The sequence below is a fragment of the Oryx dammah genome, unplaced genomic scaffold (genome assembly GCF_014754425.2).
Source record: "Oryx dammah isolate SB20612 unplaced genomic scaffold, SCBI_Odam_1.1 HiC_scaffold_17, whole genome shotgun sequence".
Lineage (NCBI taxonomy): Eukaryota > Metazoa > Chordata > Mammalia > Artiodactyla > Bovidae > Oryx > Oryx dammah.
In genome coordinates, this window is record NW_024070201.1 from 3661930 (window position 1) to 3734018 (window position 72089).

At 37.4% G+C, this 72089-nt stretch overlaps 1 long non-coding RNA gene across 1 annotated transcript; it reads left to right on the top strand.

The window, feature by feature from the left end:
* The first annotated feature begins 21811 nt into the window (after positions 1-21811).
* LOC120876155 lies at positions 21812-31395 on the top strand. Its single transcript, XR_005724115.1, has 2 exons — positions 21812-21864; positions 31346-31395. It is a non-coding gene; the product is annotated as an uncharacterized LOC120876155 (long non-coding RNA).
* The last annotated feature ends 40694 nt before the right edge of the window (positions 31396-72089 follow it).

The following is a 72089-nucleotide window of genomic DNA, read 5'->3' on the forward strand; positions in this document are numbered from 1 at the left end:
AATTAATTTACCTTATTATAGTAATCGTTTCACAGTATATGTACATTAAATCATCACATTTGAGATTCAGTCACTCTGTCATGTCTGACTCTTTGCATCCGCATAGACTGCAGCATGCCAGGCTTCCCTGTCCTTCACCATCTCCCTGAGCCTGCTCAAAATTATGTCTATTGAGTCGGAGATGCCATAAAATCATGTTATCCTCTGTCATCACTTTCTCCTGTTGTCTTGAACCTTTCCCAGCATCAGGGTCTTTTCTAATGAGTCATCTTTTTTTTTTTTTAATTAATTAATTTATTTATTTTTAATTTTTACTTTACAATTCTGTATTGGTTTTGGCATAGATTGACATGAATCCACCACAGGTGTACATGCGTTCCCAAACATGAACCCCCCTCCCACCCCCCTCCCCACAACTCTCTGGGTCATCCCCGCCAAAGAACTAAATAGACATTTCTCCAAAGAAGACATACGGATGGCCAACAAACACATGAAAAGATGCTCAACATCACTCATTATTAGAGAAATGTAAATCAAAACCACAATGAGGTACCACTTCACACCAGTCAGAATGTCTGCGATCCAAAAATCTGCAAGCAATAAATGCTGGAGAGGGTGTGGAGAGAAGGGAACCCTCCTACACTGTTGGTGGGAATGCAAACTAGTACAGCCACTATGGAGAACAGTGTGGAGATTCCTTAAAAAATTGCAAATAGAAATGCCTAATGAGTCATCTTTTCACATCAGGTGGCCAGAGTATTGGAGCTTCAGTTTGAGCATCAGTCCTTCCAAAGAATATTCAGGATTGATTTCCTTTAGGATTGACTGGTTGGATCTCCTTGCAGTCCAAGGGACTCCCAAGAGTCTTCTCCAACACCACATTTCAAAAGTATCAATTCTTCAGTGCTCAGCTTTCTTTATAGGCCAGCTCTCACATCCATACATGACCACTGGAAAAACCATAGCTTTGACTAGAGAGACATTTGTTGTCAAAGTGATGTCTCTTCTTTTTAAAACACTGTCTAGTTTTGTCATAGCTTTTCTTCCAAGGAACAAGTATCTTTAATTTCATGGTTGTAGCCACCTCCTGCAGTGATTTTGGAGCCAAAGAAAATAAAGTCTATCACTGCCTGCATTGCTTCCCCATCTATTTGTCATGAAGTGATGTGACCAGATGCCATGATCTTGGTTTTTTGAATGTTGATATAGCAGCTGTTTCACTCTCCTCTTTCACCTTCATCAAGAGGCTCTTTAGTTTCTCTTCATTTCCTGTCATAAGGATGGTGTCATCTGCATAACTGAGGTTATTGATATTTTTCTCTGCAATATTGATTCCATCTTGTGCTTCATCCCGCCCAGCATTTCCCATAACGTATTGCTGTATAGGAGTTAAAAAGGAGGGTGACAAGCTTGACTTTCTCCTTTTCCAGTTTGGAATGAGTCTGTTCCATGTCTGGCTCTAACTGTTGCTTCTTGACCTGCATACAGTTTTCTCAGGAGGCAACTAGGGTGGTCTGGTATTCCCATCTCCTTAAGAATTTTCCACAGTTTTTGGTGATCCACACAGTCAAATATTTTAGTATAGTCAACGAAGCAGAAGTAGATTTTTTTTTTAATTTTTCTTACATTTTCTATGATCCAACAGGTGTTGGCAATTTGATCTCTTATTCCTCTGCCTTTTCTAAATCCAACTTGAACACCTGGAAGTTCTCTGTTCATGTACAATTGAAGCCTAGCTTGAGGAATTTTGAACATTACTTTGCTAGCATGTGAAATGAGTGTAATTGTGCAGTAGTTTGAACATTCTTTGGCACTGATCTTTGGGATTGGAATGAAAACTGACATTTTCCAGTCCTGTGGCCACTGCTGAGTTTTCCTAATTTGATGGCATATTGAGTGCAGCATTGTAACAGCATCACCTTTTAGGATTTGAAAAGCTCAACTGGAATTCCATCACCTCCACTAGCTTTGTTTGTAGTGATGCTTCCTAAGGCCCACTTGACTTTGCACTCCAAGATATCTGGCTCTAGGTGAGTGATCACACCATCGTGGTTATCTGGGTCATTCAGATCTATTTTGTATAGCTGTTCTTTGTATTCTTATCATATCTTCTTAGTATCTTTTGCTTCTGTTAGGTCATGCCATTTCTGTCCTTTATTGTACCCATCTTTTCAAGATATGTTCCATTGATATCTCTAATTTTCTTGAAGAGACCTTTAGTCTTTCCCATTCTGTAGCTTTCCTCTCTTTCTTTGCATTTTTCACTTAAGTCTTTCTTATCTCTCCTTGCTATTCTTTGGATCTGCATTCATATGAGAATATCATTTCTTTTTCCTTTGCCTTTCACGTCTCTTCTTTCCTCAGCTATTTTTAAGCCCTCCTCAGATAACCATTTTGCCTATTTGCATTTATTTTTCTTGGGGATGGTTTTGATCACCATCTGCTGTACCATGTTACAAACCTCCGTCTGTAATTCTTCAGGGACTCTATCTATCAGGTCTAATCTCTTGAATTTATTTCTTACTTCTACTGTTTAACCATAGGGATTTGATTTAGATCATACCTGAATGGCCTAGTGATTAACTCTATTTTGTTTAATTTAAGTCTGAATTTGGCAAAAAGGTGTTCATGATCTGAGCCACCATCAGTTCCTAGTCTTTTTTTTTTTTTTTTCTGCCAACTGTATAGAGCTTCTCCATCTTTGGCTACAAAGAATATAATCAATCCAATTTTGATATTGTCCATCTCATGATGTCCATGTGTAGAGTCATCTCGTGTTTTTGGAATAGGTTGTGTGCTATGCCCAGTGCATTCTTTTGGCAAAACTCTGTTAGCTTTTGCCCTGATTCCTTTTGTACTCCATGGGTTAGGGATTACTAAGCATGGCCTGCCCACCAGAGCAAGACCCAGTTTTCCCCACAACCAGTCCCCCCATCAGGAAGCTTCCACAAGCCTCTTATTCTCAACTATTAGAGGGTAGATAGAATAAAAGCCATGGTACAGGAAACTAGACAAACAGATTACATGGATCACAGCCTCATCTAATTCAATGAAACTATGAGCCATTCTGTGTAGTGTCACCCAAGACAGACGGGTCATGGTGGAGAATTCAGACAAAACGTGGTTCACTGGAACAGGGAATGGTAAAACACTTCAGCATCATTGCCTTGAGAACCCCATGAACAGCATGAAAAGGCAAAAGGATGTTACATGGAAAGATTAAATCCCCAGGTCGGTAGGTGCCCAATATGCTACTGGAGAAGAGTGGAAACATAGCTCCAGAAGGAATGAAGAGACTGAGCCAAAGCACCAATAACACTCAGTTGTGGATTTGTTTGGTGGTGAAAGTAAATTCTATTGCTATAAAGAACAATATTGCACCCAAACCTTGAAAGTTAGGTCTATGAATCAAGGTAAATTGGAAGTGGTCAAACAGAAGATGGCAAGAGTTAGCATTAACATTTTAGGAATCAGTGAATTAAAATGGACCATAATGGGTAAATTTAATTCAGATAAACATTATATCTACCCTTGTGGGCAAGAATCCCTTAGAAAAAATGTAGTAGCCCTCATAATCAACAAAAGAGTTCAAAATGCAGTACTTGTATGCAATCTCAAAAATGACAGAATGATCCTTGTTCATTTCCAAGGCAAACCATTCAATATCACAGTAATCCAAGTCTGTGCCCATCCACTAATGCAGAATAAGCTGAAATTGAACAGTTCTAGGAAGACCTACAAGACTTTCTAGAACTAACAGCAAAATAAGAGGGCCTTTTCATCACAAGGGATAAGAATGCAAAAGTAAGAAGTCAAAAGATACCTGGAGTTAGAGGCAAGTTTGGCCTTGGAGTACAAAATTATCACATTATATATACAGTAAATTCACATTATATTTTTTGTCCATTAACTCTCAGTGCAGCTGGGGAAAAAAATGTATATAAAGTCAGAAAAATGTAGGACACATGTAATTCCTTAACAGATCCGCATTCCTCTCTTATTTCTTTGCTTTTCTAAGAAAATACAAACAATTTATCAGAGGACGAGACTATCAGCGGTTGAAATCAGCTAGTTTTAATGAGCATTCTGAGAAGATAATGACTTGTAACTGAGAAAAACGAGTGACAAGGAGAAAAGCCTGGTGATGATAGTAACTGTAAAGAACAGACAGTAGTTTGCATGAAGTGATTGAGTCCTTACTTCATTGTTTAAATGTTTTTGAATTATTAAAATAATAAACAGTTTTAGTAAGCTCCAGTATAGCTGGGGCAAACCATCTAAATACATGGAGTGGATGCGATGAGCCTGAGAGGCAGTGAGGCACCGAATGATGCAGGAACTCTATGTCAAGGGCAATAATAAGCTAATGAAGAGGAACATGGATAGATTTTTATTTATAAATTACACTAACTATGGGAGTACATTTAGGTCAGGAGGATGACAACAACACAGCAAACATTTTCTGAGTGTTTAACATGGACTGGATAATTAGAATAGTATCTAAAGTTATTAATTTTCTGAGTGTTAATTACATGGAAACAGAGGCACCAGTAGGCTGAGAAAATTGTCAAGGTTATATCAATTGCCCATTGCGGAGTCTAGATTCAAATCTGTATTTTCTGACTTAGGAGTACATGTTCTTAATCACCATTATCGTTATTCTTGGTTTAGCTTTTAAGGTGATTGTGATTTGGTTAGTCTAAATTATAAAGGGCAAGGAAATCATAGGAATATAATGACTATACAGAAAAAAAAAAGACAAATAAACAATAATGCAATATTGCCTAGAAATAAGGAGGCATAATTCACAAATTAAAAAAAAAAAAAAAAGAAGCTGGTATAAATGAGTTTACTGTGCAAAGTTTGCATCTGGTTCCTTCTGACTTCTAGGCAAAGCATCCAGTGATGAATGGTCATAATTTGGAAAGAAATGGTATATATTTTACAATAAATGCAAAGACTACTGATGAGGACTATAAAAATAAATTGTTGTCACTATTAAAAGTCTGTTTGAAATTAATGATAATTAACTTATGGCAAGAGTAATAGAAATAAACTGGATTAATACTTATGAGTAATAACTAACTGCATGTACATATGTACAAATTTTGGTTGAAGCTTTAAAGAGAAAAGATATAAACTGGAGAATATGTGTATCCCAGGATTTGAGGTAGAAAAATTCCAGGAAAAAGAAATACCTTCCCTTAATATAGGAGCACCTTCTGTTTAAATCGGTAGGATTCCTCGTGAATAGCCTGATCCAGCAATTCTTTTCAGCCAGAGTGAAAAGTGCAGAAGGAACAAGTATCCTTATGTTGGGAGTCATCCTAGCATTTTATTACCAAAAACAAAGGCAAGAGATGGAAAACCACACTTGTAAATTAAGGATTTAAAAAATACACTGATATTCTCTCAATTTGTCACCCCTCTCCTTCCACCCCAGTCCACAGGTCTGTTCTATATGTCTGTGTCTCCACTGTTGCCCTGTGAATATTAATATCTTTATCAGTATCATACTTCTAGATTCCATATATATGCATTATGGTAGAAGCCAACACAATATTGCAATGCAGTTATCTTCCTTCAGATGGAAACATGATCTCAAAATATCTTGAAAATCAAGTTATGCTTAAGTTTTTTTTTTCAATAGAAATTTTACCCAGAATTGAAAAGATATACTACACCTGAAAACAAGTTGTTAAAACACAAAGAAAAACTAAAAATCATGAAACATTTAGTCCAGTTCAGTTCAGTTGCTAAGTCGTGTCCGACTCTGCGATGTCATGGATTGCAGCACACCAAGCCTCCCTGTCCATCACCAAACTCCAGAGTTTACTGAACTCATGTCCATTGAATAGGTGATACCATCCAACAATATCATACTCTGTCGTCCCCTTCTCCTACTGCCTTCAAACTTTCCTAGCATCAGGGTCTTTTCCAATGAGTCAGCTCTTTGCATAAGTTGGCCAGAGTATTGGAGTTTCAGCTTTAACATCAGTCCTTCCAATGACTATTCAAGACTGATCTTCTTTAGGATGGACTGGTTGGATATCCTTGCAGTCCAAGGGACTCTCAAGAGTCTTCTCCAACACCACAGTTTAAAAACATCAGTTATTCGATGCTCAGTTTTCTTTATAGTCCAACTCTCACATCCATACATGACAACTGGAAAAGCCATAGCCTTGACTAGACAGACCTTTGTGGCAAAGTAATGTCTCTGCTTTTTAATGTGCTCTCTAAGATGGTCATCATTTTTCTTCCAAGAAGTAAATGTCTTTTAATTTCATGACTGCAGTCACAATCTGCAGTAGTTTTTGAAGCCAAAGTAAATAAATAAATAAATAATAAAGTCTGTCACTGTTTCCACTGTTTCCCATCTATTTGCTATGAAGTGATGGGACCAGATGCCATAATCTTTCTGAATGTTGAGTTTTAAGCCAACAGTTTCACTTTCCTGTTTCACTTTCATCAAGAGTCTCTTTATTTCTTCTTCACTCTCTGCCATAAGGGTGGTGTCATCTGCATATCTGAGGTTATTGATCTTTCTCCCGGCAATCTTGATTCCAGCTTGTGCTTCTTCCAGCCCAGCGTTTCTCATCATAGAAGTTAAATAAACAGGGTGACAATATACAGCCTTGATGTACTCCTTTATCCTATTTAGAACCAGTCTGTTGTTCCATGTCCAGTTTTAACTATTGCTTCCTCACCTGCATACAGATTTCTCAAGAGGCAGGTCAGGTGGTCTGGTATTCCCATCCCTTTCAGAATTTTCCACAGTTTATTGTGATCCACATAGTCAAGGCTTTGACATAGTCAATAAAGCAGAAATAGATGTTTTCTGGAAATCTCTTTCTTTTTCAATAATCCAGCTGATGTCAGTAATTTTATCTCTGTTTCTTCTGCATTTTCTAAAACTAGCTTGAGCATCTTGAATTACATGGTTCACATATTGTTGAAGCCTAGCTTGGATAATTTTTAGCATTACTTTACTAGTGTGTGAGATGAGTACAATTGTGTGGTAGTTTGAGCATTCTTTGGCACCGCCTTTCTTTGGGATTGGAATGAAAACTGACCTTTTTCAGTCCTGTGGCCACTGCTGAGTTTTCCAAATTTGCTGGCATGTTGAGTGCAGCATTTTCACAGCATCATCTTTTAGTATTTGAAATAGTTCAACTGAAATTCTGTCACCTCCACTAGCTTTGTTTGTAGTGATACTTTCTAAGGCCCACTTCACTTTGCATTCCAGGATGTCTGGCTCTAGGTGAGTGATCATACCATTGTGATTATCTGGGTTGTGAATATCTTTGTTGTATTCTTCTGTGTTTTCCTGCCACCTCTTCTTAATATCTTCTGTTTCTGTTGGGTCCATACCATTTCTATCCTTTATTGAGCCCATCTTTGCATTAAATGTTCCCTTGGCCTCTCTAATTTTCTTGAAGAGATCTCTAGTATTTCCCACTCGATGTTTTCTTCTATTTCTTTGTACTGATCACTAAGGAAGGCTTCCTTATCTCTCCTTGCAATTCTTTCGAACTCTGCATTCAATTAGGTATATCTTTCTTTCTCTACTTTGCTTTTTCACTTTTCCTCTTTTCAAAGCTATTTGTAAGGCCTCCTCAGACATCAAATTTGCTTTTTTGCATTTCTTTTCTTGGGGATGGTCTTGGTCCCTGTCTTCTGAACAATGTCATGAACCTCCACCTCCATCCGTAGTTCTTCAGGAACTCTATCAGATCTAATCCATTGAATTTATTTCTGACTCCTATTGTATAATCTAAGGGATTTAATTTAGGTCATACCTGAATGGTCTAGTGGTTTTCCCTACTTTCTTCAATTTAAGTCTCTGTTTGGCAATAAGGGGTTCATGATCTGAGCCACAGTTAGCTCCCAGTGTTGTTTTTCCTGACTGTATAGAGCTTCTCTATCTTTGGCCACAAAGAATATAATCAATCTGATTTCAGTATTGACCATCTGGTGATGTCCATGTATAGAGTCTTCTCTTGTGTTGTTGGAAGTGGGTGTTTGCTATGACCAGTGAGTTCTCTTTGCAAAACTCTGTTAGCCTTTATCCTGCTTCATTCTGCACTCCAAGGTCAAATTTGCCTATTACTCTGGGTGTTTCTTGACTTTCGGCTTTTGCAGGAAAGGATCAGTGACCCCACAAGAGACTGACCCAGACTTTCCCAGGAGTCTCCAGGAGTCTCCAGCAGAGGTGTGGGTTGGAGGTGGCCTGCTGCAGGGTTGGGGGCAGTGAGTGTAACAGTACATTCATGGGATCTGTTGAAGGAGGTCTCCATTATCTTCATTACCTCCACCATAGTTGAAATCAGTCCTGAATATTCATTGGAAGGACTGATGCTGAAGCTGAAACTCCAATACTTTGGTCACATGATGCGAAGAACTGACTCACTGGAAAAGACCCTGACGCTGGGATAGATTGAAGGCAGGAGGAGAAGGGGATGACAGAGGATGAGATGGTTGGATGGCATCACCAACTCAATGGGCATGAATTTGAGTAAACTCTGGGAATTGGTGATGGACAGGGAGGCCCTCAGGTTGCAAAGAGTCAGACATGACTGAATGGCTGAACTGAACTGAAAAAAAGAAAGAAAGTGAAGTCACTCAGTCATGTCTGACTCTTTGTGGCCCCACTGGCTGTAACCTACCAGGTCTCTCCATCCATGGGATTTTTAGGCAAGAGTACTCAAGTGGGTTGCCACTTCCTTCTCCAAGGGATCTTCCCAAGCCAGGGATCGAACTTGGTCCCCCCACATTGTAGGCGGACACTTTACTGTCTGAGCCACCAGGGAAGTCTGAACTGAAATAGCAGGGATGGAACAGAGCTCCACCCATCAACAGAAAATTGATTGAAGATTTATTGAGCATGGCCCTGCGCATAAGAACAAGTCCCATTTTCCCCCTTTGTTAGTCTCTTCCATCAGGAAACTTCCATAAGCCTCTCCATCAGAGGGCAGACAGATTGAAAACCACAATCACAGAGAACTAACCAATCTGATCACATGGACCACAGCCTTGTCTAACTCAATGAAACTATGAGCCATGCCATGTAAGGACACCTAAGACAGACGGGTCATGGTGGAGAGTTCTGACAAAGTGTAGTCCATTGGAAAAGGGAATGGCAAATCGTTTCATTATTAAAAAATAGGACACTGAAAGATAAACACCCCAGGTAAGTAGGTTCCCAAAATGCTACTGAAGATCAGTGGAGAAATAACTCCAGAAACAATGAGGAGTAAAAGCCAAAGCAAAAAATAATACCCAGTTGTGGATGTGACTGGTGATAGAAGCAAATTCTGATGCTGTAAACAGCAACATTGCATAGGAACCTGGAATGTTTGGTCCATGAATCAAGGCAAATTGAAAGTGGTCAAATAGGACATGGCAAGAGTGAACATAGACATTTTAGGAATCAGCAAACTAAAATGGACTGGAATGGGTGAATTTAAATTAGATGACCATTATATCTACTACTGTGGGCAAGAATCCCTTAGAAGAAATGGAGTAGCCATAATAGTCAACAAAAGAGTCTGAAATGCAGTACATGGAACATTACACAATTGTAAACTGGTATCATTTTTCTTTTAAATTCTATTTCTATTTATCTTATTACAACACAAATTAATTAAAAATCCTGAATCTGTATTTAATCTTTGATAATGGTTAAGCAATCTTGAAAATTTTAATATATTTTGATAATGATTTTTAAAAGTACCTTTGTTGTTTCTTCATTATGTGATTACTTTTACTAAAATTTTTAGAGTGTTTGGTTAAAAAAAAAAAAAGGAAAATCAGACATCAACTGAGACAGTGGAATAATAGGACAAGGAAAAAGAAAGAAAGAATGCAGTAACTGAAATTTTAAATAAAACATACTAGATGGAATAAATAACATACAAAATGATACAGATGGAACAAATAACATACAAAATGATACAGATGGAACAATGAAAATCATCTGCTCAGAATAGAAAAACAATATTTTTTTAATGAAAAAAAATTAAGCTATATGAGAGATAACATTGTGTACCAATGTTCCCATTATGAGAGTCCCAGAAACCTAGAAGAGTGAGAAAAAGTGGATAAAAAATGTATCTGAGGAAATTATGTCTAGAACTGCCAAATCTGAATAAAGAAACAGATATCTAGGTACAGGAAGTAAGAACATGCCAAAGAAGATAACCTAAAGAGAACCAAGATAACATTGTGTACCAATGTTCCCATTATGAGAGTCCCAGAAATAGAAGAGTGAGAAAAAGTGGATAAAAAATGTATCTGAGGAAATTATGTCTAGAACTGCCAAATCTGAATAAAGAAACAGATATCTAGGTACAAGAAGTAAGAACATGCCAAAGAAGATAACCTAAAGAGAACCAAACAAAAACATCACAATAGAATATGGCAAAACCAATACAATATTGTAAAGTAAAAAAAATGAAATAAAATAAAAAAAGAATTGACAAAAGTTAAAGACAAAATTCTGAAGTCAGTAAGAGGAAAATAAGTAAGACAAAAAAAGAATGAAGCCAGTAAGAGGAAATAAAAGGAAAATAGAAAATACAAGAGAATCCACATAAGACTACCAGCAGATTTCTCCACAGAAACTTTGCAGGCCAGAAGAGAGTGACATGATCCATGCAAAGTGTTGAAAGGGAAGAACTTGCAACCTCAAGTACTCTACCCAGAAAGATTATTACTTAGAATAGAAGGAAAGAGAAAGGTATGCTAGGACAAGCAAAAACTAAGAATGATTATCAATATGAAACCTACCACGGTAGGTTAAAGAGCCTTCTCTAAAAGGAAAACAAGTAAGAATTTATAGAAAAGGGAAAATCCCCTTAGGAAAGGCAAGTTACAGTAACGACTGAGGATCAACCATGTAAATAAGCAAGGTAAAGATTAGGAGAAAAAAATTGTAAAAGCAACTATAATTGAAATAAATAGCTAAAGTTTAAATGTGAACATGTAAAACATGACATCAAAAACACAAAGCTTGCAAGAGAGGAGTGAAAAGGGTGGGTAATTTAGGGTGTGTTTCAACTTTAATGACAGCCAGTTTAAACAAGTAGATATAGTTGTAGATCAACATATATGAACCCCATGGGAAACACCAATTTAAAACCTACAATATATGCATAAAAACAAAAAGAAAGAAACATACTAGTAAAGAAAATGATCAAACTGCAAGGTAAGAAACAAAAAGAAGTAACAAAGAAGAACCATAAAAACAACCAAAAAACAAGCAATAAATTGTCAATAAGTACATAACTATCATTAATTACTTTAAATGTCAATAGATTAAATGCTTCATTCAAGACATATGGTGGCTAATTGTATGAAAGAACAAGACCCTTCAATATGCTACCTACAGAAACCGAAAATGGAATGATGTAAAATGATATTTCATGCAGAGATGACAAGAAAGTGGAAGTAGCTATACTTAGATAAAATACTTTTAAAAAAGGCTATGACAAAAGACAAACAAGGCAGCATAGAATGATACAGAGATTTATACAAGAGGAGGATTAAACTTGTTAGCATAAATGCACCTAACTTCAGTTCAATTCAGTCGCTCAGTCGTGTCTGACTCTTTGCTACCCCATGAATTGCAGCACGCCAGGCCTCCCTGTCCATCACCAACTCCCGGAGTTCACTCAAACTCACATCCATCGAGTCAGTGATGCCATCCAGACATCTCATCCTCGGTCGTCCCCTTCTCCTCCTGCCCCCAATCCCTCCCAGCAGCAGAGTCTTTTCCAATGAGTCAACTCTTCACATGAGGTGGCCAAAGTACTGGAGTTTCAGCTTTAGCATCATTCCTTCCAAAGAAATCCCAGGGCTGATCTCCTTCAGAATGGACTGGTTGGATCTCCTTGCAGTCTAAGGGACTCTCAAGAATCTTCTCCAACACCACAGTTCAAAAGCATCAATTCTTCGGCACTCAGCTTTCTTTACAGTCCAACTCTCACATCCATACATGACCACAGGAAAAACCATAGCCTTGACTAGACGGACCTTAGTTGGCAAGTAATGTCTCTGCTTTTGAATATGCTATGTAGGTTGGTCATAACTTTTCTTCCAAGGAGTAAGCGTCTTTTAATTTCATGGCACCTAACTTAGAAGTATCTAGATATATACTGCAAATATGAACAAATATAAAAGGTGAAATGGGCAATAATACAAACACAGTAGGAGACTTTAAAACCTCCAATGACATCAAGAGACAGGTTACCTAGAAGGAAAATCAATGAAAAGAATGGCCTGAAATTTAAAAAAAAAAAAAAAAATAGAACAGTTGGATTTAATAGGTATCTACAGGATATTCCATCCAAAAACAACAGAATATAAATTATTTTCAAGTGCACATGGAATGTTCTCCAGAATAGCTCATATGCTGTGCCACAAAACAAGTATGAACAGATTTAAAATGATAAAAGTATACCAAGCATATTTTCCAGCAACAGTATACAGCTATAAATACATTATAGAAAAGAAAACATGAAAAGAACACAATGTGTATAATAATAAAAATGTTACTAAAATACCAATGGGTCAACCAAGAAATCAAAAAGAAAATCAGAAAATACCTCAAGACAAGTGAAAGTGGAAACAAGACACCCTAAAACATATGTAATGCAGCAAAAGTAGTTTTAAGAGGGAAGTTTGTAGTGATACAGAGCTTCCTCAAGAATCAAGAAAAATTTCAAACAACCTAAGATTCCATCTAAAGGAATTATAAAATGAACAAAGCCTAAAGTCAGAGTAAAGAAGGACACAGTTAAATTGAGAAAGTAAAAGTGAAAGTCACTCAGTCGTGTCCAACTCTTTGTGACTCCATGTATTATACACTCCATGGAATTCTCTAGGCCAGAATACTGGAGTGGATAGCCATTTGCTTCTCCAGGGTATCTTCCCAATCTAGGGATTGAACCCAGATCTCCTGCATTGCACATAGATTCTTTACCAGCTGAGCCACAAGGGAAGCAGGAAATACATAAAACAGAAAATTTTAAAAAGCTATGTAGTGGATCCATGTTGATGTATGGCAAAACCAATACAATATTGTAAAGTAATTAGCCTCCAATTAAAACAAATAAATTTATTTTTTATTTTATTTTTTATTATTTATTTATTTTTTTATTTATTATTTTACTTTACAATTCTGTATTGGTTTTGCCATACATTGAAAATTTAAAAAAAAAAAAAAGCTATGCAAAAGATCAATAAAACAAAGTCTGCTTTTTTGAAAATAAAAGCAAAATTGATGTATCGTTAGCCAGACTCCCCAAGAACAAAGAGGATCCAAATAAGCAAAATAAGAAATGAAACAGGAGAAATAACAACTGATACCACAGAGATACAAAAAATGATAAGAGGACGCTATGAACTGTTATATGTCAACAAACTGGATAGCCTAGAAGGAATAGATGAATTTCTATCAATGCACTGCCTGCCAAGACTGAAGTAAGAAGAGACAGATAATTTGAAGAGACCAAATACTAGTAAAGAAATTGATTTTGTAATTAAAAAAAAAAAGAAAGAAAGAAAAAAAGACTTCCAACCAACAAGAGTCCAGGAGTTGATGACTTCCCAAGGGAAGTCTGAAGTGAAGTGAAGTCCCTCAGTCATGTCCGACTCTTTGTGACCCCGTGGACTGTAGCCTACCAAGCTCCTCCGTCCGTGAGGCAATAATACCGGAGTGAGTTGCCATTTCCTTCTCCAGGGGATCTTCCCGACCCAGGGATCGAACCGGGTTTCCCGCATTGGAGGCAGACGCTTTAACCTCTACCAACCAATAAAGAAGAATTAATACCTACTATTATCAAAGCATTACAAAAAATTGAAGAGGATAGAACATTCCCCAGTTCATTCTAGAAGGCCACCATTACACTGATAGCTAAAATAGACAAAAACACTAGAAAAAAAATTACAGGCAAATATCATTGAAGAATATAGATGCAAAATTCCTCAACAAAATATTAGCAAACTGAATGCAATAATATATAAAAAGAATGAGACACCATTCTTTCAGGGATTTATTTTGGATTTATTTCAAGAACACAAGGAAGACTCAATATTCACAAATCAATCAGAGTGATACACCACATTAACAAAAGGAAGTATATAAATCTCACCATAATTTCTATGACACCAAAAAAGCATTTAACAAAATTCAACATCCACTCATGACAAATACTCTCATCAAATAGGGCATAGAAGAAACATATCTCAACATAATAAAGACCACTTATTCCAAACTCACAGGTACCTAATATTCAAAAGTAAGGCCTTTCCTCTAAATTTAGGAGAAGGCAATGGTGCCTTCTTGCCACTTCTATGTAACATAGTTTTGGAAGTCCTAGCTGTAATAATCAGACCAGACAAATAAGTAGAAGCACCCAAATTGTAAAGCGAGAAGTAAAACCACCACTATTTGCAGAAGACATGATACTTTTTATAGAAAACCCTAAGTTCTCCCTGCAAAATCTATCAGACATAGTAAATGAATTCAGAAAATGTAAAGGATACAAGATTAACATACAAAAATACACTAATAATGAATTGTCAGAAATAGAAAGTAAAATAAAATAATTTTTAAAATCACATCAAAGAGAATAAAATACCAAGGAATAACTGTAACTAGAGAGCTGAAAGACCTATGCATGCTCTGAAAACTATGACACATTGATGAGAAAAACTGAAGAAGATAAAATTGAATCATTTTATCCTACAGAATGGGAGAAAATATTTGCAAGTGATGCTACTAACAAGGGGTTAATTTACAAAATATACAAACTGCTCATAAACTTAATATAAAAAGCAATTAAAAAAAAAAGGCAGAAGACCCACACAGACATTTTCCCAAAGATATACAACACTTAACAACACATGGAATGATTATCATTGCTAATTATTAGAAAAATGAAAATCAAAACAACAATGAAATATCATCTTATATCTTCAGAATTACTCTTATCAAAAAAAAAGAAAAATCACAAGTAGCAAATGTTAAAGAGGATATGGAGAAAAGGAACTATTTTACACTATTGGTAAGAATATAAATTGGTGAAATCACTTTAGAAAACAGTATGGAAGTTCCTTAAAAAGTTAAAAGTAGAACCACCATATGGACCAGAAATCGCACTCCTGAGTGTATGTACCTGAAAAAAAAAAAAAATGAAATCACTAAATCAGAAAGATACATGCATCCCAGTGTTCACAGGAACACTACTTACAGTAACTGAAATATGGAAGCAGAGGCCCCAGGGTGGCACACGTCCAGGAGCTGGTGCCTCTCCCCCCTGGCTATGCAATCCTAGGGCAGCCAAGGTCCCCTTTGCTGGTACCTTGCAAACCTGTGGAAGACAGCTGGTGAAGGGATGAGTTCCTGCTCTGCGTTCAGACAGTATCATGATAAACCTAGTTGTGTTACCTTGGATACATTGTTTCTACACTCCAAGGCTCAGCTTTCTTTGTAAACTGGAGGAGGACAAGAATAAGAGTAGACTCTCTCAGAAACAATCTTGCATTAGAATTACCTAGCTAAGTCGCTTCAGTCGTGTCGGACTCTGTGCAACCCCATAGATGGCAGCCCACCAGGCTCCCCCGTCCCTGGGATTCTCCAGGCAAGAACACTGGAGTGGGTTGCCATTTCCTTCTCCAATGCATTAAAGTGAAAATTGAAAGTGAAGTCGTTCAGTCGTGTCCGAATCTTAGTGACCCCATGGACGGCAGCCTACCAGGCTTCTCCGTCCATGGGATTTTCCAGGCAAGAGTACTGGAGTGGGTTGCCATTGCCTTCTCTGAGAATTACCTAGAGTTTTCTCAAAATGCTCCATAGGTGACCTACCAAATCAGAATCTTCAAGAGTAGGGACAAGAATTTGCATGTTCCTGGTAATTTCATGCACCTCTAGTTGCCTGCGTGTGTGTTGGAAGGAGTTGAGGGATTATTAATTATATATATATTTCTGTATTGTTTGTCTAGTTATGTAATGAGCAAGAACATCTTTTGTAACTTAAACAAACAAAAAAGCCATGATGTCCAAAGAAAATATATCTGTGGTGAATTATCACTTGGAAAAAAAAAAAAAAAAGACATGGAAGCAAACCAAGTCTCCATTTGTATTTGATTTGCATGGATAGAGGAGATGTGGTGTGTATGCCCAGGTGTGTGTGTGTGTGTAATATTACTCAGCCATTAAAAAGAGCAATGGCATTTTGTCATTTGCAGCAACGTGGATGGACTTAGAGAATATTATGCTTAGTAAAGTAAGTCAGACAAAGACAAATATGGTGTGACTTCAAGTGTATATAGCAAAACAGAAATAAACTCACAGATATAGTAGTGAGTTTACCAGTAGTGATTACTGGTAATTACTCCCAGTGGGGAGGGGCAAGATAGGGTTATGGGATTAAGATATACAAGCTATTAAGTATAAAATAGATAAAACTATAATGTATAAAAAGCAATGAGGATATATCATATAACACAGGGACTTATATTCATTGACTTGTAATAACTTTAATTTAGTATATTTTGTAGAAATACGGAATCACTATCCCACACAGTGATTATATTAGTGCAACTAATATAATATTGTAAGTTAATTATGCATTTAAAAAAAGAATGGATCTGTGACCCAGTGGAACCGAGGTTTTTCTATTTCCTTCAGAGAGGCGTAAACTTGATTCCTCTTTTCACTAGAAGAAAACAGTATGCAATTAATTTTTACATAAGAAATTCTTATCTGGTGGACAGTGGAAATTCTAAAAGCAAAACATTTTGAAAACAATTCCAAAATAGAAATAAGAACCATTATTTTGAGCTGAATAATTACAACAGCCACCGTCAGGGAAAAAAAAAAAAGATGTGTGTCCTAATCACCAGAACCTGTGAATACATTTGCTCACATGGCAAAAGGGACTTTGTATCTGTGATTAAGAATCTTGAGATAGAGGGTTATGATTTTTCTAGGCAGGCCTAATGATGTGCTCATGTGGGTACTTATGAAAAAGATGCAAGAGAGTCAAAAGCAGAGAAGGTGAAATAACAAGAGAAGAATTGGGAAAGAAAGAGAAAACTAAAGATGCTATGCTGCTGGCACTGAAGATGAAAGAAAGGGTCATAGGTCAAGGAATGTAGGGAAACTCTAGCAAGTGCAAAAGACAACATATTCTTCTTCAATGTCTCTAAGAGGAGCCTGCGTGGATAATACCATGTCCTCAGACCAATGAGCCTGTCTGGGGCCATAGGAATTCTAGAAGTGTAAGAGAATAAAGGTGCATTGTTTTAAGCATTGAGGTTGTGATAATTTGTTGGAGCAACATTAGAAAACTAATATAGCCAGCTTTTCACACTGCCCTCACCAAGCAATACCAAGTTCTGGGAAAATAAAACTTATAATCTACTTTGAGAAATATTTCTTCCCTATGCAAGAGGAGTATAGGTGAACCACTGAAAATCAGTGAAATCAGCTTACCTGTCACAGTCTCATGGTAGTGTACTATGTACCAAAAAAGAAAAGAATATGGCAACCATGTTTACAGATGCAAATGATTATACTTGTGAGAAATAGCCTCATAAATGCCTGTGCCTATGCCTATATCATGTTAGAAAGTCATTGGAGGGCAAAAATATTCTATCTCTAATTGTTGTTTTTGCAAACCTTAGGAAACTAAAGTTCTTAAGGAAATTAAATTTCCTTAAAGCAAGCCTTGTTTAAATCTTAAAAATATAATCTCTGCTTTCTGCCATGAGCCAAGCTAAATAATAAATGCCTTGGACAGAATACATCTGTAGAGGATGGGATGGATTTTAGAATTATAAAACCTGGTTTTAAGTCCTAGCTCTGTTCTAACTTTAAAGAGATACAAAAATTAAATGAGATGATAGGTGACTGTATAACATGTAATCATTGTATTTAAAAACATAATAAATAATGCCATTTAAATAATGTGACACATTTATCTAGTTTATCTGTTTATCTGTTTTTTCCATCATCACAGCACCTCTGAGATGGCAGTAAGTGGATCTGACTGCTTTTCCTACCTATTGTTGTGCCTACCATTGAGCCCTGAACAACAGAATCTTCATGGAAAAAAGTGCTTATTGAATAAAAAGAAAAGATGTGCCAGGAAACGCATGTGCTGCACTGAAGTCACTGCTCCAGAAAGCACTTCACTGTCCTAGTCCTAAAATAGTATTTTTGCTTCTACAAAATTTGAGATGGATTTTTAATTTAGTTTAACTAGGTGCTGAATACCTAATTAACACTTAAAGAGCTTCAGTCTGGATCAGAATGAAGATGCCTACTAACAATAGTTAATGATTATTTATGGCAATATTTTAAAAATGAGCATTCTAATGGGGTTACATAAATATTTGACACAGTTTAATTATCTTTATAAATGTGAATAGGAGCTGAGGAAGTAATACCATTCCTCAGTAGGCATTCCTATCTAATAATGTGGGTGGTAAGTGGAATTCATTTGGAAAAACAAGGTTTTGTGTTCTTTCTAATGTAATTTCTATATTTTGCTAATTCCTTAGAGATGAGCTACTTAAACAGAAAACAAGTCTCACATTGGAGATTTGATTTTTTCTTCCGAGAATCCCTTGGACAGCAAGGAGATCCAACCAGTAAATTCTAAAGGAAATCAATCCTGAATATTCATTGGGAGGGCTGATGCTGAAGCTGAAACTCTAATATCTTGACCGCCTGACTTATTGGAAAAGACCCTGATGCTGGGAAAGATTGAAGGCGGGAGGAGAAGGAGATGACAGAGGATGGGATGGTTGGATGGCATCACCTACTCGATGGACATGAGTTTGAGTAAGCTCCGTGAGTTGGTGATGGACAGGGAAGCCTGGCATGCTACAGTCCATGGGGTCACAAAGAGTCAGACATGACTGAGCGACTGAACTGAACTGAACTGAGACACAGCGTCAGGTTTAGCTGCACGTTTTCAAAACACTTTTTAATATGGAAAGTGGCTGCTTCATGATCTGCATAACTGTTAACAATGTCATCATTATAATACTGCCAACAATCACAAATATTTCTATTGTCTGTTATTTAGAAGTCATTATCCCAAGTCTAGAAATAAGATAAAATTGATAGTGCTAGCTATTAATTATATCTTCACAACTAGTATATAGACTCCATGAAAGTGAGGACCATGTTATTCTCAATTATTTTTTCATTTTCAAATTATTTTTTCATTTGCAATCATAAACTAAGTACTCTAGATTTTTTTCAAGAAACAGATCTATAAAATTAAAATTGAAATAGTAATGACCCTCTGGTTGCTATTCTGCCCTTCCTCTCAACATGGTTTTCAGTAGTTCATGGTCAGTATTGATTCTGCTTGATCAGCGCTTATTATTTACAAATTTTAAAATGTTTTGAAAATCACATACCGCAACAAAGAAAAGTGTTTTAAAGTGTAATACATTTGAACAATTTTTACAAAGTTGAATAATTGGTAACAATAATGGCGCTGATGGTTAAAATGAGAGAAATGAACATAAAGGGGAAAATTACTAATCATGTAGCCTATTAATAACCAACTTAAGAAAGTAGAAAGATCTTAGAAATTCAGAAAAAAGAGAAGTTGATGGGTCTAGTCTAAAGCAAGAAATATTTATAAAACATATGACATGTAAAGAAGGTACTAAATTACTGGTATGATATGATTGAATAAAAGGGAAGGTAAAAATTTCAGGTCCAATTAAATATCCATATAAATTTATATTAAATGATAAGACATTCAATTAAAATGTTTTAACTTTCTGAAAGATAAAATGATTGGGAATTTGAAGAAATGTAACAACATTGAACTATTTCCAAGGTAAAGAAAATTGCAATGTCTTGATAGTATTCTATAGAAAAGGTTTTCTATATTTTTTAATGTGGCAATGGTAAGGAAAATTGAGTCAGAAAGTGTCCATAAAGGTTGCCCATTAAGCATATAAGATATGCTTAGTAAGTATTTTTTGGATTGCATAAGATTTCATTTTTTTTTAATTTTATCTTTTTTACACTAAAACACTTGTTATTAAAGTATTAACAATAATGTGATAGTTTCAGGTGAACAGCAAAGGGACTCAGTCATACATATACATATACATGTATCCATTTTTTAAATTAAATACTTATAACTAATAGTTTAACATTGAGAGTTAAAATATGATTTAAAGAAAACACAGAACTATCATTGCTATGAAATACCATTGTTGTGCTTTGTTGTTCAGTAACCTATTAATTAGTCAAAGGTAAAGGGAATTCAGAAAATATGTTTAACTGACTTAAAAAGAAAACAAAAAATATAACAATTTATGGGCTGAAGTTGATGTAGTCTTCCAGAGAAATTTATAAATACAAATATTTATATTTGAAAAAGAAAAATATCTCAAAATAAGCTATGAGTCTTAAGAAACTTAAAAAGAGGAACTAGTCATACCTAAAGCAGGCAGAAGGAAAGAAATAGTTAAGATTTAAACTGAAATAAAACAGAAAAAAGAAAAACAATTTTTAAAGTCATAAATTTTATGAACATTTTTAGAAGACCTAAAGAAGGGTAGCTTCCATCAGGAAGTTTCCATAAGCCTTGTACCCATAACCATCAGAGGATAGACAGGATGAAAATCACAGTCACAGAAAACTAAACAAAATGACCACATCAACCTTCTCTTACTCATTGAAAGTACGAGCCATGCCATGTGGGGCCACCCAAGATGGACAGGTCATGATAGAGAGTTCTGACAAAACATGGTCCACTGGAGGAAGAAATGGCAAACCACTTCAGTATTCTTGCCTTGAGAACCCCATGAACAGTATGAAAAGGCAAAAAGATAGTACATTGAAAGATGAACTTCCCAGGTTGGAGGATGCCCAATATGCTACTGGAGAAGAATGGAACAGTAACTCCAGAAAGAATGAAGAGACAGAGTCAAAGCGAAAACACACTCAGTTGTGGATGTGACTGGTGATAGAAGTCAAGTCCGATGTTGTAAAGAACAATATTTCATAGGAACCTGGAAAGTTAGGTCCATGAATCAAGGTAAACTGAGAGTGGTCAAACAGGAGATGGCAAGAGTGAACACCAACATTTTAGGAATCAGCGAACTAAAATGGACTGGGATGGGTGAATTGAATTCAGATGACAGTTATATCTACTACTGTGGCCAAGAATCCCTATGAAGAAATGGAGTAACCCTCATAGTTAACAAAAAGACTCTAAAATGCAGTACTTCGATACAATCTCAAAAGCAACAGGATTATCTCTGTTTGTTTCCAAGGCAAAACATTAAATATCACAGTAATCCAAGTCTATGCCCTAACCACTAATGCTGAAGAAGCTGAAGTTGAATGGTTCTATGATGACTTACAAGACCTTCTAGAACTAACATCAAAAAAGATGTCCATTTCACCATAGAGAACTGGAATGCAAAGGTAGGAAGTCAAGAGATCCCTGGAGTAAATTTGGCCTTGGAGTACAAAATGCAGTAGGACAAAGGCTAGTAGAGTTTTGCCAAGAGAACACACTGGTCACAGCAAAAACACTCTTCCAGCAACACAAGAGACGACTCTATACATGGAGATCACTAGACTGTCAATACTGAAATCAGATTGATTATATTCTTTGCAGCCAAGATAGAGAAACCCTATACAGTCAGCAAAATCAAGGCACGTAGCTGACTGTGGCTCAGATCATGAACTCTTTATTGCCAAATTGAAGAAAGTAGGAAAAATCACTAGACCATTCAGGTATGATCTAAATCAAATCCCTTATGATTATACAGTGAAATTGACAAATAGTCAAGGAATTAGATCTGATAGAGGTTCATGACATTGTATAGGAGGCAGTGATCAAGACCATACCCAAGGAAAAGAAAAATAAAATGGCAAAATTGTTGTCTGAGGAGGACTTACAAATAGCTGAGAAAAAAAAGAGAAGTGACAGGCAAAAGAGAAAAGGAAAAATATATACCCATCTGAATGCAAAGAATAGCAAGGAGAGATAATAAAGCCTTCCTCAATTATTAATGCAAAGAAATGGAGGAAAACAACAGAATGGAAAAGACTAGAGACCTCTTCAAGAAAATTAGAGATACCAAGGGAACATTTCATGTAAAGGTGGGCACAGTGAAGGACAGAAACATCATGGACTGAAAAGTAGCAGAAGATATTAAGAATAGGTGGCAAGAATACACAGAAGAACTTTACAAAAATATGATAATGACCCAGGTAAGCGCGATGGTACAATTACTCACCAAGAGCCAGATATCCTGAAGTGTGAAGTTAAGTGGGCCTTAGAAAGCATCACTATGAACAAAGCTGATGGAGGTGATAGAATTCTAGCTGAGCTATTTCACATATTAAAAGATGATGCTGTGAAATTGCTGCACTCAAAATGCCAGCAAATTTGGAAAACTCAACAGTGACCACAGGAATGGAAAAGGTCAGTTTTCATTCTAATGCCAAAGAAAGGCAATGCCAAAGAATGTTTAAAATACTGCACAATTGCACTCATCTCAAACACTTGATAAGGAACGTTCAAAATTTCTAAGCAAGGCTACAACAGTATGTGAACTGAATACTTCTGGGTGTTCAAACTGGATTTAGAAAAAGCAGAGGAATCAGTGATCAAACTGCTAAATCTGTTGGATCTAAGAAAAAGCAATAAATTTCCAGAAAAACATCTATTTCTGCTTTACTGACTATGCCAAAACCTTTGACTGTGTGGATCACAACAAACTGTGGAAAATTCTTAAAGAGGTATGAGCACCAGACTACCTTATCTGCCTCCTGAGAAATCTGTATGCATGTCAAAAGCAAATGTTAGAAAGGAATATGGGAAAAGGACTAGTTCCAAATTGGGAAAGGAGTACCTAAAGGCTGTATATTGTCACCCTGTTTACTTAAATTATATGCAGTGTACATTATGAAAAATGTGAGGCTGGATGAAGCACAAGCTGGAATCAAGATTGCTGGGAGAAATATCAATAACCTCACGTATGCAGATGACACCAAAATTATGGCAGAAAGCAGAGAGGAATTAAAGAGCCTCTTGATGAACGTGAAAGAGGAGAGTGAAAAAGTTGGCTTTAAACTCAGCATTCAGAAAACTAAGATCATGACATCCTATTTCATCACTTCATGGTAAATAGAAGGGGAAACAATGGAAACAGTGACAGATTTTATTTTCTTAGGCTCCTAAATCACTGAAGATGGTGACTGCAGCAATGAAATTAAAAGACACTTGCTCCTGGAAGGAAAAGCTATGACCAACCTAGACAGCATATTAAAAAGCAGAGACATTACTTGGCCAACAAATGTCCATCTAGTAAAAATCTATCATTTTCCAGTAATCATCTATGGATATGAGAGTTGGGACCATAAAGAAAGCTGAGTGCTTAAGAATTGATACTTTTGAACTGTGGTGTTGGAGAAGACTCTTGAGAGTCCCTTGGACTGCAAGGAGATCCAACCAGTCAATCATAAAGAAAATCAACCCTGAATATTCATTGGAAGGACTGAAGCTGAAGCTAAAGCTCCAATATTTTGGCCACCTGATGTGAAGAACTGACTCACTGAAAAAGACCCTAATGCTGGGAAAGATTGAAGGCAGGAGGAGAAGAGGGTGACAGAAGGTGAGACGGTTGGATGGAATCACCTATTCGATGGACATGAGTTTGAACAATCTTGGAGTGTTGATGGACACGAAGGCCTGGCATGCTGCAGTCCATGGGGTTGCAAAGAGTTGGACATGACTGAGGGACTGAACTGGAACTGGAAAAAAGTTTAGAAGAATTAAAGAAGGTTCTTTAGAGGAACAAAATTTAACAAGCTTTTTTAGCTAAAGAGATGAAGAAAGGAGAAAACATATGTTAAAATCAGGGATGAAATATGTTCATTATTTCCAACCTCACTAATATGAAAAATATTGTAAAGAAACACTGTTAACAAATGTATTTGAACAAAATTAGATAATTTAGACAATATAGACAAATTCTTGAAAATTCACATTATAGACAAATATTTAAAAATGCATTGAAGAGGAAGTAAAAAATATCAAAATTCTTAAAGCAAGTGAAGAAATTAAAATTGTTTTTCTTTTCCATCTTGCCAAAATAGTTTTTAATCTTGACATAAAGAAAGCTTCCCTGGTGGCTCAGATGGTAAAGCGTCTGCCTGCAATGCAGGAGACCCGGGTTTGATCCCTAGGTAGAGAAGATCCCCTGGAGAAGGAAATGGCAATCCACTCCAGCTCTCTTGCCTGGAAAATCCCATGGATGGAGGAGTCTGATAGGCTAAAGTCCATGGGGTCACAAAGAGTTGGACATGACTGAGTGACTTCACTTAAAGAAAGCCTTAGGAATATATGACTTCACCATTGATTTCTTATTGTTTATCTGACTGTTTACTCTATAAATCAAGTCCAAATCATTGTGACTCCGTGGACTATATCACACCAGGCTTCCCTGTCCTTCACTATCTCCCAGAGTTTACTCAAATTCATGTCCATTGAATTGGTGATGCCATCCAACCATCTCATCCTCTATCACCCACTTCTCCTTCTGCCTTCAATCTTTCCCAGTATCATCATCTTTTTCAGTGAGTCAGCTCTTCACATCAGGTAGCCAAAGGAATGGAGCTTCAGCCTCACCATCAATCCTTTCAATGTATATTCAAGGTTAGTTTCCTTTAGGATGGACTTGTTTGATATCCTTGCTGGCCAGGGGACTCTCAAGAGTCTTCTCCAACATCACAGTTCAGAAGCATCAATTCTTCAGTGCTCTGCCTTCTTTATGGTACAATTTTCACATCTATACATGACTACTGGAACCATAGATTTGACTATACAAATCTTCCTAGGCAAAGTAAGGTCTCTGATTTTTTTTATATATATACTTTCTAGTTTGGTCCTAACTTTTCTTCCACAGAGCAACCTGTTTAAATTTTATGGCTGCAGTCACCCTCTGCAGTGATTTTGGAGAACAAGAAAATAAAATCTGTCACTTTTCCCATTGTTTCCATCTATTTGTCATGAAGTGATGGGACCTGATGTCATGATCTTTGTTTTTTGAATGTTGAGTTTTAAGCCAGTGTTTTTCACTCTCCTCGTCCACCTTCATCAAGAGGTTCCTTAGCTCCTCTTCACTTTTCTGCCGTTAGGATGGTATCATCTGCATATCTAAGGTTGTTATATTTCTCCTATCAATCTTGACTCTAACTTGTGATTCATCGAGCCTGGCATTTCACATGATATACTCTGCAAATAAGTTAAATAGACAGGGTGGCAATATACAACCTTGACATACTCCTTTCCCAATTTGGAACCCATTCCATGTCTTTTCTAACTATTGTTTCTTGACCTGAATATAGGTTTCTCAAGAGGGATGTAAGGTGGTCTGGTATTCCTATCTTTTTAAGAATTTTCCACAGTTTATTGTGATCCATTTAGTCAAAGGCTTTTGCATAGTCAGTGAAGCAGTAGATCTTTCTCTGAAATTCTCTTGCTTTTCCTATGATTCAAAATATTTCAGCAATTTGATCTCTGGTTACTCTGTCTTTTCTAAATTCAGCTTATAGTTCTCAATTCATGTACTGTTGAAGCCTAACTTGAAGGATTTTGAGCATTATTTTGCTAGCATGTGAAATGAGTGCAATTGTGTGGTAGTTTGAACATTCTTCATCATTGGTCTTCTTTGTCTTCCACCCTTGTGGCTACTTCTGAGGTTTCCAAATTTGCTGACATATTGAGTCCAGCAGTTTAACAACATCAGTTTAGGATTTGAAATGGCTTAATTGAAATTCCATCATCACCACAGCATGGTTTGTAGTGATATTTCCTAAGGCCCACCTGGCTTCACACGCCAGGATGTCTGGCTTTAGGTGAGTGACCACACCATCGTGATCTTGGTCATTGTGACCTCTTTTACACAGTTCTTCTGTGTATTCTTGCCACCTCTTCTTAATCTCTTCTAATGTTAGGTCCTTGCCATTCCCGTCCTTTCTTGTGCGACCTTTGCATATACCCATCATTGCATACTGATCCGAGATTCTAACCTTCGTCCATGTAGACTCCTCATGCCACAGAGCAACTAAACCCATGTGCCACAACTACTGAAGACTGAGCACCCCCGAGCCCATGCTCTGAAATCTATGCAACTAGAAAATGCCTGCTCACCTCAAAGAAGATCCATTGCAGCCAAAAATAAATAAGTAGGAAAATATTTATTAAAAATAATAAAAACTAAAGCTAAAGCACTACTGATCCTTCACAATCTCTATAAAAATGGAGAAAGAATGATTTTCCAATCCAATTCTTAAGGACAGTATTATCCTAACTTTGACAAAGCCATTACAAAGGAAAACAAAATAGTTCACTATCCCTCATGCCTGCATGCATGTTAAGTCGCTTCAGTTGTGTCCAGCTCTTTTGGGCCCTATGCACTATAAACCACCAGGCTCCTCTGTCTGTGGAGTTCCTTGGGCAAGAATACTGGAGTGGGTTGCCATGCCCAACTCCAGAGGATCTTCCCAACCCTGGTATTGGACCATGTCTCTTATGTCCCCTGCATTGGCAGGTGGATTCTTTACCACTAGCATCACCTCAGAAGCCCCAGTATCCCTCATGAACACATACTAAAAAAATCCTTAGCAAAGTATTAGTGAGTATATTCAATAACATACAAAAAACATTATACAGCATGAGAAAGCTCAATTCATCCTAGGAACGCAAGATTAATATGACATTTAAAAACCAATAATATTAAATACAATATTAATAGGAAAAGGTAAAAATTTACTAATAATCATCAAATACAAAACATCTGACAAAATTAAGCACTTCTTCATCTGAAAAAATGTTCAGATTCTACAAATAGAAAGATATATCCTCAATCATATACAAGGTATATATCAAAAACCTACAGCTAAAATACTACTTACTGATGGCTGAATACTTTCACCCTGAAATCAGTCATTACAGTGGCAGAACTCCAATAGGAATGAAATAGATTACAAGACCAAAAGTAATTACTATTTGATTCTTTAGAGAAAAATTTTGTGGATCCCTATCTACATGAAAGAAGTCACCTACAAAAAACTACCTATGATTGCATTTATATGATATTCCAGAAAGACAAAAGAAAATCAGTGATTGCCTGAGCCTGAGAGTGAAGACATGGATTGACTACAAACAGGCAAGAGGGAACTTGCTGGGGGATAAAAACGTCTTAAGATTGGATTGTGATGACAGTTGTACAATTCTATATGTTTATTAAAAAAAACACTCTAAATTGAACTTATAAAGGGTGAATTTTCATATATAAATTATATTTCACTGAAACTTAAAATTTAACAGGCAGTGTAATTCTTTTACAAAAATTATTTTAATCCAAATGACAAAATACTCATTTACTATGATTAAAATTTGAATTTTCTATTATTTAATTTTATAATTTTTATGTAAAAAAACTTTGTCTCTCAGTCCCATACAGGATAAACTCAAGGAGAAATAAGTCAAGACATATACTAATCAAACTAATAGAGATTAAACACAAAGAAAAATATTAAAAACAGTAAAGGAAAAGCAACAAGTAACACACAAAGGAAAATCATACAATAAACAGCTGATTTTTTAGTGTACATTCTACAGGCCAGAAGGGAATGGAAGGTTGTATTTACAGTACAGGAAAAAAAAAATCTACTGACATGATTACTACACCTGGCAAAGACCTCATTCAAAACTGATGGAGAAATCAACAGCTTTAAAGACAAGCAAAAGTTAAGACAATTTAGTGCCACCAAATCAGCCTTACAACAAATATTAAAGGGACTCACAGCAAACTATAATGTCAATAGTGAAAAACTGAAAGCATGCCCTCTAAGATCAGGAACAAAACAACATGCCCACTCTTAACACTATCCAGCATAGTTTTAGAAGTCCTAGCTGCAGCAACAGAGAATTAAAAGAAATAAAAGGAATCCAGATTGGAAAAGAAGTAAAACTCTCACTGTTTGCACACAACATGATATTATACATAGAAAGCCCCAAAGATACCATCAGAAAATTACTAGAGCTAATCAGTGAATTTAGCAAAGTGGCAGGATACAAGATCAATACCCAGAAATCACTTGCATTCCTATGCACAAACAATGAAATACCAGAAAGAGAAATTAAGGAATTAATCCCATTTAGCATTGCAACAAAAATAATTAAATACCTAGAAATAAACCTACCTAAAGAGCTGACCCATTGGAAAACTTCTTGATGCTGAGAAAGATTGAGGAAAGAAGGAGAAGAAGGCATCAGAGGATGAGATGACCAGACGGTATCACTGATGCTATGGACATGAACTTGGGCAAGCTCTCAGAGATGGCAACAGAGAGGCCTGGCATACTGCAGTCCATGGGGTTGCAAAGAGTAGGACACAACTGGGTGACTGAAGAACAACAACAAGGAGACAAAAAAGCTGTATAGAGAAAACTATAAGATACTGATGAAAGAAACCAAAAATGACATAAACAGATGGAGAGATATTCCATGTTCCTGTGTTAGAAGAATTAATATTGTGAAAATGACTATACTACAAAATGTAATCTACAGATTCAATGCAATCTCTATCAAATTACCAATGACATTTTTCACAAAACTAGAACAAAAAGTTTCACAGTTCATATGAAAAAGACCCAGAAGAGACAAAGCAGTATTGAGAAAGAAGAATGGAGCTGGAAGAATCAACTTTCCTGACTTCACACTATACTACAAAGCTATAGACATCAAGACAATGTGGTACTGGTACAAAAACAGAAATATAGACCAATGGAACAAAATAGAAAGCCTAGAAATAAACCCACACACCTATGGATACCTTATTTTTGACAAAGGAGGCAAGAATATATAATAGAGCAAAGACAATCTCTTCAACAAGTACTGTTGGGAAAACGGGACAGCTATGTGTAAAAGAATGAAGTTAGAATACTTCTTAACACAATACTCAAAGATAAACTCAAAATGCATTAAAGACCTAAATATAAGACCAAAAACTATACAACTCTTAAAGGAAAACATAGGCAGAACACTCTCTGACATGAATCACAGCAAATTTCTCTATGACCCACCTTCTAAAGTAATAGAATTAAAAACAAAAATAACCAAATTTGACCTAATTAAGCTTCAAAGATTTTGCACAGGAAAGGAAACTCAAAACAAGGTAAAAAGACAGCCCATGGAATTCTCTAGGCAGAATACTAAAGTGGGTAGCCTTTCCTTTCTCTGGGGGATCTTCCCAACCCAGGGATCAAACCCAGGTCTCCTGCATTGCTGACAGATTCTTTACCAGCTGAACCACAAGGAAAGCCCAAGAATACTGGAGTGGGTAGCCTATCCTTTCTCCAGAGTATCTTCTTGACCCAGGAATTGAACCAGGGTCTCCTGCATTGCAGGCAGATACTTTACCAAGTGAGCTATCAGGAAGCCCTCAGAATGGGAGAAAATAATAGCAAATGCCACAACTGACAAAGGATTAATTTCAAAAACATACAAGTAGCACATACAAGTCAATACCAGAAAAACAAACACCAAAAAAATGGGCAAAAGACCTAAACAAACAGTTGTCATAAGAAGACATACTAATGGCTAATAAACACAGGAAAAGATGCCCAAACTTGCTCATCACTAGAGAAATGTAAATCAAAGCTACAGTGAGGTATCACCTCACACAGGTCAAAATGGCCATCTTCAAAAATCTACAAACAATGAATTCTGGGAGGGTGAGGAGAAAAGGAATCCTTTTGCATTGTTGTTGGGAATGTAAATTGTTACAGTCTCTATAGAGATTCCTTAAATAAATAAATAAAACTAGGAACAAAACCACCTACTGACCTGGGGAACTCATCTTTCAGTATCATATCTTTTTGCCTTCATGGGTTTCTCAAGGCAAGAATGCTGATGTGACCCAGCAACCCCACTACTAGGATATACCCGGAGGAAAGCAAAATTGGAAAAGATAAACGCACTCCAATTTTAATTGCAGCCCTATTTACAATACCTAGGATATGGAAGCAAACTAGATGTCCATCAACAGATGAATGGATAAAGAATTTGTAGTAGATATACACAACAGAATATTGCTCAACCATATAAAGGAACACATTTTTGTCAGTTCTAATGAAGCGGAAAACTAGCCAAACTGACCACTGAAAATATGAGCCATACTGTGTAGGGCCACCCAAGATGGACAGGTCATGGTGAAGAGTTCTGACAGAACATGGTCCACTGGAGAGGGGAATGGCAAACCACTTGAGCATTCTTAACTTGAGAACCTCATGAATAGTATGAAAAGGCAAAAAGATATAATACTGAAAAATGAACTCCCCAGGTCGGTATGTGCCCAATATACTACAGGAGAAGAGCAAAGAAATAGCTCCAGAAGGAGTGAAGAGGCTGAGCCGAAGTGGAAACAGTGCCCAATTTTGGATGTGTCTAGCAGTCAAAGTGTAGGAACAATACTGCTTAAGAAACTGCAATGTTAGGTCGATGAATCAAGGTAAATTGGAAGTGGACAAGCAGGAAATGGTAAGAGTGAACATGGATATTTTAGGAATCAGTGAGCTAAAATGGAGTGGAATGGGCAAATTTTATTCAGATGACCATTATATCTACTGCTGTGATCAAGAATCCCTTAGAAGAAAAGGAGTAGCCACCATAGTAAACAAAAAAGTCCAAAATGCAGTATTTGGGTTCAATCTCAAAAACAACAGAATGATCTCTGTTCAGTTCCAAGGCAAACCATTCAATATCACAGTAATCCAAGTCGATGCCCAAACCACTAATGCCAAAGAAATTGATGTTGAACAGTTCTAATATGACCTACAAGACCTTTTAGAACTAACACCAAAAACAATGTCCTTTTCATCATACGGGACTGGAATGCAAAAGTAGGAAATCAGAGATACCTGGAGAAAGAGGCAAGTTTGACCTTGTTGCCAAAAAAACACACTGGTCATAGCAAACACCTTCTTCCAGCAACACAAGAGATGACTCTATACATGGAGATCACCAGATGGTTAATAGTGGAATCAGACTGATTATATTCTTTGCAGCCAAAGATGGAGAAGCTCCATACAGTCAGCAAAAACAAGACCAGGAGCTGACTGTGGCTCAGATCATGAACTCATTATTTTGCCAAATTGATATTTAAATTGAAGAAAGTAGGGAACAAGACCATTCAGGTATGACCTAAATCAAATCCCTTAGGAGTATATAGTAGACGTACAAATAGATTCAAGGGATTAGATCTAAAAATACAGTGCCTGAAGAACTATGGACTGACGTTTGTAACATTGTGTAGGAGGCAGTGGGCAAAAGTACCCCTAAGAATGAGTAATGCAAAAAGGCCAAATGGCTTTCTGAGGACACCTATACAAATAGCTGAGAAATGAAGAGAAGCAAAAAGCAGAGAAAAGGAAAGATATATCCACCTGAATGCAGAGTTCTAAAGAAAAGAAAGGAGAGATAAGAAAGCCTTCCTAAGTGAACAACGTAAAGAAACAAAGGAAAACAACAGAATGGGAAAGACCAGAGAATTCTTCAAGAAAATTAGATACTAAGGAAAATTTTCATGCAAAGATGGGTACAATAAAGGACAAAAACAGCAAGGACATAACAGAAGCAGAAGATATTAACAAGAGGTGGCAAGAAAACACAGAAGAACTATACAAAAAATAACTTAATGACTCAAATAACCATGATGATGTGATCACTCATCTAGAGGCAGGCACCTTGGAATGCGAAGTCAAGGGGGCCTTAGGAAGTATCGCAAGAACAAAGTTAGTGGAGGTGGAAGAATTCAAATTGAGCTATTTCAAATCTTACAGATGATTCTGTTAAAATGTCACACTCAATATACCAGCAAATTTGAAAAACCCATCAGTGGCCACAGGACTGGAAAAGATCAATTTTCATTCCAGTCCCAAAGAAAGACAACATCAAAGAATGTTCAAACCACCACACAGATGCAGTCATTTCACATGCTAGCAAAGTAGTGCTCAAAATTCTGCAAATTAGGCTTCAATAGTATATGATCCGAGAAATTCCAGATTTTCAAGATGGATTTAGAAAAGACAGAGGAAACAGGAATCAAACCATCACCATCCATTGGATCATAGAAAAAGCAAGAGAATTCCAGAAAAAAAAAATCTATTTCTGCTTTATTGGCTAAGCTAAAGTCTTTGTCTGTGTGGATTACAACAAATTGTGGAAAATTCTTAAAGAGATGCAAATACTAGACCACCTTATCTGCCTTCTGCAAAATCTGTATTCAGGTCAAGAAGCAACAGTTTGAATCAGACATGGAATGATGGACCGGTTCCAAATTGGGAAAGGAGTACGTCAAGGCTGTATATTGTCACCCTGCTTATCTAGCTTGTATGCAACAGTACATCATGTGAAATGCTGGGCTGGATGAAGCACAAGCTGGAATTAAAATTGCCTGGAGAAATACCAATAAACTCAGATATGCAGATCGCACCAACCTTATGTCAGAAAGAGAAGAGAAACTAAAGGGGAAATTGAAAATGCTGACTTAAAATGCAACATTCAAAAAATGAAGATCATAGCATCGGGTCCCATCACTTTATGGCATATAGATGGGGAAACAATGGAAACAGTGAAAGACTATTTTATTGGGCTCCAGTATCACTGTAGATGTTGACTCAAGCCATGAAACTGAGAGCCTTGCTTCTTGGAAGAAAAGCTATGACAAACCTAGACAGAATTAAAAGGCAGAGACATTACTTTGCCAACAAAGGTTCATAAAATCAAAGCTATGGTTTTTCCACTAGTCATGTATGGATGTGACAGTGAGTGAGTGAAAGTCACTCAGTCGTGTCCGACTCTCTGCGACTCTGTAGACTATACAGTCCATAGAATTCTCCAGGCCAGAATACTAGAGTGGGTAGCCTTTCCCTTCTCCAGGGGATCTTCCCAACCCAGGGATTGAACCCAGGTCTCCTGCATTGCAGGCGGATTCTTTACCAGCTGAACTAGTTGGCCCATAAAGAAGATTGATTGCCAAAGGACTATCCTTTGAACTGTGGTGTTGGGAGAAGACTCCTGAGTGTCCCTTGGGCTGCAAGAAGATCCCAACCAGTCAATCCTAAAAGAAATCAGTCCTGAATATTTATTGGAAAGACTGATGCTGAAGCTCCAATGCTTTGCCCATCTGATGTGAAGAACTGACTCGTTAGAAAAGATCCTGATCCTGGGAAAGATTGAAGGCAAGAGAAGGGGATGACAGAGGATGAGATGGTTGGATGGCATCAGTGACTCAATGGACATGAGTTTGAGCAAGCTCCGGGAGACTGTGAATTTCAGGGAAGCCTGGTGTGCTGCCGTCCATTGTGTCACAAAGAGTCAGAGACGACTGAATGACAGAACATCATCAACACTGACGTGGACGAACCTAGAGCCTATTGTACAGAATGAAGTAAGTCAGAAAGAGAAAAAAAGTATCATATACTAACACATATATACGGAATCTAGAAAGATGGTACTGATGAATGTATTTGCAGAGCAGCAGTGGAGACACAGACATTGAGAATAAACTCATGGACACAGCTTGAGGGAGAGGAAGGAGAGGGTGGGATGCATTGAGAGAGTCACATGGAAACATATATTACCATATGTAAAATAGACAGTCAATGGGAATTTGCTGTATGACACAGGGAACTGAAATCAGGGCTCAATAAAAACCTTGAGGGGTGGGATGGGGAGGAAATTGAGGGGATGTTCAAGTGGGAGGGGACACGGGTAAACCTATGGTTGATTCATGTTGACATTGGGTAGAAGCCCACACAATACTGTAAAGCAATTATCCTTCAATTAATACCAAATAAAGTTTAAAAAACTCTGTCTCATTTTTACAGTTATCATTTTTCAAAGTCATCTAATTATGTCATGAGAAAGGGCACATATTTTTTAAGTTTGCACAGGACATCATATGAGTTAGCATTATTCATGTTTCCAGTAGCATGCTACAGAACTTCATAATTAACATTTTGTTTAAAATATTAATAACAGTATTCACAGGTGAAAAGGGCTGGTAGAAGGAGGTAAATACTTTCAACCTGAGAAGACTTGGCAGGGTAGAACAGCCTAATAAGACTTAAACTAAGATGTACATAAAGTACTATTCTTTTTGAGAATTCAACCTCACATAAAAGATGGATATGACATAACATAACAGAAGTGCATGTTAAAGAGAGGTTTTAGTTGAGAATAAGTTTGGAGTTTAGATATGGAGTTTAGAGTGGGAACTCTGTAAATGTACGATGTGCCATCATTTAGAAGAGAGATTAGCCTTTAGAGTAACCAAGAAGAGAAACAAGGCCAAAGGACTGAAGTGAAAGGAAAGCAAATTTCAGCTCAGCATGCTTTAATGATTATAAGTCCCTGAAGTCTTAGATGATATAAAATGAGCTCTGAGATATTTTTAAAACCCCATTCAACATCTGTTATTGTATAATTCTATGACAGTGAATGGTATAGTAACTCAAGTTGCTAATCACTCAGATCAAAATTCACAAATTAAAATCTGTTCTTTCTACTTTAAACTAATTGTAGATCATTTCTTAGTTAAGGGGTTTTGTCTACATATGTAATTGATGTTGGATGTTTTCTTTTTTCTCCCTTATGCTTCTTCCCTAGTATTCTATTCTACCCATAAACAAGGAGGAGGAATTGAGGAATCAACAGCCAAATACATCAGTTAGGTAGTTGCTGTTCCTACCCAGTTAGTCAGCCACAAGGTGGATGGGGTCATTGCCTCTCCATGTCCAAGAAAAAGGAGGCATTTTAAATGCATTCTTTCTGCATTACCCATATTTCTTCTAAGCATAAACAATACAATGAAAGCTGATGAAGATTTAACATATATATACATATGTGTGCGTATACACTTATCCATATACAACAAAAATTCATTATTTGTATTTGTAAAGTCAACTACTTCTTAACATTTATTTGTAGCCCCAAAGTCAACATGTATGATGTTTTTATGGTTATTTGTGGATATGCACAGAGTCACCTGCTGTGTTACCTGACATGTATGTAATCAGAAATTAAGGTTGAACAGCACTCAGCCTTCCTTTTTCAGCTTTCTTACTGTAAATAGATATCCTTTATATTTTTCACATTTTTGTGATTTTTTTTTTTCGTGAACTTACTTTTTAAAATCGCCATGAAGCATAGTGCTGAAGTGCTGTTCAACATCCCTAAGTGCAAGAAGGCTGTGATGTGCCTTATGGAGAAGATCTGTGTGCTAGACAAGCTCATCAAGTCATGAATGATGGTGCTGCTGACTTTGATGTCAATGCTAGTGAGTCAGGAATATATATTAAATAAGGTCTCCTTGATCAGAAACACATAAAACTAAGACATGTACTGATCAGCTGATGAAATATCGTGAGCAGAAGTGTATGGGATCATAACTCTATTTCTCCTAGGATCAATGGTTCAGTATCAGTATTCACTAATTCAGGCTTCATAGCCACTTTGCAGGATAAACTACTATGAATAATGAGAACCAAGTTGTTGCTCATGTGGGTGTGTCCGTATGTGTAGAAAGAGAGAGACAAAGACAGAGTGGTTCTTTAAAAATAAGCTGGGAGTGGGAGAAATGGAAGGGTGATGTACACTGAGAGAAATGTCTATGATAGAATATAAGGAGTGACAGAAAATGAGATAGTTAGATGGCATCACTAACTCAATGGACATGAATTTGAGCAAACTCCCCAGGGATAGTGAAAGATGGGAAAGTCTGATGTACTATATAGTTCATGGGGTTGCAAGGGATCAAACACAACTTAGCAACTGAGTAACACATCATACTTGATGAGGAAGCTGATGTTTATAGGAGTTAAAATAATAAGGAATACTTCCCTGGTGGCTCAGATGGTAAAGCGTCTGTTTACAATGGAGACCTGGGTTCGATCCCTGGGTCAGGAAGATCCGCTGGAGAAGGAAATGGCAACCCACTCCAGTGCTATTGCCTGGAAAATCCCATGGACAGAGGAGCCTGATAGGTTACAGTCCATGGGGTCACAAAGAGTTGGACACGACTGAGCGACTTCACTTTCACTTTACTGTTAGTAACAAATTCTCTAAAAATAGAATTCCTTATCTGGCATATAAAGCTATGATTCTAACATGCTGCTGCTGCTGCTGTGGCTAAGTCACTTCAGTAGTGTCTGACTCTGTGTGACCCCATACACGGCAAGAACCATCCCTGGGATTCTCCAGGCAAGAACACTGGAGTGGGTATTACTAATTCTAAACTAATCTAACTTCTTCTATGCTCCTGTGTTTCCAGTTACTTGACACTGAATTTGCTGAAAGTTTCACCAAACAGTCAAGCTTGTTTCTAGCCAGATCTAGAGACAGCCTGCACCAATTATTCAGACTTAATTACAAGATGGACTTCCCTGTTGCCTCAGTGGGAAAGAATCCTACTGCGAAGCAGAAGAGGCAGGAGATGTGGGTTCAATTGTCAGATCAGGAAGATCCCCTGGAGGAGGAAATGGCAACCCACTCCAGTACTCTAGCCTAAAGAATCCCATGGACAGAGGAGCCTGGCAGGCTGTAGTCCACAGGGTCACAAAGAGTTGGACATGACTGAGCAGGCAGGCACATGTACCATAATAAGAAGACAATACGTACACCTTAATTTAGTTTATGAGTTTATTTAATGAAGAAAATGTTATTGCTTATAACTTTGATTTTCTGGTCAATGGGTATCTTAGAACCACAGAAAATATAATGTTTTAAAGATCACATGCTTTTTCTTTTAATAAGTAAGTGAAAGTGAAAGTCCCACTGTTGTGTCCAACTCTTTGCGATCCCATGTACTGTAACTTGCCCCACTCCTCTATCTATGGAATTCTCCAGTCAAGTACTAGAGTGGGTTGCCATTTCCTTCTGCAGGAGATCTTCCCCACCCAGGGATCAATTCAAGGTCTCTTGCATTGTAAGCAGATTCTTTAAAAACTGAGCCCACTAGGAAAGTATTAGTGGGCTCAGTTTAATAAGTAAACTGATGTGTAAATTGTTCAAAATATTTTTCTGAGGTTGCTTAGTGGCAGAACATTTTCTGCGAATATATACCTTCTAAGAACCAATGTTTTATGAAAACTGTCTGGGAAAATAGTTTATGCCAGTGAAAGCATCTCATATTAATCAAGGGATTTAAAACGTAACAAGACAACACAGTGTGGGGAGAGAGCAAATTGTCCAGGATGGTGTGTTCAGGCTTTCTTGCCCAATGTTGTGTGAATAGTGACTATGTAATAGCTGAGATCATTTGTAGCACTGTGCATGCACGTCACGAGGCACTTGCTTGGTCATGGGCTTCTTTGTGTGGTACACATATAAGAGCTCTCCCTAGAAAACAGTGGCATTACTGCTGAGCCATGGCTGTGTCTGTTGGATCAGCCACAAGAGGGGCTACTGCTATGGCTGCTGCGTCAGCCAGGAGAGAATAAACACATCTGCAGTTCCTACAGCTCCTCGAGTCTCCTTAAAGCCTCATAGCTCAGACCTTGCCTACCCTAGGTTCAGTGAAGAGTACAAACAGTGTGAACAGCAAGACAACTGGTGTCACAAACAGGATGAGCGATACACATGGTTATCAGCTTATTGTCAACTGCATGCAAAAAGCTTCCTAAATCACACTCAGCATCCTTTCACAAAAAAGTATGCACTAATATTCTGTGCACATAACATTTATCATGAGGAATTATAGATTTCAGGAAAAGGTGAGCTAAACCCGAAGTTCAGTTCATTCAGTTCAGTCACTCAGTCGTGTCCGACTCTTTGCAACCCCATGAATTGCAGCATGCCGGGCCTCCTTGTCCATCACCAACTCCCGGAGTTCACTCAGACTCACGTCCATTGAGTCAGTGATGCCATCCAGCCATCTCTCCCTCTGTCGTCCCCTTCTCCTCCGCCTTCTTCACAGTCCAACTCTCACATCCATACATGACCACTGGAAAAACTATAGTCTTGACTAGACGGACGTTAGTCGGCAAAATAATGTCTCTGCTTTGAATATGCTATCTAGGTTGATCATAACTTTTCTTCCAAGGAGTAAGTGTCTTTTAATTTCATGGCTGCAGTCACCATCTGCACTGATTTTGGAGCCTAAAAAAATAAAGTCTGACACTGTTTCCACTGTTTCCCCATCTATTTCCCATGAAGGGATGGGACCAGATGGCATGATCTTCGTTTTCTGAATGTTGAGCTTTAAGCCAACTTTTTCACTCTCCTCTTTCACTTTCATCAAGAGACTTTGTAGTTCCTCTTCACTTTCTGCCATAAGGGTTGTGTCATCTGCATATCTGAGGTTGTTGATATTTCTCCTGGCAATCTTGATTCCAGCTTGTTTCTTCCAGTCCAGCATTTCTCATGATGTACTCTGCATCTAAGTTAAATAAGCAGGGAGACAATATACAGCCTTGACATACTCCTTTTCCTATTTGGAACCAATCTGTTGTTCCATGTCCAGTTCTAACTGTTGCTTCCTGACCTGCATACAGATTTCTCAAGAGGCAGGTCAGGTGGTCAGGTACGCCCATCTCTCTCAGAATTTTCCACAGTTTATTGTGATCCACACAGTCAAAGGCTTTGGCATAGTCAAGAAAGCAGAAATAGATGTTTTTCTGGAACTCTCTTGCTTTTTCCATGATCCAGAGGATGTTGGCAATTTGATCTCTGGTTCCTCTGCCTTTTCTAAAACCAGCTTGAATATCAAGAAGTTCATGGTTCACGTATTGCTGAAGCCTGGCTTGGAGAAATTTGAGCATTACTTTACTAGCATGTGAGATGAGTGCAACTGTGTGGTAGTTTGAGCATTCTTTGGCATTGTCTTTCTTTGGGATTGGAATGAAAACTGACCCTTTCTAGTCCTGTGGCCACCGCTGAGTTTTCCAAATTTGATGGCATATTGAGTGCAGCACTTTGACAGCATCATCTTTCAGGATTTGAAATAGCTCAACTGGAATGCCATCACCTCCACTAGCTTTGTTCATAGTGATGCTTTCTAAGGCCCACTTGACTTCACATTCCAAGATGTCTGGCTCTAGATGAGTGATCACACCATCATAATTATCCAGGTCATGAAGATCTTTTTGTACAGTTCTTCTGTGTATTCTTGCCACCTCTTCTTAATATCTTTTGCTTCTGTTAGGTCCATACCATTTCTGCCCTTGATCGAGCCCATCTTTGCATGAAATGTTCCCTTGGTATCTCAAATTTTCTTCAAGAGATCTCTAGTCTTTCCCATTCTGTTCTGCCGGGAGGAGCTACCCTGCCTCTGAGGTCAAGGATGGCAGCCGGGAGGAGGTACCCTGTGTCTGAGGATAGGGATGGTGGCCGGGAGGAGCTACCCTGCGTCCAAGGTCAGGGGCAGTGGCTGAGAGGAGCCATCCCACATCTGAGGCCAGGGGTGGCACCCAAGGCCAGGGACGATGGCCAGGAGGAGCAACCACACACCCAAGGCCGGGGCGGCGGCTGGGAGGAGCAACCCCACATCCAAGGAGCAGTGGCTGTGCATGTGCAGGAGGGCCTAGAGGAGCCATCCCACATTGAAGGTCAGGAAGGGCAGTGGTGAGGAGATACTCATCCAAGGTAAGGAGCAGTGGCTGCGCTTTACTGGAGCAGCTGTGAAGAGATACCCCATGCCCAAGGTAAGAGAAACCCAAGTAAGATGGTAGGTGTTGCAAGAGGGCATCAGAGGGCAGACACACTGAAACTATAATCACAGAAAACTAGTCAATTTAATCACACTAGGACCACAGCCTTGTCTAACTCAATGAAACTAAACCATGCCCGCGGGGCAACCCAAGATAGGCAGATCATGGTGGAGAGGTCTGACAGAATGTGGTCCACTGGAGAAAGGAATGGCAAAGCACTTCAGTATTCTTGCCTTGAGAACCCCATGAACAGTATGAAAAGGCAAGAGGATAGGATACTGAAAGAGGAACTCCCCAGGTCAGTAGGTGCCCAATATGCTACTGGAGATCAGTGGAGAAATAACTCCAAAAGAATAAAGGGATGGAGCCAAAGCAAAAACAACACCCAGCTGTGGATGTGACTGGTGATAGAAGCAAGGTCCGATGCTGTGAAGAGCAATATTGCATAGGAACCTGGAATGTCAGGTCCATGAATCAAGGCAAATTGGAAGTGGTCAAACAAGAGATGGCAAGAGTGAACGTTGACATCTAGGAATCAGTGAACTAAAATGGACTGGAATGGGTGAATTTAACTCAGATGACCATTATATCTACTACTGCGGGCAGGAATCCTTCAGAAGAAATGGAGTAGCCATCAGGGTCAACAAAAGAGTCCAAAATGCAGTACTTGGATGCAGTCTCAAAAATGACAGAATGATCTCTGTTCGTCTCCAAGGCACACCATTCAATATCACAGTAATCCAAGCCTATGCCCCAATCAGTAACGCTAAAGAAGCTGAAGTTGAACGGTTCTTTGAAGACCTACAAGACCTTTTAGAACTAACACCTAAAAAAGATGTCCTTTTCATTACAGGGGACTGGAATGCAAAAGTAGGAAGTCAAGAACACCTGGAGTAACAGGCAAATTTGGTCTTGGAATGCAGAATGAAGCAGGGCAAAGACTAATAGAGTTTTGCCAAGAGAATGCACTGGTCATAGCAAACACCCTCTTCCAACAACACATGAGAAGACTCTACACATGGACATCATCAGATGGTCAACACCAAAATCAGATTGATTATATTCTCTGCAGCCAAAGATGGAGAAGCTCTATACAGTCAACAAAAACAAGACCAGGAGCTGACTGTGGCTCAGATCATGAACTCCTTATTACCAAATTCAGACTCAATTGAATAAAGTAGGGAAAACCACTAGACCATTCAGGTATGACCTAAATCAAATCCCTTATGATTATGCAGTGGAAGTGAGAAATAGATTTAAGGGCCTAGATCTGATAGATAGAGTGCCTGATGAACTATGGAATGAGGTTCGTGACATTGTATAGGAGACAGGGATCAAGACCATCCCCATGGAAAAGAAATGCAAAAAATCAAAATGGCTGTCTGGGGAGGCCTTACAAATAGCTGTGAAAAGAAGAGAAGTGAAAAGCTGGAGAAAAGGAAAGATATAAGCATCTGAATGCAGAGTTCTTAGAATAGCAAGAAGAGATAAGAAAGCCTTCTTCAGCGATCAATGCTAAAACCAAAGGAGGTCCTTAAATATCATTGCATTAATTTTAAGGACTCAGTATAGTTATGCCACCAGAGATCACATCAGGTATTTTGCCTCATCTGCATTGACTCCAGTGAAACAAAGTGCTCACTTAACATTTTTTAAGTTATTCAATATTTCACTTAGGTGGTAGTTACACATAGACCTGAAATATACTCTTCCAATCTGGAGAATTTCTTTATATCATTGTAGGTGAAACTTCACAATTCATAAATTAACTCACAGTTGACTGACGGCCACTTTTATAATGGCCCAGGATATTCAAACTAGACATTTGGTGCTTTTTTTTTTCCTCTAGTCATCCTAACAATCAGACTGAGCCAGAAAATTGCAGTTTTATTTATTGATTAACTTCTATGTGCCAAGAACAGTCCTACATTTCATATTCACTATCTCATATAATTTCTGTCAGGTATTATTTTCCCCAATTTTACAGATGAGAACACAGGCTCATAAAAATTAAATAACTAGGCCAAGGTCATATAACCAATAACTAACAGGGCCAGAATTCAAGATAAAGCTTGCTCTTTCAGTTCAGTTCAGTTCAGTTCAGTCGATAAGTCGTGTCCGACTCTTTGCGACCCCATGAGCCACAGCTTGCCAGGCTTCCCTGTCCATCAACAACTCCCAGAGTCCACTAAAACCCATGTCCATTGAGTCGGTGATGACATCCAACCATCTCATGCTCTGTTGTCCCCTTCTCCCACCTTCAATCTTTCCCAGCATCAGTGTCTTTTCAAATGAGTCAGCTCTTTGCATTGGGGGGTCAAAGTATTGGAGTTTCAGCCTCAGCATCCCTCCTTCCAATGAGCACCCAGGGCTGATCTCCTTTAGGATGGACTGGTTGGATCTCCTTGCAGTCCAAGGGACTCTCATGAGTATTCTCCAACACCACAGTTCAAAAGCATCAGTTCTTCAGTGCTCAGCTTTCTTTATAGTCCAACTCTCACATCCATACATGACCACTGGAAAAACCGTAGCCTTGACTAGACGGACCTTTGTTGACAAAGTAATGTTTCTGCTTTTTAATATGCTGTATAATTTGGTCATAACTTTACTTCCAAGGAGTAACCATCTTTTAATTTCATGGCTGCAGTCACCATCTGCAGTGATTTTGGAGCCCAGAAAAATAAAGTCAGGCACTGTTTCCATTGTTTCCCCATCTGCTTGCCATGAACTGATGGGACCAGATGCCATGATCTTAGTTTTCTGAATGTTGAGCTTTAAGCCAACTTTTTCACTCTCGTCTTTCACTTTCATCAACAGGCTCTAATTCTTCTTCACTTTCTGCCATAAGGGTGGTGTCATCTGCATATCTGAGGTTATTGATATTTTTCCAGCAATCTTGATTCCAGCTTGTGACTCCTCCAGCCTACATTTTAGACCAGCAGCTATATGATGACTCCATCTTTGGACTCAAAGAGAAGTTAAATCAACAGAGGAGCTGGACTTGAGCCTGGGTTCAGCCTGTCATTAGTATTTGATATAGCTTTTCATAGAATCATTGTGACACTGAATGGAAAGAAGGAAAGTAAAAAGGTCCGTCTAGTCAGGGTCCGTCTAGTCAAGGCTATGGTTTTTCCAGTAGTCATGTATGGATGTGAGAGTTGGACTATGAAGAAGGCTGAGCACCGAAAAATTGATGCTTTTGAACTGTGGTGTTGGAGAAGACTCTTGAGAGTCGCTTGGACTGCAAGGAGATCCAACCAGTCCATTCTGAAGGAGATCAACCCTGGGATTTCTTTGGAAGGAATGATGCTAAAGCTGAAACTCCAGTACTTTGGCCACCTCATGTGAAGAGTTGACTCATTGGAAAAGACTCTGATGCTGGGAGGGATTGGGGGCAGGAGAAGAAGGGGCCGACAGAGGATGAGATGGCTGGATGGTATTACTAACTCGATGGATGTGAGTTTGAGTGAACTCCGGGACATGGTGATGGACAGGGAGGCCTGGCGTGCTGCAACTCATGGGGTCGCAAAGAGTGGGACATGACTGGGCGACTGAACTGAACTGAACTGAAAAGACAAAAATTACTATATATTTCTTAACTTTTTAAAATTGTTTTTAAAATTCACATAATATAAAACATACTATTTTAACCACATTCTACTGTACTGTTTGGGCTTTCCAGGTGGTACCAATGGTAAAGAATCAATTGCTAATGCAGGAGACACAAGAGACATGGGTTCGATCCCTGGGTTGGGAAGAACCTCTGGAGTAGGAAACGGCAACCCACTCCAGTATTCTTGTCTGGAAAATTCCATCGACCGAAGAGCCTAGTGGGCTATAGTCCATGGGGTTGAAAAGAGTTGAGCATGACTAAAGGACTTAGCACAGCAACTGTACAGTTCAGTGGCACCAAGCACATTCACACTGTTGTGCAACTCTTGCCATCATCCATGTCCTGAACTTTTGACCTTCTTAAACTGAAACTCTGTCACCATGAAACACTGATTCCCCACCCTTGCTCCCCATTTCCCACCTCTCCCCCCGGCCCCTGGCACCTACCAATGTAGCTTCTGACTCTCTGAATCTGACTATTGTATTCTAGGTACCTCATATAAGTAGAATTGAATAGTATTTAAAAAACATCTAAATAATATACCATATTCATGCAGATAATCAGCTTCAGACAGCCCTACATCAGTGACAAACCAGACAAGGGAACCAGCTGCCTCACCCAAGTTGGTGACACTGAGTGAAAGTTCTGAAAGCTAAGGCTCCTCTCCTGTTTCCTATCTTTTTTTTTTTTTTCAATTTCCTTCTAGATGCTTTCATCTAAATAGTCCAAAGGAACAGTCTTTTACATAATTTATTAATTCTGTAAACATTGTTTTAGGACTAGTCCGTACAAATCTGTGTATGCCTCATATTGGAGCAAGTGCATATTTATACCAACTACCATAAATATGATGTTCATAAAAATACTAAATCTTTGCTGCTGCCAAGTCGCTTCAGGCGTGTCCGATTCTGTGCAACCCCATAGATGGCAGCCCACTAGGCTCCCCCGTCCCTGGGACTCTCCAGGCAAGAATACTGGAGTGGGTTGCCATTTCCCTCTCCAATGCACGAAAGTGAAAAGTGAAAGGGAAGTAGCTCAGTTGTGTTCAACTCTTCGTGACCCCATGGACCACAGCCCACCAGGCTCCTCTATCCATGGGTTTTTCCAGGCAAGAGTACTGGAGTGGGGTGCCATCGCCTTTATCATGACTTACCTGTTTTAGTCAAAAGTTAAAAACACATGCATTTCTGGATATACATCTTATATTTAACTGTCAAATCTGACTCTTCCCTCCTGTAGTACACTATGTTGTACAACAATGACTGCAATGCCATTTCCACTGCCCATGTTCTTTTATAATATTGTTATACTCCTTGGGGTGGAGCATAATTTCCCTCCTCTTAAATATGGAAAAGTTTAGAACTCATGTGTAATGAGCAGAAGGCAGCAAAAAGGATCCCGAGTGTACTTTGGCAAGATTAGAAAAGGTGGTACAGATTATGTTTTGTTTATGAAACATGGCTTTGGAGCCCTATGCCACCACGGAAGCAGTGAACTGCCCTGAAGCTGCCACTCTGTGAAGTGAAGTGAACTCGCTCAGTTGTGTCCGACTCTTTGCGACCCCATGGACTATAGCCTACCAGGCTCCTCCCTCCAAGGGATTCTCCCTTCATGGGATTTTCCAGGCAAGAGTACTGGAGTGGGTTGCCATTTCCTTCTCCAGGGCATCTTCCTGACCCAGGGATTGAACCCAGATCTCCCGCATTCCAGGCAAACGCTTTTCTGTGAGGAGGCCCAAACTAACCTGCCACAAAGGAACAGCAGGTGGTTTATAGAAGCAATATATAGAAACTGTAGAGAAGTTTAGTTCCTACCACCACAAGGAACAAGACTCTGCCAACAAACCAAATGAGCTTGGAAGTGGGTTCTTCCCCAGGACAGCCTCCAGATGAGACTGCCACCCAGCTGGCACACAGGTAAGCTATGTCCAGATTTCTAACCCTCAGAACCTGTGAAATAAATGTGTGTGGACTTAAGCCAGTAAATCTGTGATAGTTTGTTACATGGTAATAGAAAACTAATACAGGAACCAAGAATGAGATTAGTTTACAAATCTCATGCCATGAAGTGCTGCAGTGGTATATCAGAATTTTGGATCTAAGCAATTAGTATTAGGATTAGAAAGATCATATATGAGACCTATAAGCTCCATGAAGTTAAAAGGAAATCATGGAAAACACGATTCTTCTGACTTGCAGTTGGAGGAGCAAGTATTTATTAGAGGCCACCCTCTCTCAGGGTCTTAGTTTAGGCAATCTCTTAAGGCTCTGGCTTCGAGCTTCAGTCTTAGCCTCTTCCCTGTTCCTTGTCTTAGATTCTCTCTGTTGCATTTGGCCTCAGCTTTACTATCACTCCACCCCCCACACACACACACCCTCTGGAGTCTCAGAGTTGGCCACAACTGAGCGACTAACATACATACACACACACACAACCTTCTGTAACTCCATTTCAACTGCACCTCTGAGTTTTCCCTGACTTCTTGGTCTCAGATTTTATTATTATTATTATTTCACTGGGTTTAGTCCTGCTGTGTCTTTGTCAACACCCAGCACTATTTAGTAGTCCCTGGCCAAGTTCTGTCCTCCCAGACAGGAGACCAATATAGCTAAAGTGTCTGATTTGGTCTTTTCGTCTCCTGCTTGATAGAACTATAATTTTCTAAAGGCATACATTGTGCTAACATGAGGGGGAAGAAAATGATAGCATTGATTCAATTCACCACTAAGCTGTGCAAGTGTTCAGACATTTTGCTATGGAGCCAGAGTCATGGTCAGGATGGAAAGTGTCCCCCCAGAAGTCCATCCAGGCCTTCTTGTAGGCTAATTTTGCTTTATATTAAATTGTTCAGTCACTTTATGATGGGATCAAATGGCTTCTTTAAAAAGTGAGCAGGTGCTATATTACAAGCCAGTGAAATCCATCACCATGAATTATGATAATAGACAAGCTTCAATGTCATTCTAAAACTAGTAATATAATAAAGCTTGCAGAGAAATAGGCTTTTCTTGTCTCTCAAAGCTAGGTGAATAGGTAAAATAAATTACCTACATCCACAAGAATAGAGAGTGCCTCTGTGCCTGCAAATAGATCAGACATTAGGGTCAAAGTAGAAAATTAGCTTGAGTACTTTAGAGCAATGCATATCTATTGAAACATATACATTTTTTAAAGTGTGACTTTCTTTATAGATGAGAAACAAAAAATCCTTGGGCAGAACACCAAACAGGCCATATGCCATGAACAGAAAGTTTATTTTTTTGTAAAAGCTACATTTTACATCTTTATTTCCTATGATTTTAAATGCCTGCTTCCATCATTATTTAGGAAAGCATATCTAGTGCAGTCTTTTCATAAATCTCCCCTGACTTATTTTCAGTCCTTTTCATGAGCAGGAAAACCTCAATTAGCTAATACAAGTAATCCAATTTGCATATTTTAATACATACCAGTAAATTAAAGTGCATCATTTTTGTGCTAAACCCTTAGGATACAAAGATGAGTCAACATTTCTGGTCCACAATGAGTAATAGCCTCACGGAAAGGACAACTAAAAATGCCAGTGTGGTAAATGCCTTTAAGTGCTGGTTCTCATCCTTAAATTCACACTTGAGCAAACTGAGGATCTTTTAAGTAATACTTTTGCTCTGTCACTCCTCTTAAAGAGTCAATCTAGAACAAGAGGCAGATAATAGAAATGTTTAAAAGTTCTCCACATGACTTGAATGTGTATCTAGGATTGAAATTCACTGTCTTAAAGGATTCATTTGCCAGGTGCTAAAATAATAATCCACCAACTCTGCCTGTGGGAGAGAAGTCATCAAAATGCACATAGCGCTTGAGTTTAAATTTAAAGAATTCAGGAAATCTCTCCAGGGCTTTGGGTTCAGGAGATCTGGGGGGCTTTTGAAGTAGGATAAGCCTGCTGGGCATAATCCTGTTGAGACTAACTTTTAACTACCTTCTTAATTTATCTAAGTATTCATCTCCACTGCCACCACCCTAATGCAAATCAATACTATAACAGCCTTGCATGAATCTACCAGTTTCTTAGCTTTTTCTGCATGAACACTCTTTCCTCTTCAAAAATAGTCATCCCACATGAGGAGAAAAAGATTTTCTTACACTACAAATCAGTTACATTGCAATAATTCAGAATTTTCAGTGATTTCATTTTTCTCCAAAAATTAAAAATATTTAACATAGCAGATTAGATCCTATGTTATTTAATTCTGGTCTCCATTCAGCCTCATCTTAAATGTCCTGTCCACCTTCTCTCTACCTTCTCTACCATTTCATCAACTAAAGTTCATTCATGTCTGCTCTGTTTCAGTCTGTGCAAATAAACCAAATGAATGAATACTACATACATCAAAAATACAATCTTACCTACTTTTTCTCTCCAATAGTTTTTATTTCCACCCAGCTCAAGATTTGGGCCATGAAATGTGTCTTACCTATCTTTATTGTATTTTTTTTTTTCCTCTCTGCTTTCTCTTTGTATGGACCTCTGCATTTAAACAGAGAAACAAATAAACAATTATCATTAATAAGAAAATTATTACCTTAGTATATGCATGTATGGATTGCCATGATGAAAAGGGAAAGGGAAGCTAAGTAATATTTAATGAACAGCTACAATGTTTATCATATTCAGTTAATCATTTAATTCTCTTCCATGAATAATATCTTTTCAGATGAAGGAACTGATATTAGGGAAGTCATTCTTTCCCAATAATCTCACAGCTAATAATAGAACTACCAGGCTAATGACCAGTGCCTATACAATTCCCTATCCTTCCTCTCTCCACTACTCCAGTGAAACTATAACAAGAAGTAGATCATTACCAGGGATTCAAAGCACTACATGGGAGGCTATCTAACATATCTTAACTTTATATAGCTTCTTACACTATAGATTTCAGGTGTCTGTATTATGTTTCACTCTACTATGTTTATAAGGCTAAATGATTATACACATTACCAATTCCTGCCTCATCTCATAACCTTTTTAAAATTGCATTCATTCATCCATTCAATAATGTATGGTACTGAGAATATAATTCTGATTTGCTTTCAGAAAATGTATATTATTAATCATAAAGATATTTTTTTAAGATTCTGAATTTGGTTCTATTCCATTTCTTTCTAAGCTTTAAAATTAAATTCCATTATGCAATACTTACAATATAGTTGATAATTCTTGCATGTGTATGAAGTGGAAAAAAAAAAAAAAAAACCCTGCTGGCATCTGGGCTATGTGGAATGAAGAAATAAACTTGCAAAGTGTTTCCTGACTCTTAAAACACATATGCTGTGCCAGACCACATCATGATGGAAATCCCAGGCTAAGTGAAAACTCCTTTAATAATCAGTTCAATTAAATCCATGTGGCCCAAGATAATATTACAAGCAAACTGATCTAACATTAACTACATGCAGATTCATAAATTTTAAAGATAAAATCATTAAATATTCCAGAAATTTCGTGGTTTACAATTTCCTGTCAATCCCTGCCAAGACCATCCTATGACTAACTCTAGCCCACCTCTCCCCTCTTTCCTAGCCCTCCCTGAAAATCCCATAAATGGGTCTAATAATAGTTAGTTCTTAAGACCATCCCAAATTGGACTACTTATTATCTCTTACCATGACAAGGTCTTATCTAGAAAGGAAAGGCTGCAAAATATCTATCTGAAAGACAATGTCTATCTGAAAGGTAATATCTTTCAAAGACAGTATCTAACTAGACAAATTTACCTGACATCAGTTTTCATCTGTTACATTCTAGGCCCCAACCTGATGGAGGTGTCACCTGTACAAATTGCTTAAACAAAAGTAAAAAATTAGAAAAAAAAAAAAAAAAACAGATTTATTCAGGGTAGCTATTGGCCACATAGCAACTTGATTAAAGAGAAATGAAATAAATAGTCAAATTCATAAAAGAACTATATTAGGATTGAAAAAAAATACTGTAAGCAGAGGGTAATAGGGAGCACAATAGACGAGACAAGTGAAAGGATAGTCAGAGAATTTGGTTTAAGATAGAAAAAAAACAAGCAATTTGATTGTTTTAAAACTTGACTTTTACCTGCTGTTAGCCACAATGAAGTTACTACTCCCCAACTGTAAACAGATGTAAAATGGACCAAATATATGAAGTAAATATTTCTAGATGTTTTAAAGCATGGAGCATAGAATGGCAAACCTGGAAAGAAGAAATAAAGACTTGAATTTCATTAACCCCTGCTTTCTTCCTGAAGCCACTTTCCAGGCTAAAGTGCAAGGAAGTTCATATATAGCCCTGTTGTCTCACTGAGATCAGTAGATAGAAATTAGAGTTCTGTTCTTCTGGAGAGGCTGGCATTTATGGAACAGAGTACCACAGAGAAGAGAATTGTGCAGAAAATGAGTTCCAGACTCTTCATAGAATGTCTCCTTGAATTTTCAGCTAAACACTAAAATATACATAGGGCAGGTCTCAGTAAGGGCAAGTCTCAGTAAGGATGAACAAGACATAACTACCAGGGAAAGAACACAACAGAGGCTATACTTGGAAGTCTGCACAAGATAGGAATAAGAGGCTTCATTAAATAATCCAAGACTTAGTAAAGATCACAAAACGCCCCTATGGTAGAAGAGCTAATCTAGACTTACAGCAAATTCTACTCTAGATCCATCCCACCAAAGGATATGAACAATTTATCTGCAAATAAATGAAAAAGCCAGAACCTTGTCAATAAAACAACAAAGTCCCAAAATAGAAGTAAGAAAACTTCAAAGGCTGTACTATAATACTGCAAGATAAAATATTTAAAATAAATGAGAAAGAAATAGATATCTCTGTGTTAAAAATAAAAGTCAATTCATAACTCACATCATGTAGAAACTAATGCAAAATGGATCATAGATTCAATTTAAAATAAAAATTAAATTTCATATAAAATTATTCAAATTCTAGAATGAATTATAGGAGATTATATTTGTGACCTAGATCTTACCCACAACAGCAAAACCATGATCCAAAAGAGAAAAGTAATTGATAAATTTTGATTAATTAAAATTAAAAATTTCTACTCTTTGAAGACACTATGAAGGAAAGTTATAGACTGAGAGAAAATACTTGGGAGTCACATATTGATACACTATTTGTATCCAGAATATGTAAAGAGCTCTTAAAACTCAATAATTAGAGAAACAAACACTCCAGTAAAAAATGGGGGAAATAAATTAAAATCACTTCACCAGATAGTGTAAATAGAAAGTTATCACAGTCTGACTTCATCAGCAAAGAAACCTGAGTACATTTCTAAGACAAAAGTTAGTTACTTTACACTTATGAGTGACTCACATTGTTTTATGGCAGAAACCAATTAAGCATTGTAAAGCAATTATCCTCCAAGTAAAAGCAAAAAATAAATAAATAAAAGACATTTATAACATCAAATAATTTAAATACATACATTATTGAAGAAATAATGAAAATATTTCAAACTGAAGGACACTGAATATTGTTGTTATTGTTTATTCTCAGTCATGTCTGACTCTTTTGCAAATCCGTTGACTGTAGCCTGCCAGACTCCTCTGTCCGTGGAATTTCCCAGGCAAGAAGACTGGAATGAGTTACCATTTCCTTCTCCAGGGAATCTTTGTGATCTACAGATCAAGACCTTGTCTCCTGCACTGGCAGACTAGCTCTTTATCATTGAGCCATCAGGGAAGCCCAACAGTGAATATATGACATATCAACATATCTTTTTGATGCAGTACTTAGAATGGAGTTTAGAGTTCCATGTTTACTGTAGATTGAATTCTGCTTCTCCAAATTTGTATGTGGAAGTCCTAAGTTGCAGTACATAGAATGTGACTTTATTTAGAAATAAAGTCTCTGCACATGGAATTAAGATCATACTGGAAGAGGGTGAACTCCTAATCAAATTTAACTGGTGACTTTACAAAAAAAAAATGGAATGTTGGACACAAGCACACACACAGGAAGAAAGCCACATGAAGACAAAGGCAGAGATTAGGATAATGTTGGTACAAGAAAAGGAATATCAAAATTTGCCAGAAAACCACCAGAATCTAGGAGAGAGACCTAGAACAGATTATACCTCATAGCTCTCAGAAAGAATCCATTTCACCAAAACATTGATCTCAGTTTTCTAGACTCCAATAAAAACTGTGAGACAAAATTTCTGTTCTTTAAGCTGCCCAGTTTCAGGTACATTTTTTATGGCGGCAATAGAAAACTAATGTAATGTTTTTAATAAAAGAAGAAGAATGGTTCAATATCAATGATCCATGCATCTACATTAAGATACTAGAAAAATAGCAAATGAAAAAATAAAAATAAACAAAATGAAGGAAAGTCAAAAGAATAGTGAAAATTAATTTTTAAAACTGAATAAACAAAAGAGGAAAAACAATGAAATCTAATTGACAAAACTCTGGATAGACTAATCAAGAAATAAAGACAGAAAAGTGAAAATACCAATACAGAAATATAACATGCCAATGAATTACAATAATATCGTTCCAATGCTAATTCTCTCTTTATATGTATGCATTGTACTCTTCGGGTGAATAATACACGTACTGTTCTTCTTCAGTCTCTCAGTCATGTCTGACTCTTTGCAAACCCTTGGATACCGGTTGCCCTTCACTATCTCCTGGAGTTTGCTCAAAGTTACATCCATTGAGTTGATGATGCCATCCAAGCGTCTAAACCTCTTTCGACCTGCATCTCCTCTTGCCCTCAATCGTTCCTAGAATCAGCATCTTTTCCAACGAGTCAGCTCTTCACATCAGGTGGCCAAAGTATTGAAGCTTCAGCTTCAGCATCAGTCCTTCCAATGAATATCCAAGTTTGACTTTAGCATTGACTGGTTTGATCTCCCTGCTGTCCAAGGATTCTTAAGAGTCTTCTCTAGTACCACAGTTCAGAAGTGTCAATTCATCAGTGCTCGGCTTTCTTCATGGGCCAACTCTCACATCCAAACAAGAATACTGGAAAAATCATACCTTTGACTAAACAGACCTCTGTTAGCAAAGTAATGTCTCTGCTTTTTAATACGCTGTCTAGGTTTGTCATAGCGTTTCTTACAAGGAGCAAGCATCTTTGAATTACAAGGTTGCAATCATCCTCTGCAGTGATTTTGCAGCCCAAGAAAATTGTATCACTGTTTCCATTTTTTCTCCATTTATTTGCTGTGAAGTGATGGGACCAGATGCCATGATCTTCACTTTTTGAATGTTGAGATTTAAGCCAGCTCTTTCATTCTGCTCTTTCACCTTCATGAAGAGGCTCTTTAATTCCTCTCTGCTTTCTGCCATAAGGGTGGTGTCATCTGCATATCTGAGGTTATTGATATTTCTCCTGTCCATCTTGACTCCAGTTTAAGCTTTATCCAGCCTGGCATTTTGCATGATGTACTCTGCAAATAATTTAAATAAGCAGGGTGACAATATACTGCCTTGATGTACTCCTTTCACAGTTTGAAACAATCCACTGTTCCTTGTCTGATTCTGCTGTTTCTTGACCTTTATACATGTTTTTCAGGAGGCAGGTCACATGGCCTGGTATTCTCATCTCTTTTAGAATTTTCCACAGTTTGTTGTGATCACACAAGTGCTTTAGCATAGTCAATAAAACAGAAGGCTTTCTGGAATTTTCTAGAGTGCTACATTAATCAAGAAAATGCAGTATTCAATTTAACAGAATAAAGAATTTAATTAAAAAGACTAACACTCTTGCAAACCATTCATTTTCAACAAGATATCAAAGCAGTAAAGTGGAGAAAGGCCATTCTTTGTAATAAATTTTGGAATAAATTGTGCTGGAAGACTGGTACTACATATGAGAAAAAGATAGACCTTAACCCATATCTCACACCATCACAGAAATTTCAACATGAGATAGAGCAAAGATCTAAATGAAAAACCTTGCATTGTAAAGCTTATATTTTTCATTGAAGTGGACAAAAATGTTTATAAACAAGACATAAAAATTCTAAATAAACAAAAAAGAATGTTATCTAAATTAAAACATTTTGTTTGCATTGCTAAATATATGAACATACAAACTGCAGACTGGGTAAAATAAGCCATAAATATAACTTGCAAAATACTTTAATCAAGAATATATAAACAACTTCTAGAGCTGTATGGTAAAAAAGAAAAGCAATCCAAATAAAAAATGGGTATTTCACCAAGGTTTATATACCAGCAACAGGGCTAGTAAGCCATAAGGGTATTCCATATCATTAGTCATCAGCAAAATGTCAATTAAAGCCACAATGTGATGATGCTACTATCATCTATCCAACTATAATGGCTAAATGTAGAAAAAAATAACACCAAGTTACGACAAATGTGTGGAATGACTGAAACTCCTACAGTTGCTGGTAAGAATATAAAAGTGATGAAATAAATTTGGAAATCAGTCTAGTAGCTTCTCACAAATGTCATTGTTTATCCAACAGCATGGATGAATCTCAAAAGCATTTATACATTTAAATATGGTGAAATATTTTGAAGTAATGGCTGTCTCTGGCTGAGGTAGGGTTGACTGAGATAGAGCACATGTGTTCTTTCTGGGGTAATGGAAATCACATACCATTTCTTTATACATTCTCTGATGTGTGCCATTTTTAAAGTCTTCATTGAATTTGTTACAATAGTACTTATGCTTTATGTTTTGGCATTTTTTTTGGTCTCCAGGCATAAGGGATTTTAATTCTTCAACCAGGGATTGAACTTGTATTCCCTACATTAGAAGATAAAATTTTAACCACTGAACCACCAGGAAAGTCCCTGAAATCACCTATATCTTAACATATGGGTGACAGATTCATGCAGCTGTCAAAATTCATCAGCTATGAACTTAATATTTGTGCATTTCCTTGAATGGAAGTTATGATTCAATTTTTTTTTTAATTGAAAAAGAAGCCTTTTTTTATGTCATGCTAACCCTATGAAGCAGAAGTGTCTGCTCAGCAAATTAGTCCAACTATGTAATCAGTATATAAACCATTCTATGTTCTGAATATAATTGGTTTCTCACTCTGGAAGATACACTTATTTATCATAATTTATAATTTAAGTGGTGATAAGAAAGTCTGCTTCCAGAAGAATTTTCAGTTTTCCAAAAGTATATCCAGTTTTCTAGGTTTGGTCTACTATGTTCGTCTTTCAGGAAGATTAAGAGTATTCTGTTAAACACCTTACTTTCTAATTTCAAATTTATGTAGTAGTGAAAATCTAATGCAGATTAATCTAATTCCTCTCAAATTTATTAATGTTTTCTGTTCTCTTCATTTCTATCTCTCACTTCAAGGTTTTTCTTCTGTGAAACCGATCATCACACTGAACAATAGAGGAATATCTTCTATAAACCTGCAAAAGGAAAGGCAACAGTTTTGTTAAGATGTAATTCATATCCCATGTAATCCACCCATCTAAAGTATATAACTCAGGGCTCTTAAAAGTATTCATGCTGTTGTGCACCATCACCATGAGCCATTTTAGAACACTTTTATCACCATCATATCACCTTTTTATAGTTTCCATTTCTTTAATTTTGTGTTTAATATTGTGCCAGGTTAATTATTATTTCTCTTGTCTTACACATACTCTTAAATTCCTTTTACTTATAATATTAAATATATGATTATATAGTCTATCCAAAAATTCCACAATCTCAAGTATTTGTAGATCTCATTTTAGTTGTTTTCTTTTTTCCTGATTCTTTCAGGTCTCAAGTCAGCAAAAGGACCAGCTTGTAGTTAAACATTTTCAGGGGTAGTTTTATGGTATTAACGTGTGCCATCACCATCTCCTGGAGCTTGCACAAACTCATAGAGTAGGTGATGCCATCCAACCACCTCATCTTCTGTCATCTCCTTCTTCTCCTGCCCTCAATCTTTCCCCACATCAGAGTCTTTTCCAATGAGTCAGTACTTGGCATCAGGCGGCCAAAGTATTGGAGTTTTGGCTTCAGCATCAGTCCTTCCAATGAACATTCAGGATCTATTTCCTTTAGGATTGACTGGTTTGATCTCCTTGCTTTTGAAAGGACTCTCAAAACTCTTTTTCAACACCACAGTTCAAAAGCATCAATTCTTCACACTCAGCTTTCTTTATGGACCAACTCTCACATCCGTACATGACTACTGGCAAAACCATAGCTTTGACTAGATGGACCTTTGTCACCAAAATGATGTCTCTGCTTTTTAATATACTGTCTAGGATTGTCATAGCTTTTCTTCCAAGGAGCAGGCATCTTTTAATTTCATGGCTTCAGTCAGCATCTTCAGTGATTTTGGAGCCCTTCAAGAAAATAAAGTCTCTCACTGTTTCCACTGTTTTCCCATCGATTTTTCATGAAGTGGTGGGACTGGATGCCATAGTCTTAGTTTTCTGAAAGTTGAGTTTTAAGCCAACTGTTTCACTCTCCTCTTTCACTTTCATCAAGAGTCTCTTTAGTTCTTCTCTGCTTTCTGCCATTAGGGTGGTGTCATCTGCATATCTGAGGTTATTGATATTTCTCCTGGCAGTCTTGATTCCTGCTTGTGCTTCCTCCAGCCCAGCATTTTGCATCATGTACTCTGCATTTAAGTTAAATACACAGGGTGGTGTACTCTTTTCCCAATTTGGAACCAGTTCGTTGTTCCATGTCCAATTTTAACTTTTATTTCTTGGCCTGCATACAGGTTTCTCAGGAGGCAGGTAAGGAGGTCTGGGATTCTCATCTCTTTAAGAATTTTCCACAGTTTGTTTTGATCCACATAGTCAAAGGTTTTAGTGTATTCAATGAAGTAGATGTTTTCCTGGAATTTTCTTTCTTTTTCTATGTTTCAGTGGGTGTTGAAAAGTTGATCTCTAATTCCTCTGCCTTTTCTAAATCCAGCTTGAATGTTTTGGATTTATCTGTTCACATACTGTTGAAGTCTAGTTTGGAGAATTTTGATGATTACTTTGCTAGCATGTGAAATGAGTACAATTGTGCAGTAGTTTGAACATTCTTTGGCATTGCTTTTCTTTGGGATTGGAATGAAAACTGACCTTTTCCAGTCTTGTAGCCACTGCTGAGTTTTCCAAATTTGCTGATATATTGAGTGTGGCACTTTAACAGCATCACCTTCTAGGACTTGAAATAGCTCAGCTAGGATTCCATCACCTCTACTAGCTTTGTTTATAGTGATGCTCCTTAAGGCCCACTTACTTGACTTCACACTCCAAAATGTCTGGCTCCAGGTGAATAAAAGTAGATAGTATAAACAAAATACATAATATGGAGGAAAATTCACATATAGTCATTCTCCAAATGCAAAACATTAAAAAACAAGTAGATTATTATAAATATAAGCCTGAAAATCCATGTCAAGTCCTTTATATTAATAGCCCCAAAGAGGGTTCACAGATCTTTGTTATCCATGAATCTTTTCAATTTCATTGATCATTTCCTAAGCATTATCTTAATAATGTCCTTATGTTTTATGTGTATTTCATGGTATTTACTCTACAGCAAGAAAGACACATATATCAATTGCTAATCACTGTTTATTGTTGTATTATCGTAGTATAAAAAGGAGTAGATAGAAGTACCTTCTGATATCTATCTGAACAAGAAATTACTTGATAGAGAAGCTGATGTTTCATTAGGTGTTTAATGAATTAATGATTAAGAATGAGAATCCAGGCAGTAGTGTTTGGAGGCTTTTCGCCTCTTTCAAAGCCACTGGAGAAGTATTAGTTGGTGAGGTTGATAATTTTCATATTCTGCTTTTTGTTTGTACCTCTGATTTCTTTAAATTCGCCTTCTAAAAAAAATCTTCCTAGAAATCATAAGAAAAAGTTTTAATCCCATAGACTCAGAGAAGAATGTACATTTAGAAAAATAAAATTTGTTGGGAAGTTTCTTTCAACAACATGGGAACATTCATATTGAAAATACTCCATGACTATTTAGTTTGTGTGTGTGTGTGTGTGTGTGTGTGTTTGCCACTTCACACTACAGATGAACACTTTCCAATTTCTGTAATCCTCTAAATTTTCGCAATTCACATAACCTCCCACTTACCCTCTGTCTCCATTCTCTGTTTCTGATTTTTATCTTAAATAAGTTTGCTGACTTCCATTGAAATGTATGGAGTCACAGAATGATCCCGAAAGAGATTATTTAGTCTACCAGAAACCGAGCAAGATGATGAATATGATGATCGGAATGGAAACAGAATGGCCTGTGATCTGCCCAGTACTTGCTACATGTTGTTACTTGCACAGATAAAGTAACAGGACAGTTTTCTTAGTTTAAATCTCAAATTAAAATTCCCAGTGCTGTGGTTAATTATTTCACTCCAATAAATTCTGATTGATAGATTATATTTTCTGTATACTCAATGGGCTATATATCTTATGACTCACTAAGAGATGGAAGACAAATTAAAAGCTATTTCTTAAATGCAATTTTCTTATTGAAGAAAGTATTTGAAAAAATGGAATATGTACATGGAAAGTATAAAAAATATACATGAACTGTTGATCTAGTCTATAATATTTATTTTCTTAACCAAAAGCTTGAGATCAGAAAGGGCAAAATTAGTGGCTCAGGATCCAACAAGTTAACACCAACATCCATTGGATAACAGAAAAGGCAAGAAAATTCCAGAAAAACATCTACTTCTGCTTCATTGACTATGCCAAAGTCTTTGAATGTGGATCATGACAAACTGAAAAATTCTTAGAGCTGAGAATACCAGACCAGCTTACCCACCTCCTGAGAAACCTGTATGCAGCAGAAGAACTGGACATGGGACATGAATGGTTTACTCATGGAATGAGAACAAAATGGAAGCGAGCAGTTTATGCAAGGAACTGAAGTTCAGCTTTGAATTATTTTAATTCTGAAATTGATTTAGCATGATCTTGGAGTGTGTGGGGGAGAGAGTAAATTACAAAAGATGATGTGTTCAGGCTCTCTTACACCATGTTTTGCAAATAATGACTATGTAACAGCTGAGATCATTTATAACACTGCACATGTGCCTCTGGAGGTACAGGCTTGATTGTGTATGGTATGGCATATACGTATATGGTATGGCTTCTCTTGTGGTTCAGCTGGTAAAGAATCTGCCTGTAATGCAGGATACCTAGATTCAATCCTTGGGTTGGGAAGGTTCCCTGGAGAAGGAAAAGGCTACCCACTCCAGTATTCTGGCCTGGAGAATTCCATGGACTGTATAGTCCATGGGGTCGCAAAGAGTCGGACAGGACTGAGTGACTTTCACTTTCATCTAAAAATCGGTGGCCTTGCTGCTGTGTCACGGCTGTGTCTGTTGGGTCAGCCACGAATGAAGAGAATATAGTGTGTCTACTGCTATGGCTGCTGAGGAGAGAATAAACGAGTCTGCAGTTCCTACAGCTCCTTGAGTCTCCTTCCAGCCTCTTAGCTTGCACCTTGCCTACTCTGGCTTCAAGGAACAGTGCGTACAGTGAGATACAGTGAGGCAATTCATGTCAGGAGCAGGATCAGCAACATAGTTAATGTTTCCAGGCACAGTTCAAGAAAAATAGACAGACAGAGATAGAGACAGACATAAAGAGAACCATTCCATACTTCAGGTTAATTTTATAAGTAATTTTCAAAACACATTTGATACAATTAAAAAAAAAGAGTGGAAACCATGAAACAATATGAAAAATAACCAAAGGTGTTAAAGTAGTGTTCAAACAAAGAAGGACATATAATTGTGGGAACAGTATGAAGAGTCTTGGCAAGATGGTTATCTTTGTGCCTGTTGCTGAAACTTGAAATGCATAGGTCTGGCAATAGGGAAGAAAAGATAAATATAAAGTAGGGGAAAACAAAACAATCTGGAAACCACAATAGAAAGGAAATCAATAGATTATTGAAAAAACACTATCAATCAATCTGATCAAATTGACATCTATAGACCACTCTGCACATTAATAGAAATGTGCATACTATTTTCAAGCATACATAAATAAAACATTCAGCCAAGTAGAAAATACATTACATGATATAACCAAGTTTAAATAAATTTTAAAAGATTTAGTCATACATATTTCTCTAACCACAAAAGAATTGAATCTGAAACTAATACACAAAGATATCTGGAAAAACTTAAACAGTAGGACAATAAATATAAACTTAGGTTTGTATTACCCTTATGTCAAAGTGGAGTACACAAGAACATTTTGAACTGAATAAAAATAAGATAATATATCAAAATTTGCAACATGCAGATAGAGCCATAATTGGAGGAAAATTTATAGCTAAAATATTTGTATTCAGATAATTAAATGTTCCAAAGGCAATGCCCACTTAAGTATGCACCTTAAGGAGCTATAAAAAGAAAAACAAAGTAAGCTCACTGTAGGGAGAACAAGGAAGTGAAAAAGATATGGGCATAAAATTCTTAAATAAAAGATTATAAAAACATATAGAGAAAATTAAGCCAGAAGTTTTCTTTTAGCTAATAAAAAAAGTCTAGTTAGAGGGATGAATAAAAAGATAAAGAACAGATTATCAGTATCATTAATTTTAAAAAAGATTATCATTAGAGATCCAACAATTGAAGAATAATGAGTGAATGTTATGAATGCTGCTGCTGCTGCTGCTGCTGCTGCTGCTAAGTTGCTTAGTCATGTCTGACTCTGTGTGACCCCATAGATGGCAGCCCACCAGCCTCCTCCTTCTCTGGGATTCTCCAGGCAAGAAAACTGGAGTGGGTTGCCATTTGTGAATAATTTTTATGAATACTCTATACCAACAAATTGAATAACTAAGACAAATTTCTTGAATAATAAAATCTACCAAAACTTACTCAAGAAGAAATGAATAATTACAGTAAATGCAAGAAAAAATAAATATCAACAACTATATGCCCACATGCACTAAATTGAATTTAGACTCCTAACTCACACATACACAAAGATTAACTCAAAGTGGATCAAAAGCCTAAAGATATAAGCTGAAACTGTAAATTTCTTAAAAGAAAATACAGGATAAATCTCTGTGACCCTGGATTAGTCAATGATTTCTCAGATAAAACACATAAAGCACAATTGATATAAGAGAAGACTGTGAAACTGGACTTTGTCAAATTTAAAACTTTCATATTTTAACAAACATCATCAGGAAGCTGCAAAGATAAACTCACAAACTAAAGAAAATCATTTCAAATCGTATAACCAGTAAAAATTTTGTATACAAATATCTGTGAAATATTCTTCTGACTCAATAACATTTTAAACAATCCTATTTTAGAATGAGTAGAGGATTTGGATACTTATACAAAGATATTTAATAAGAGCACAATTTTTATTTATTTAATATTCTATTTAAGTATTTAAATTTATTAATATTTATTTTTATATTTAATTATTTATAAAATGTTTAATAAACACACAAAAAGTTGGTCAACATTATCAGTCTTTATAGAAATACAAAGCAAAGCCACAATGAGTTGCCACTGCAAACCCACTAAGATGGATATAATAAAAAAGATAGTCACTAACAAGAATTGGTGGAGAAATTGGAATCTCATATGTTACTGCTGGAAATGTAAATGAACACAACACTTCGGAAAACAATCTAGATGTACTTCAAAAGATAAGCATAAAATTAACAAATGACCTAGCAATTTTACACTTAGGTATCTACCCAAGATAAGTGGAAAAATAGGTCCACACAAAAGTTGCGTAAATGTCAAAGTGGCATTATTCATAACAGTTGGAAGACTGAGGCAACACAATATCCAACAGATGAATGAAAAAAATAAAAGGTGGTATATGATGGAACAGCATTTTGCATTCTGATACATGCTGCAACATGGATGAACTTCAAAAACACCAAGTTAAGTGCAAGCAGTCAAAAAAAGACCACATTTTATGAAATGTCCAAAGGAGACAAATCTACATAGAAGGTAAGTAGGTTACTGGTTTCCTAGAGCTGGAAGTAGAGAAGAGAAGCGGGTAGTGACTGCTAAAGCTTTCATTGAGACATGGTGAAATTGTTCTCAGTTCAGTCACTCTGTCATGTCACTCAGACACTTTGCGACCCAATGGACTGCAACACACCAGGCTTTGCTGTCCATCACCAACTCACAGAGCTTACTTGAACTCATGTCGACATAGTCAGTGATGCCATCCAACCGTCTCATCCTATCTTGTCCCTTTCTTCTCCTGCCTTCAATCTTTCCCTGCATCAGGGTCTTTTCCAATGAGTCAGTTCTTCGCATCAGGTGGCCAAAATACTGGAGCTTCAGCTTCCGCATCAGGCCTTCCAATGAATATTCAGGACTGATTTCCTTTAGGATTGATTGGTTTGATTTCCTTGTAGTCCAAGAGACTCTTCAGAGTCTTCTCCAACACCACAGCTCAAAAGCATAATCCTTTGGTGATCAACCTTCTTTATGGTTCAACCCTCACATCTACACATGACTACTGCAAAAACCATAGCTTTGATTTTATGGATCTTTGTTGGCAAAGTAATGTCTCTGCTTTATAATATGCTGTGTAGGATTGTCATAGCTTTTCTTCCAAGGAGCAAGCATCTTTTAATTTCATGGCTGCAGTCACCATCTGCAGTGATTTTGGAGCCCAAGAAAATAAAGACTGTCACTGCTTCCATTGTTTCCCCATCTATTTGCCATGAAGTGATGGGACTGGATGCCATGATCTTAGTTTTCTGAATGTTGAGTTCTAAGCCAACTTTTTCACTCTTCTCTTTCACTTTCATCAAGAGGCTCTTTAGTTCTTCTTCTTCACTTTCTGCCATAAGGGTGGTGCCATCTGCATATCTGAGGTTATTGATATTTCTCCCAGCAATCTTGATTCCAGCTTGTGCTTCATCTGCATATAAGTTAAATAAGCAGGGCGACAATATATAGGCTTGACTTACTCTTTTCCCAGTTTGGAACCAGTCTATTGTTCCATGTCCAGTTTTAACTGTTGCTCCTTGACCTGCATACATATTTCTCAGCAGGCAAGTAAGGTGGTCTGGTATTCCCATCTCTTTAAGAATTTTCCACAGTTTGTTGTGATCCACACAGTCAAAGGCTTTGGCATAGTCAATAAAGCAGAAGTAGATGCTTCTCTGGAACTCTTTTGCTTTTTCTATGATCCAACAGATCATGAAATTGTTCTAAAATTATACAATGGTGATGTTGCACATTATGTTAACATGCTAAAAACCATGGAATTGTATATTTTATAAAGAGATGAACTCTATGCCATGTAAATTACAACTCAATGAGAAAAAAGTAAATCATATAACTGAGAAATTAAAATCAAAATATTTAATTTGAAACTTCCCACAAACAAAATGTCAGGCTGTGATTGCATTAATGGAGACATATGTACAATATTTAAGGAAGAAATAGTATCAATTTTATTTAATTTCTTGTAGAAAATGGATGAGAAATGTGGAAGACAATTTTCTCTTATTTATTAGTAAAGGTCCCAACATCCTGAATAATGGAAATTGACAAATTATAAAAGGAGACTGCTTCCTTTTTCCCCCAGAAACATTATCATTTTAAGAGTATTAAGTCTGAAACTAAGCACTTAACTTAGGTTGAAAATTACCTAAGCTAAAGTTTCAGAGGGAAATGAGATGCCGAGGTACTCTTTTATATTCAAAATACTGGTAAAGAGGGAATTGTTTCATTAGTTTTCCAGGGTTTTGTTTACATTATGTAAATTAGTTGTCTCTAGTTCTCATAGGAGGAGCAGGTAAACTGTGCAGTATATATATATATATATATATATATATTTAAACTCAAAGATTCAAAATTCAGAGTTTCTCTCTTGTAGTGTAAAATATCCCTTTCTGTGTATTCAGGTCTAGTCATCTGTTATAAGCAATAACAGCTTGGTTCTGATCTAGAAACCTCACCTTTGCTTTCAGAACAATAAAAGTACCTTTAGATATTAAATTGCAAGAAAGCTTTTCAAATCATTTTATGTGACCATGGGACTGGAAGATGTCAGTTTTCATTCCAATCCCAAGAAAGGCAATGCTCATACTACTGCACAATTGCACACATCTCACATGCTAGAAAAGTAATGCTCAAAATTCTCCAAACAAGATTTCAAGAGTACATGAGCAGAGAACTTCCAGATTTAAAGCTGAACTTAGGGAAGGCAGAGTAACCAGAGATCAAATTGCAAACATCTGTTGGATCACTGAAAACGCAATAGAGTTACAGAAAAATTTCTACTCTGTTTTATGGACTGTGCCATAGCCTTTGACTCTGTGGATCACAACAAACTGTGGAAAATTCTTAAATAGATGAGAATACCAGACCACCTTCCCTGCCTCCTGAGAAAACTGTACACAGGTCAAGAAGCAATAGTTATAACCAGACATGGAACAACAGACTGGTTCCAAATTGGGAAGGGAGTACATCAATGCTGTATATTGTCACCATGCTTATTTAACTTATACACAGAAATACAAAATCATGCAAAATTCTGGGCTTGATGAAGCACAAGATGGAATAAAGATAGCCAGGAGAAATATCAATAACCTCAGATATGAAGATGAGCAGTCATGAAATTAAAAGACACTTGCTCCTTGAAAGAAAAGCTATGACAAACCTATACAGCATATTAAAAGCAGAGACAATACTTGGCCAGCAAAGGTCCATCTTGTCAAAGCTATGGTTTTTCCAGTATTCATGTCCGGGTGTGAGAGTTGGTCCATAAAGAAGGCTGAGTGGTGAATAATTGATGCTTTCAAACTGTGGTTTTGGAGAACTCTCTTGAGAGTCCCTTGGTCAGCAAGGAGATCAAACCAGTCCAGCCTAAAGGAGATCAGTCCTGAATATTCATTGGAAGGACTGATGCTGAAGCTGAAACTCCAATACTTTGGCCAATTGATGCGAAGAACTGACTCACTGGAAAAGATCCTGATGCTGGGAAAGACTGAATGCAGGAGGAGACGGAGACAATAGAGGATAAAATCATGAGATACTATGGAGGCTCACATACTATTAGTATAAATATTGACAATTTTTCTCTTGGCTAAATTGTAAGCCCAAGGAAGAGCCTGTTGGGCTGAAGCAGCCATAGGTAAAGATGCTGCCTCAACAACATCAAAAGGAGCTGCAATATTGTACCAACACAATACTTCCTATTGTCTTCTTTTAAATAAGAGCCATCACTGAACCAAGAGAAATTATTGTTATCCAAAGGAATTTCTTGTAGATCATTACAATGAGTTAAGAGATGCTCCATTAGTCTTAAGCAGTTATGAAGGCCTGGTGATGTAGTGGAGGAAAGTAGCAAAGTTAAGGCTCTTACAACATAAAAGAGCCATATGAAGAGCCATTAACAAAAAGAGTTTATAGGAGGTGAGATAGTGGGCTGAGAAGTGTTGAGTGTGATAAGAATTCAGAAGAGTTTCTACTGCATGAGGTACAAAACATGGTTAAAGGAGATTTCACAATATTTTCTTGGGGTCCTTAACAAAAAGGGCTGTGGATGTAATGTCTCTAAAGCAAGGGGGTACCCACACATAATCCAGTCTCTGGCTATAATATCCTAGTTGATGGCTGTCCCCATGTTTTGGGGTGTTTTGGGGTGAGTAGCCCAACAGTATTCCCTTCCTTTTCATACACAAAAAGGAAAAAAAATATCTGACAATTAAGATGCCCAAGGGCAAGTGGTTTCATCAAACTCTCCTTTGTTTTTCTCTGTAAAATTGGGGTGAAAGTGAAAGTGAAGTTGCTCAGTCATGTCTGATTCTTCGAGACCGCATGGACTATATCCTACCAGGCTCCTCTGTCCATGGAATTTTCCAGGCAAGAGTACTGGAGTGGATTGCCATTTCCTTCTCCACGGGATCTTCCCGATGCAGGGCCCAGGTCTTCTGCACTGCAGGCAGACGCTTTACCCTCTGAGTCAACAGGGAAGACTTAGGCTTGTTATTTTTAAGTAAAACTTATAGAGATTTGGCCATGAGAGAGAAATTGGCAATCTGGTTTTGGCAATAACCAAATAGAAAACCTCAACAGCTGACACTTAAGTTTGGATTTGGGGAAACTTGTGACACTTTGAAGCCTATCTGAATGTAGGATATCTGAATCCCCTTGTTTGGATATTAGATGTTCTAAATGTCCAACCTGGGTTTACTGTAATTTGTTTTTGGAGACTTTATGTCCCTTTAAGGCAAAAAGGTTTAGCAAATATATGATGTCTTTCTGTGAGGAAGCTTGAGAAGGAAAGCAAAAAAGCAAATAATCTGCATACTGCAAGAAAATAGAACCTCTAGGGATCTTTATGTCCTCCCAGATCAGCCTTCAGGATTTTTGAAAAATAAGGACTCTCATTAAAACCCTGAGATGCTATTGTCCAGGTGAATTGTTTTTCTTCCCAAGTGAAAGCAAAAGGATATTAACTAGCTTCACCAACTGGAATACTAAAGACTGCACTGGGTAAATCAATTACAATAAACAATTTACTTCCAGTTAGTAACAAATGAGGGTCAAGAGCAACAGAGTGTCCACTGGCAACAATAGAGTTTATTGCTTAGAGGTGCTAAACAAACCTCCACTTTTGGCCCTTAGATTTTCTCACACTTAAATGCAAGTGTCACAGGGCTAGTACAAGAGATAATGGGTCTTGAGGCTTGTAATAATCTATTATATGTTTTATGCTTTGAGTGTCTTCTTTAGCATTGATTAATTCTAGGAAGAGGTTTTGAGGAGTCTGTGTGAATCTTGATGGAAAGTGCACTGTGAATTTTGCCATCTTAAGTTGCAGATCATGTCTGTAAGGAAAGTGATAGCTGATTCAAGAGGGACAAATTATTGGTGTTTCTGAAATCAGCTCTAGCACCATCAGAGATGGAATAAATAAAAGATGTCAAATGGTCATTTAATTCAACTGGTGGGTTACTTTGATAATTATTGTCAGTTTCTAGGATTATCCCTCCCCCTTTTTGGGAGAAGTAAATTCTTCCAAGACACTTCTCTAAAAATCTTAGCCAAAGAACTGGATGGGCCTAAATCAAAGGAAATACATTTAGAAATAGGAATTTTTTTTAGATTCATTAGAGAGCACCATTGTTTGGTCTCTTTTAGCACTCCAAGGCAGAACCGTTTTACAGTAGTGAGGTTAAGTACCAGGAGTGATGCTCCAGACTCAAGAGGGCTAGAAAATATTCATTCCCAATCCAAAGAATGTTTATCTAAGCATAGAAACTATAAGAGGGCAGCTTGAAAAGAGCCTCTGTAGCTCCTTGTTGCTCTATCATCAACAGTTGGGATGACAATGGAAAGACTGGTGAGAGGGTGAATACACCTAAAGCTCTAGTTTTAAAAATCTATTTCCTTGGGTCTTTGCAATAATAGAAGAAACCAGGAGGGTGTTGAAGTTTAAAGATTTTGGTGGTTTTTTTTTTTTTTTTGGAGATAATTCATCTAGAATGCAAGAGAGCTGGTGTGCCAGAATAACTGAATCTGGAATGGACATATTTTCTAATTCCATCCTGGTCTTTTTTTTTTTTTTTCCTGGAAGAGAAAGTTTCTGGTTCAGTCTACTAAAAAGCATAGTGTTAAAAGCTACTTGGATGAAATCAACATTTGAAGAACAGAATTTTCTTTACAACTAATCTGAAATCTACGATAGTAGTCTTGAACAGATTTGTCAGATTTTTGTGTACAAGCCTGAATTTTGTCCCAATTATCAGACTCTGGAAAATCCTAGATATTGCTTGATGAAGCAACCTAACAATTAGCTGAGCCTGATTGTATAGTAAGTTAGTAGGCTGGACTTCTTGTAATTCTAGATATCTTTCAGGATTTTCCCAATTAGTATTTTTCTTCTAATTGTTGGCCTGATCTTCACTGATCAATGCATGAACTGGTTGATATGTCAGAGACACCATGTTGCTAAGTTTAAATGTTTATGTTTTATAAAGTAAAATAAAAATTTTTTTTAAAAAATCTGTAAGGAAGATATTTGGTTACTTTATGGAAATCTTTGATTGTGGTTCATAGTTAAGCCTTAGTCCAGGGAGTATAAAAAATTAAGGGGTTAACCTCAGAATCCTCAGAAGGCTTAATTTTAAAGGGACAGGTTCTGGCAAGTTCTAAGGAAAAGGGAATGAGAGAGTTTCAGAAAAAAAAATGGAAATTTGGTGATAGATTTATTACAGAGGATCTGAGGGTACAGAGGAGGCATAGGAGGTTTAGAAGGGAAGGAAGAACATAGCATCAGAAGCAGAGTCTATTCACAAGATGCTGAAAAAGAGAGAGACAAGACAATGTCAGAGGTGAACCTGAGACAAAGAAGCCAGTTTGGAAGCCACTTTGTCTTTCTGCAGTGCATGAGGCCCAGGTTCAACCCCTGGGTTGGGAGGATCCCCTGAAGAAGAGAATGGCCATCCACTCTAGTATTCTTGCCTGGAGAATCCCATGGACGGAGGAGCTTGGTGGACTACAGTCCATGAGGTCATGAAAGTCAGACACTACTGAGAGGCTAACACTTTCATTTACCTTTTTGCCTTCAGTTCAGTTCAGTTCAGTCGCTCAGTCATGTCTGACTCTTTGTGACCCCATGAATTGCAGCATGCCAGGCCTCCCTGTCCATCATCAACTCCCAGAGTTCACTCAAACTCACGTCCATGGAGTCGGTGATGCCATCCAGCCATCTCATCCTCTGTCATCCCCTTCTCCTCCTGCCCCCAATCCCTCCCACTATCAGAGACTTTTCCAATGAGTCAGGTCTTCGCATGAGGTGACCAAAGTACTGGAGTTAGAATAAAAAATTCAGCTTTAGAATCCTTCCTTCCAAAGAACACCCAGGACTGATTTCCTTTAGAATGGACTGGTTGGATCTCCTTGCAGTCCAAGGGACTCTCATGAGTCTTCAACACCACAGTTCAAAAGCATCAATTCTTTAGCACTCAGCTTTCTTCACAGTCCAACTCTCACATCCATACATGCCCACTGGAAAAACCATAGCCTTGACTATACAGACCTTTGTTGGCAAAGTAATATCTCTGCTTTTGAATATGCTATCTATCTAGGTTGGTCATAACTTTCCTTCCAAGGAGTAAGCGCCTTTTAATTTCATGGCTGCAATCACCATCTGCAGTGATTTTGGAGCCCAGAAAAATAAAGTCTTACATTGTTTCCACTGTTTCCCCATCTATTTCCCATGAAATGATGGGACCAGATGCCATGATCTTAGTTTTCTGAATGTAAATCTTATTTTGCAGTGAGGCAAGTTTAGATTCCTGATAATGCTGGAGAGCCTCAAAATACCAATCAAAATAAGCATTTCACTTGGTTCTGTGTCAGGGAACGTTTAAGGAATCCTATATGTTGTTTTCTATTTCTCAAGGGCCCTCTGCTCCTTATCAGTTCCTGGAAAACAGGAACAAGCAGAGCTGCTCGCAGTTCTCAGGACTGAGGTTTTGAGGTGCAACGTATACATGGATTCCTTTCAGTAACCTTTTTCACTTTTCTGTAAAACTACTTAGTCATGTTCCTATTTCCAATACATGGATTGTCTTCTGGCTCTGTGACGATTGTTATTCCCCTAGTTACTGTTGTTATGGACCTATGACTATTATTATTCCCTTAGTTACTGTTGTTATGAGTCTGGTTTTGGCGTTTTTTACCCAACTTTCTTTTTCTGCCTAGAGCTTCATTATATAACAAAACATAGCACACACTGCCATGAATAAACCATCCTTGTTCCACTAGAGACTTGGGTTCCCCGTGTCCTTTCGTCGCTTTCTTTTCATCGACTCTTGTCCCCAGGTCCCAGTTTGTCAAGAAGACCATAACATTTCTGAAATTTTTTGAGCTATTGTAGGCCAATTAGGTTTTAAGAAAATGAAGGTTGGTAATTTCAAATGTTCCCCATAATGATCACTGATAATCTAAACTGCCTTTGCTCAGCTTGGTTCATTTAGTTGGAAATGAACTTGAGGACGAACTAAGGTTTTTAAAGATAAAATCAGTCAGAATCTCTGTAGGGTGGGGACATCCTCAAAATACTGAAATAACTGTAATCCTATTTCCTAGAGGTTTTTCTTCTAGAGTTTAATTTTTTTTTTTTTTCAAATAGCTTAAGCAGCTTATAGTACAAACAGCTCAATTCAAACAGCTTGCAAACCAATCCCAGCCTGCCATAAGAAGACAGCTTAGTTCCAGAGGATCTGCCCTGACATTTTACTCAGGATCAGCTGAGAATTACAATTTGGGATATGCAATCATAGAGCCATGTTCAAGTCCCTGCACTGCAAGGGAAGGAGAATATTTTTTAAGTATTGAGTCCTTGCCAGCAAAGAAGAGGAGTCTTTCTTCTTCTCCCCGGGCTCTGTTGTCACAGGCTATGAGCGCTTTCCCATCTGGTCTCCCAATTCTATTTAATGAAGTTGCTGCTTATTAATTATTTACATATATGTTACAGAAAAGGGGACCCCTTCCAGGACCTGAAAGGGGGCACTTGTCTGACACTCAGCAGTAAATTATCTGAGGAGATCCATGGGCTGACAAAGCAAGAGATTGTATTGGGAAAGGGCACCCAGGTGAAGAGCAGCAGGGTGAGGGACCCAGGAGAACCCCTCTGCCACGTGGCTTGCAGTCCTAGGCTTTATGGTGATGGGGTTAGTTTCCTGGTTGTCTCTGGTCAATCATTCTGACACCGGGTTATTCCTGGTAGTGCTTACATTGCTCAGCCAGGGTGGATTCCATTAAGCAGGATTCTGGGAGGTTAGTAGGACAAATGGCTGGCATTTCCTTTATCCTTTTGACCCTTCCCAAATTCTTCTGGTTGGTGGTAGCTTGTTAATTTCACATTCCAGTGTAACCTCTTGTTGCAAGATAACTCTTGCAAGTGGTTACTATTTTGCCTGGCCAGAGTGGGCAGTTTTGGTCAGCATTTCCCCTAACACATGCATACTCTCAAAGTTTAATTATCATCTTATCTCCTCTTTTTTAAACAGTTTTTCTTTAATAATCTGAAAGGCTGTGGTGAATTTAGTCAATTATTCTGTACTGAAGACCCCTCCTCCAACCTTACTGCTCTCCAAGCCCCGGATATAAATTTCTAGCCTCTTGTTAAAATTTCTACAATAGTGTTTCAAATTTAATGTGTCACTAAAAAGCTCATCAACTTCTCTCTCTCAATATGTTCCTCCATCTCCTTAAATAGATGTTCTTTTTTAAAACTTTCCTGTTATTTAAGTCAGTATGCTCTTAATTACACAACTCAAGAATCCTGTAGGTATCTTCCCTAAATATCAGGTACATTTTTTATTTCCTATCCATGTTTGTTTAACCTTCCTCAGTCTACAAAGAATTTTCTATACATTACTACATGTTCATTTAGTGAATAGAATATGGATTGAAGCCAGATAGAACTACATACTAATATCTTCTCCAATGAGTGGTTGTACCCTTGAGTATAGAAGAGAAAATATCAGTTAAAGGGAAGCATACAGATAAAACTTTAGTCCTATGAGTATTCATGCAGTTCTGTTTCCACCACATTTCAATAGCTTCATCTCATCCTTTTTCCTCCACTGCAGACTCTTACTTGAATCATGTACAACTGAAACTTACAAATAGCTGAAATTTTAAATAAAAATAAAAATTTATTTTGATACTGGGAAATGGCTACCTTAAATGAAGTTCTGTAAACATTCTTTTGATATTATGCTCAAGAACATGGACCTGAGAACCTACTTGAGAAGGCAGTTTTTGCATGATTCCCTAAAATAGGTTTAAATACATTTGTATTTGGATACCATTAGGCCAAGACTATGCACTCTACGCATAGTCCTATCTTATTCACATCTCCCAGTCACACTTTGGTTCATTCCTAGTCTTTTTCAGCTATTTATCTGCCCTGGCCCAATGGTCATGTTGTCTTTTAATGTTTGATCTATATATTTAAAGTAAAACAAACAAAAAAAAAAAATCAAGGAGAATGCCAGAAAAATAAATAAAACAAGTTCATAAATTTAAAGAAAAGGATAACAAGTCTGGTTTCAAATAAGTTTTTAATTTCTTAGAAGAATATATTTGAGAGCTTAAAAATATCAGCACTCCAGTTTCAGAGCCACCTTCCTCATACAGGAATTTCTCTCTTACTCATTTGTACTCTGACAACACTCTGTGTGTTCTCTAATGTGAAAAATTGATCTCTGAGCTTCAGTTTCCTTATCCATAAGTGTTTTAATAATTTGACCTACCTCATTTTAGTTTTCAAGACTAAAGTGAAATCGTTCAGTCGTGTCTGACTCTTTGCGACCCCATGGACTGTAGCCTACCAGGCTCCTCCATTCTTGGGATTCTCCAAGCAAGAGTACTGGAGTGGGTTGCCATTTCCTTCTCCAGGGGATCTTCCCAACCCAGGCACTGAAACCAGGTTTCCTGCCAAAAGGAGATATATAAGTAAAATGCATAGCTCAATGTCTTACAAAGAGTTGAAGGAGTTTTATATTAGTTAATCAGTTTGTATTAGCTATTTTTTCATTTTCCAGTGAACAACAAATTCTTTCAGCATAAGTTTTTGTTTGTGCAAGTTTGGTTCACCCTTCAGTGGCACTATACTAGGATGAGGAGGTGTATAAGGAAGTCATAGGCCAATTCCCAACCCCAGACATGTTGATTCATTCAAACAGGGTTAAGATTTGGACACAGT